The sequence below is a fragment of the Rhinopithecus roxellana genome, chromosome 15, assembly GCF_007565055.1.
Source record: "Rhinopithecus roxellana isolate Shanxi Qingling chromosome 15, ASM756505v1, whole genome shotgun sequence".
Lineage (NCBI taxonomy): Eukaryota > Metazoa > Chordata > Mammalia > Primates > Cercopithecidae > Rhinopithecus > Rhinopithecus roxellana.
In genome coordinates this window covers 1,960,068-2,028,981 of record NC_044563.1, presented here as the reverse complement: position 1 = coordinate 2,028,981, position 68,914 = coordinate 1,960,068, and the positions used below count along the sequence as shown (strand labels likewise).

Sequence of the window (68,914 nt, the reverse complement as noted above, 5' to 3'; positions counted from 1 at the left end):
AGCATGTGGGCATCCTGAGACCAGAGACTGACTCGCCATCCTGTAGAGACCAGGCACTGGGGAGAAGTTAGTAAGTGGTGAGTGGGTGACTGGAGAGAGGAGTGAACAGGTGGGTGAAGATAGATAGATGGACGGATGGATGGATGCATGGGTGGGTGGACAGATGGACAGATGCACATGGACAGATGGATGAACAGACAGATGGATGCATGGATAGACAGATTAGTGGACGGAAGGATGGATGGATGGATAGATGGACAGACAGACAGATAGATGGATGAATGGACAGACAGGTGGGTGGGTGGATGGACGGATAGATGGATAGATGGATGAATGGACAGACAGGTGGGTGGCTGGATGGATGGATGGATGGATGGACAGATGGACAGACGGTGGATAGATGGATGAATGGACAGACAGGTGGGTGGGTGGATGGACGGATGGACAAATGGACAGATGGGCAGACGGAGGGATGGATAAATGGGTGCATGGGTGAATGACGGGTGGGCAGGCCGGTGGAAGGCTGGATGGTTCGGTGGGTGGTGATGGGTGAGGAGGTGCATGTGTGCTGGTGGATGTGTACATGAGTGGATGGGTGAGTGGTTGGGTGAATAGACCATCAGATGGGCCGCCCTTCCTCCAGTTATTTGCACAAATGGAACCTTCTCCATGAATTCTCCCTCGACCAGCCCATTTAAAAATAAAATCTCGCAGACACTGGGCCTCCCCCCTGCTTTATTTTTCTCCATAACCATTTTAATCATTGATTGATTTTCCTTCTTCCTCACTTATCCCCTTGTTTATGGTCTGTGTCTCCCACTGTACACAGTGCCTGGCACATAGAAGTTGCTCAATAAATCTCTCCCCAGGCCAGCTGTGGTGGCTCATGCCTGTAATCCAGTGCTTTGGGAGGCCGAGGTGGGAGGATTGCTCGAGTCCAAGTGTTTGAGACCAGTCTGGGCAGCATAGTGAGACCCCATCTCTACAAAAACAAGTGGATAAATGAATAACAGTAAATCTGTATCCAATGACTGCATGAACTGATGGGTGATCGGATGGTTGAGTTCACGGATGAGTGGCTGTGGGATGCTTACCAATGGCTGTCATTTCCAGAATCTCAGAAACGACTTCTCTCCCCTGGATCAGCCAGGCTGTGGTCCTCCTGGCCCAATGCTCAAACTTTGGAGCTCCAGCTGCACCTGCAGAGCCTGCCTCCCAGCACCTGCACACCACAGACACACACACACAGTGTCCACACAGACACACACATGGTGCAGTTACACACACATGCACTCACACAGTGTCCACACAGACACACACATGGTGCAGCTACACACACATGCACTCACACAGTGTTCACACAGACACACACAGCCACACACACGGTGCACCTACACACACATGCACTCACACACTGTCCACATAGACACACACAGTGTCCACACACACAGTGCACCTACACACACACACATACACTTTCACACACAGCGTCCACACAGACACAGCGTACCTACACATACACTCACACACACTCATAGACAGCATTCTCACAGACACACAGCATACATACACACACTCATACAGTGCAGCTATACACACATGCACTCACACAGTGTCCACACAGACACACACAGCCAGACACACACACACAGTGTCCACACACAGTGCACCTACACACACACATGCACTCTCACACAGCATCCACACAGACACACATGATGTACCCACACACACACAGCATTTGCACAGACACACAGTGTCCACACACACAGTGCAACTACACACACACACAGTGCAGCCACACACATGCAATCACACAGTATCCACACAGACACATACACAACCAAACACGGTGTCCATGTACACACATGCACTCACAGTGTCCACACAGACACACATGGTCCACTACACATAGTGCACTACACACACAAACACACACCATCCACACAGACACATGGTACATCTACACACACAGCCACACACAGTGTCTACATACACTCACACACAGCATCCACACACACACAGTGCACCTACACACACATGCACTCACACACTGCATCTACACACACAGCCACAGTGTCTACATACACTCACATACAGTGTCACACAGACACACGCACAGGCACACTTGGTGTCTGCACACACAGTACAGCTACACACACACACACACAACATCCACACAGAAATGCCCACGGTGTCCACACATACACGCATACACACACACCGTGTGCCCACAGTGACACACACAGGCACACACTGGTCCTTGCTTCTCGCACTTACCCAGGCCGTGTCCAGGCCCCGGCCCCGCTGGTCCTCAGGACGTTCCAGGCACACTGGCTCAGGCCTCACGTACCCTTCAGTGGAGGGAATTCTCATGATCCCCATTTCCAGACAGGAGCTGGAATCACTGAAAGTCCTACTGCAGCCTTGACCACCAGCCCAGTGCCCACTCCACACACAGCACACTCACACAGGTGCACACACGCCAGATGGACAAGCCCTCATGGACGGTGCATGGAGCGCCCCACCCCAGCCACTGGGCCCAGGCAGCACTCAGCCTCTCCCCAGCCGGCGTCTGCTCTCGATGGTGGAGTTGGCCTGGCAGCCCTTGTGCACACTGAGAAGGGTACGCCTTCCTTTGCAGATCTGCCGTCTGACCACCAAGCATCCTCTGCAGGGAGCGGGGTAGGGGACGTCTTCCTGCAGCTGCGGAAGCTCCAGGACAGAACAGTAGGGGAGAGGGCATGGGCCTTGCCTCGTGGCAGCATTGATATGGGCAGGTCACTCGGCCTCGCTGGCCCCTACAACCTCTACCTCTGTTCACATCTTGTGATGGGGGCAAGGTTGCCCTCCCAGAGTAGAAGGACAGGCATAAGGTGATGCTGCAAGGATGGTGCCAAGACAGTGGTGGCCAGCTGCAGGCACTGCCCGGGCCAGGGAACTTAATGGAGTGGGGACGGACGTGTGGCTCCACTGGTCCCCAGACTCCCAGTCTCCACTGCTGGGCACTCAGGATCTGCCCAAAGGCCTTGGACACAGGCACCACTGGCAGAACTTGCCCATGGCCCTGCTGCCCCATGGCATGGCTTCAGGCCGCCCCCCTGAGGGGTCAGACCTGATGCCCGCACCATCAGCTTTCCTGTCTGAGGGGCTCCAGCTGCCTCCCTCCCACCAGGGACTGGACTGCGTGTGGTTCAGAGGGAGGTGCTGGGTCGGGGGGACCCACCACACTGGCAGGGGACCCAGGGCCAGCGGGCCCTACTCTGGGTGGTGGTTTCTCTCCTCTAAGACAAAGAAGAAGTGGGTTGCAAGTCTTTCTGTATATAAAATGCCACATGGCACCCAAGAATGTGCCCAGGGTGGAGGCTGCCTGCAGCTCCTCCTCTCAGCGGAGGCCCGAGGACCCCGGTCAGGGACGGCTCATGCTCTCCTGGACACTGGGGTCAGCTTCAGAGCCTGTAGGCCCAGCCTCGCATGGCAGGGCTTAGCAGGAGAGAGCTGAGCCTCTGCAGTCAGCCGAGCAGGTTGCTGGGAGTCCAAAAGGGATCCGCTGTCCCAGGGATAGAGGCCCCATGGGGGCAGGGGCTGGGCCCTGTTGGAGCCCTGCTCTGCGGCGTGGCCTCTCACACAAAGGAAGTTCCAACGTAAAGCCTGCCCAGGGCCAACTGTAGCAAAGGAGACAGAGGCCGCTGAAGGCAAAGCTGCTGTAGAGAGTAGGCAGAGGCTGCGGTCGGCAGCTAGGATGTCGCTCATGACAGCATGCATGGACGCAGGTGAGCGTCTGAGCACCTCCTCCCCTGGCAGCAGTGGCTGTGGCTAGAGCGGGCAGACAGTGGAGCCCCGGCCCAGTGTCTGCCCTTCCATCCAGGGCATGAGTGTGGGCCAGGAAGTTGCTCCTTGCAAAAATGCAGCCTTCCCTAGACACCTCCGTCTCTTCCTTGATGGCAGTGCTCACACAGAGACACACCTGGACACTCACAGATTGATTCACTCATTCATTCATCGACTTACCACTTTAGAACATGTGGTCTGTACCTGTGTGTTCTGGGCCCCAGGGAAGTGGCAGGGAATGCCCAGGCCTTAGTCTCATGTAGGGGACACAGACAAGCAAAAAAGTAAATGAAAGACATTTCAGAGTGTGAGGCATACTGAAAACTAACACCAGGTCACATGGGAAGAGACCGAGGGAAGCACCCTGTGCTGATGTAGTCTAGGGTGAGGGGGTCTCTGAGGAAGGACATGACAGCTGAGATCTGAGTGGCAAGAGGGAGCCAGCAGGAGTTCCAAGGAAGAGTGCTCCTGGCAAGGCACAAGAAGCCAAGGCTCCAAGGCTTCTTTGGGTTTTATTGTCAAGGTAATAGGGAGCCATGGAATGTTGTAGGCAGGGAGGAACATGACTTAGTTCTGAACCAGGGGTGGCTGGGGAAGAACTTCTGCAGTCCTTTGGGTGTCCAGGAGATGGAGGTGGAGGGCAAGACCAGGATAGAGGAAGGACTGTGCCTCCCAACCCCATAGGCTTACAGGGTCTGGGAGAACCTCCTCATTCTTCACATACCACAGACACTGGCAGAACCTGCTGTAGGACAACGACCCAGGCTAGAGGAGTGGATGTGAGCTCAGGCTGGACTTTCAGGGTCTAGTGGACCCTCTGCCTTGCCCAGGGCCCACAAGATAGGCCCCTCACCTTCAGAACCAGGATTTTAGGGTCTCAGGCCTGAGGGCTTGTGAGGTCCCTGGTCTGAGTCCCATTTGCCCAGAGCCAAGTTCTGCGTTTCTGAGCTCAACACCAACCTGTATTTACTGAGGAATCTGATATCTGCTTCTCCTCTCAGGATGAGGGTTTCAGCCATGCTAGGGGACAAAAGGACACTTACATAGCAGCCCATAGGTGCCTACTTTGGGAGTACCTGGAGCCTTCCTACCCAGAGCAAAGCTGCTAGCATTATAACATGGCCTGCTACCACAACCACTATTACCACAACCAGCATCGTCACTGTCATCACTACCATAAGCATGACCACCATCATCACCACCACCAAAGCTACCACCACCACCAACACCATTGCCATCACTGCCACTACCCTCATCACTGCCACCAACATCACCGCCACCACTATCATCATCATTACTACCACCACCATCACTACTACCTCTGTAATTACCATAACCATCCACCCCACCACCACCATCACTACCATCACCATCATCACCACTGTATTGGAACTGCCTGAGACTGAGTAATTTATAGAGGGAAGAGGTTTAATTGACTCAGTTCAATAAGGCTGGGGAGGCCTCTGGAAACTTACAATCATGACGGAGATGAAGGGGAAGCAAGGTGCCTTCTTCACAGGGCGCAGGATGGAGTGAGTGCAAGCCAGCACCCACTTCAGGTTCTGCCAGTGTCTGAGTGGCAAGAGGGAGCCAGCAGGAGTTCCAAGGAAGAGTGCTCCTGGCAGAGCACCAGAAGCCAAGGTTCCAAAGCTACTTTGGGTTTTATTGTCAGGGTAATAGGGAGCCATGGAAGGTTGTAGGCAGGGAGGAACATTACCTAGTACTGAACCAGGGGTGGCTGGGGAAGAACTTCTGCAGGTTTTTTTGAGTGTCCAGGAGACAGAGGTGGAGGGAAGGACCAGGATAGAGGAAGGACTGTGCCCCCCCAACCCCATAGACTTAGAGGCACCTTCTTCACATGGCAGCAGGATGGAGTGAGGGGAAATGCCAGATGCTTATAAAACCATCAGATCTCATGAGAACTCACTATCATGAGAACACCATGGAGGAAACCACCCTCATGATCTGATTACCTCCACCTGGTGCCGCCTTTGATACATGAGGATTATAGTGATTACAATTCGAGGTGAGATTGGGACACAGAGCCAAACCATAGCAAGCACCCATGCCATCATCATCATCACCATCATCCTAACTATCACTGCCACCACCACCACCATCACCAACATCTTAACCATCCCCCCCACCACACCACCCACACTGATATCACCACCACCATGATCACCATTATCACCACCACAATCACTACCATCAACACTACCACCATCTCCAACATGATCACATTATCAAAACCACCATCACCACCACCAGGATCATCACCCCCACCACCATCATGACCATCAGCACCACCATCATACCACACTATCAACAACACCAGTACAATCATCACCATCATCATCACCGTCACAACCATCACCAGCATCAATGCCATCACCAACACCAACAACATCACCACCACCACAATCATTAACACTATCATCATCACCACCACAATAAACACCACCATCAACACACCACAACCACTATCATCACCACCACCATCATCATACTCATTGCCATCATCACCCTCATCATCAGCACCACCACCATCAGCAGCAGCACTGACACAACCATCACCACTATCATCATCACCATGACCACAACCACCAGCATCACCAGTGACTATAGTCACCACTACCATGATCATCACTACCACCATAAAAACCAACACTATCATAGCCACCACTACCCCCATCACCATCCCCACAATCATCATCACCATCACCACCACTACCAGCTACCACTACCACCATTACTACCATCTCCACCATCATCACCACCACTAACATCACCATCACCACCACCACCACCAGTACCAACACTATCACCACCACCATCATCATCACCATCACAATCATTATCACCACCACCATCACCTCCACTGTCACCACTATCACCACCACCATGACTACCATCATCATCATCACCATGGTTATTACCACCACCATCACCATCACCAACAACACCAATACCAACACCACCAACATCATGACCACCATCACTACCACCACCATGATCAACACTACCACTACAATAACCACCACTATCACCACCATTATCCCAACCACAAGCATCATCACCACCACCATCGCCTCCACCAGCACCACCATCACCACCACCATCAGAATCATCACCATCATCGTCACCACCACCACCATGATCATCACTACTATCACCACCACCAAAACCACCACTGCTATCATTACCACCACCATTACCACCACCAGCATGATCATCACCATCATCATCACACCAACATTACCATCATTACCAACATCATCATCACCCCCTCTGCCACCCTCATCACCATCCTCACAATCATCACCACCACCATATTCATCACCACCATCACCACTAACACCGTGATTATCATTACCACCGCTTCCGTCATCGCCATCAGTGCCATTATCATCACCACCATCATCAGCACCATCACGACCATCACCACATCATCATTACCACCACCACCACTACCATCATCACAACTATAATTGCCACCACCAGCACCATCACCACCACCATCACCAGAATCACCACCACTATGATCATCACCACCACCAAAACCACCACCGCCCCCACCATCATCACCAGTATTGCCACCATCACCACCATTGTCACCACCACCACCATTATCACCACTGCCATCATTATCACGACCATCACAATCATCACCACCACCATTATCACCATTACCAACATGAACACAACCATCACAATCACCACCACTATCAAACACCACCATCATTTCCACCATCACCACCACCATCACCACCACAACCATCATCACCACCACAATCACCACCATCATAATCACCACCACTACCAGCATTACCACCACCATGAACAACATCATCACAACCACCATCTTTACCTCCACCACCACCATCACCATCATTACCATAATCATTGTCATCACCATCATCATCACCACCACAATCATCACCATCATCACCAGCACACTTATCAGTAATACCACCATCACCATCACCACCAGCATCATCAACACCACCAGCAGCATCATCACCACCACCACAAACACCACCATCACCAAAACCACCACCATCACAACTACCACCATCACCATTATGTCCACCATCACCACCACCATCATCATAATCATTGTCAGTTATCACCACAAGCACTGCCACCATCACAACCAACATGAACACCATTGTCACTTCCACACTGTCATCACCACCACCACTACCACCTCCACCATCATCCCACACACCACTATCACCACCACCATGATAATTATCACCACCACCACCACCACCACCACACCACCATGTTCACCACCACCATCAACTCCACCACCACCATTTCACCATCACCATAATCACCTCCATGACCATCATCACCACACCATCCTCACCACCCCTCCACCAGCATCACAAACACCACCATTAGGACCACCACCACAGTCATTATCACCACCACCACCACCATCATGACCATCACTATCATCACCACCACCACCACCATCACCACTATTATAATCACCACCACCACCACCATCACCACTGCCAAAATGTTCACCACCATCATCACCACCACCTTCACCACCCACCACCCACCATCATCAACACCGTCATCACCACCTTTATCAGCACTAATACCATCAACAACAACACCAGTCACTACCGCCACCACTGCCATTTGCACCACTATCATCATCATCTTCGTCATCATTCCCACCACCATCGCCATCCCCATCATCGCCACCCTCATCAACAGTAAGGCCATCACCGTCCCCACTACCCTCATGCCCACCACCACCACCACACTCATCAGTAACACCACCATCATCACCACAACCACAATCACCACCACCATCACAAGCACTGCCACCATCATCACACCGCCATCAGCACGGTCCCCATGATCATTGTCACCACCACCATCATGACCATCAATATCATCATCACCACCACCACCCTGACTACTGCCACCATCATCACCACCACCACCACCACCTTCACCCATTACCACGGCCTCAGATTCTGCCTGTGGTCCTTTGGCGCCCTCTGGCGGCTGAAAGGCCAGACGAGCGAGGCCACCAGGGTCCCAGAGAGCAAGTCCCAGATGCTGTCCGCCACCATTCCTGGAGTTTATGGTTTGAGGGGCCCCGGACAGGGGGTCCTTGGAGTCTGTTTTGTGAAGGGGCACACAGAGGTATTCCCCAGGCTCTGTTCTCCTCATGTGTTACCTGCAGCCTCCCAGAAGCCAGGCTACTAGAGTCTCTGTTTGACACTCCAAGGTACTGAGGCCCAGAGTGGCTAAGTAGCTCAACAGCTATGCAGGATCCAATTCCAGGACTGCGGGACTCCAGAGGCACACTCTGTTCCACTGGCACCCTGTCCTGACTCCAGATGCGGGACAGTCCTCACAGAGCATCCCCAGTGCTGACCGGTGACTGGACATCACTCACAGCTGGCCCTTGGCTGTGCAGCCTTTCCAGTACAGATGAGACACCAGGAGAGCCAATGCCCCGTGGCCTCGCAGGGCCACAGGAGGGAGGAGGCAGTCGCTCTGGCTCCCTGTCCTCCATGGGACAGCTGGGCCCAGCACTCCAGATGAGACGTGTGCTCTTGTGGCAGCTCCTGTTCCTACTTACTGTGGAAGCTGAGGTTGAAGAGTCCTGTCCAATCACATTTCAGAGTGGACTTCAGCTGCATTCGGTTCCAGGCCACCCCGCCAGACAGCACCAAAGGAGGCAACGGCAGCAATCTAAGTGGCCTAGAAGCCACGTCCACACAGGGTCTCCTCTCCCAGTCAAATTAGAGATGCTCCCAGGGCCTTGGTACCAATCACACCTGAGGAAGGCCAGCGCTTGGTATCTGGGTGGCTTTGACAACAGCAGGCCTGTGGGCTCGGCCGTGCCAAGCAGGTCAGGTGGTGCCCTGTGTTGGTTCACAGCCAGCTCCCTGGGGCCAGCATTGGCTGCCCAGGTGCCAGAAGTTGTGGGTGGGGAAGAGGAGGAGGAGAGGCTCCAGAGCTGGGCCCACAGGCACACCCTGCAAGGTAGGCAGACGGCTCCACCCGCGCCTTGGCCAGCAGCCGCGTGTCAGGGTGCTGGGGAGAAGGCAGGCAGGTAGGGACCCTCACACCGCTGCCAGCCCAGGTAGGGAGAAGGGGCAGGATTGTAACCCCTCCTCCCGGGCGGGAAGGGCAGGTGGGCACGAGAGGAGTGGGGACCAGGACAGTGCGGCTTGGCCACACCCTGCCTCTTGCCTCAGTTTCCTTATCTTTAGCAGGGAGGATCCCCGCTTCCCTGGGCTGTGGAGGGCCGGCCCCACTGTGGGTGAGGTGGGGCATTCTGGAAGGGGCTGCCCAGTGCTGGAAGATGGTCTGGGCAGGAGGGCCAGCCCCACGGGCTCTGGATCTGGGACTTCAGGGACAGTGTCTGGCCGGCAGCCTGCAAAGGCAGGTGTGGCTCAGAAGCCGAGGGTGAGGGGAGTGGGGCAGTGGGAGGGGTCTGGGGTCACCAGGTCACTACTGTGTTCCCTGAGCTATGTCCTCCACTGCAGCCCAGGGAGATGGGGCATCCTCATAGGGAGGACGCAGGGACACATCTGACTTCCTGCCTGTTGCCTGCAAGGACCGTTCTGGCACCTTCCCCTTGTGACTCGCCGTTCCCCCAAATCTCAAAAATGAGACAGGCCCAGGGAGGCCGAGGGACCCGCCCAAAGTCACACAGCCTGGTGGGGATGAGCGGGGCTGGGACCCCAGGTCCTGGCCATCCAGTTCTGTCCTGCGTTGGTCCTGGGGTGCCAGGGAAGCCATGTTTGGCTCTGGCTGTCTCTGGGATGGCTGTGGCTACGGGTGCCCCACTGCCCTGACAGCCCCAGCACCTTCACTGCCCGGGGCGCTGCCTCAGTCTTGCCTCTTGGGAGTTCTGGGGTGGGCTTCTGGCCGGGGGTCATGAAGGCTTCTGGCTGTCCCCGGCTCCCTGCCCCACCCTGGGATGCACAGGGAGGGGTGCAGAAGACCTGAGCACCTGCTCATGCAAATCCCAGCTATTTGCATTGCCTCCCTCTAGGCCCATTTGCCTGGTGCCCAGCACCTGCCCAAATGCCTCCTCAGCCCCTGGGCTGGCCGGTGGGTGTAGGGGGTGCCGAGCCTGGGTGTGGGGCAAGGGGTGGTTGCGGCCACTGGGAAGGTGAGGCTGCCCCATGCTGCTGCTCGGCTTCCCTGACCTCAGCTGCTGGGCGCCTAGCTCTGCCCTGTCCTCAGGAGGAAAGAGGTGCTGTGGGCCCTGGGAAGGGCCAGAGCTTGGGTTGTGGCTGCTTCCACCTCTAATGGCTGCTGCTCTTCCCCCGGGGGGCTTGCACAGAGTCGGGGAGGCGCTGCTGAGCTCCAGGCTGAAGGGTGCTCATGGGTGTCCTATCCCAGAACTTCCAAGAAGCAAAACTGAGGTTCACTGGAGAGGAATTCAAGGGTCAGGGAGCCCCGTAGGACCCCTCCCAAGGCCCAGGCTCCCATTAGCTTCCCCACCAGGGATGAAGGGAAGAGAAGAGGGAGTCCCCCATCTACAGCCTAAGAGTCATTGGGAAAGTAAGGATAACAGTGTTGTCCAGCCCAGCCTTGTCCCCCAGGCTGAGGGTCATGGCCAAACCCCAACCCCTACACCCTGTGCTGGGGACAAGTCTGGTCATGCATCCCCAGCCGCAGGGCACATGTCCAGATGTAGCCAGGATTGACCCCAGCGGGTGGCCAGGTGTGGCAGGGCCTGGTGGGAGTGAAGGCCAGCCTGAGGACCCCCGCGCAAGGTGAGGACTCCCACCCAGGGTGAGGACCCCCGCCCAGGGCTGCAAGCACACATCCCACCTCACTGCCTGTTCTGCATTAAGTGGTGTCCTCTGAGACGGGGCGACACTAATGGTGGGATACTGTCCACTGCAAAGCTTAGAATGTGACCTCATTTGGAAGTGGGGTCCTTGCACACTGGGGTAGGGCAGGCCTGGGCACTCAGTAATTGCAGAGGAGACAGACAGGTGAGGCAGACCACACGCCAACCAAGGCGGAGGCTGGAGCCACGCGGCCACAGCCAGGAACACCTGGAGCCTTGGGAACCTGGAAGGGGTGGGAAGGACCCGCCGGAGAGCTTCCGGAGGGAGCACGGCCCTGCCGATGCCTGGATTTGGGGTGTCTGGACTCCAGAACTATGAGATCATCGTTTGTTGTTTTGAGCCCCCGAGGGTGCGGCCCTTTGTTTCAGCAGCCCTGGGACGCAACAGCAATGCCAAGCCTTGTCCCAGCCTCCAGCCCCCACCTAGGGCCTGGCCACAGACACCAGCTTCCAACACTGAAAACCACCAAGCGTCTCCACCAGCAGCGCGGGAGGCCGTATTCAAATACTGCCTCTCTGCGGTCTGCAGGCTGGTTCCAGCTCTGCAGGCAGGAAGTGCGGGAGGATTTGCATTACCCTGCAGGGACGGCTGAGGCCCACTTGGTGCTGAGAGCATCAGGGCGCCTCCGCAGGCCTGGCCAGAGGAGGGGGCTGAGGTCCGTGAGTGGGTCCTGCCTGGAGCTGGCAGTCACCAGAAGTCATGCCAGGCTTGACTTGGGCCTCGTACAGGGACCCTGGGCAGCCGAGACAGCAGCCTGAGCTGGGCATCTTAACATAACGGCAATTGATTTTCTCATGGTTCTGGAGGCCACCAGTGCTAAGTCCTAAGTCAAGGTGTCGGCAGGGCCAAGCTCTTGAGGGGGATCCTCCCTGCCTCTTCCAGCTTCGGGGCTCCAGGTGTCCCTTGGCTTGTGGCTGCATCCCCCAACCCCTGCCTCTACCTCCTCTGTGTCTTAAAGGGTGTCTTCCCCTGCTCATCTGTTTCTATGTCCAAATGTCCCCTTTTTATATGAGAACCTGGGAATCAGGCTTCCCCCTTCTCCAACATGGCCTCATCTTTACTTACATCTTAATCACATCTGCAAAGGGCCTATTTCCAAAGGTCACATTCCCACGTACTGGGGTTTGGGGCTTGGACATACCTGTCTGGGGACGCAGTAACTGCGCTGGCTCCAGAGGCCTAATGGGGAGGGCCTTGGCCTTAGCCTCTGCCCCAAAGCCAGCCCCCCACCAGGGGTCCCAGGACATACTCCCTCTCGTGCCTGAAGGTCCCCTCAACTCCTATGTCCCCTTCTGAGGTCACAGGTGGGCCCCTCTCTAGGAAATGAAAGGTTTTACAGAACGGTCCATTGTCTTCTCACAAAGGGCCTTCTGTGGTGGGCACAGCCCAGAGCGCCTGGGCACAGGGTGGGCACAGGATAACCAAGGGACAGCTCTGTGGGATCAGGAGCTGCCAGGTAGCCCCAGGTGGGACAGGGTAGTATGACTGGGGGCCCAGGGAGATCTCTGCCCGGTGGCCTGTGACCCGGCGCATGGTTCCAGGAGGGCAGACAGCGGAGCAGGTGCCCTCTGCCTGCCAGGGCTTGTCCTCAGACACCAGCTTCCAATACTGAGTTTTCAGACGAGCAATCGGAAGGAGGTGGGGCCAAGCCAGGCTGAGATCAGCCAGGCTGGGGCTGGGCGGCTGAGAGATGAGGCCGTGGGCAGGGATGGAGCCAGGGCACTGAGGGGACAGCGCCGATCCTTGGATCCCTACCAGGTAGAGAGGGGCTGAGATGCCCGACCTCACTGGGCAGCTGGGAGACGTGAGCCCCATGAGGGTTGAGGGAATAGGGCTGAGGTGCATGAGGCCTCCTCTCCCCTGATGCGGGAGCGCTGAGGGAAGAGCTCTGCCGCTGATGCTGTGTGGGCTGGGGCGAGGCCTCCCCTCTGTGTGCCCTGGGCCTCCTGGACCTCCTGGGCAAGGAAGGTGGTCCCTTGTCCACCCTGCCTCCTGCACCTGAGCTGAGGGCACCTGCCTCACCTTCTCACCTCTGCCCAGGTGCACCCAGGGGTTCTGCATCCCTGTCCTGGGAGTGAGTGGGCTGTGTGGCCAGGGGGCTGCAAGGCCTCTGCTGAGTCTTTCGGAGTTTCCAGGTCATCCCCACAAAAGCCCTCTGGAGAAGCGTCTGCAGGTGTGGCTGACCTGAGGTGCCCAGAGTGGGGTGAGTAGAGGAACCAGGAGCCAGTGGCAGAGCCCCATACATCCCAGCCTCACCTGGAAAGGAGCTTGGTTGGGGCAGTGCTACAGCAAGAGACAGAGCTGCAGGGGGTCGCTGGGCAGGGCCCATCTGGAGAGAGGGTCGCTGGGCAGGGCCCGTCTGGAGAGAAGGTCCCTGGGGCAGAGATGCCTGGGGCAGTTCCCAGGTCTCCTTGTGCTAGTCGGCTGTAGAGGGGCTTCCTAGGGGAAGGCAGCACCCGCCCCGAGGGGAGGGAGGCGGGGATGGGCATTCCCAGCCCTCAAGGGCCGGGGTATCCCTGCATCTCTAGAGGCTGTCATGCAGGATGTCCAAGGCCCCTGTCCCGGAAGCCCCGAGGATGCTGAAGACCAGCAGGGGCTAGGCTTGCGCAGGGGCGAGGTCGACTTTGGAGGGTCTGGGAAGAAACGAGGCAAGGTAGGGGCAGTCCCCAGGCCTCGGGTGATGTCCGCCTTGACCTGGAACCCATGAGCCCCCATTTCCTTCCCTGGAAGCTGAGTGCCAGGATCCTCCTCACCCCTGGGTTCTGCTCCCCTGGGGCCATATTCAGAGTCCCCAGACAAGCAGAGTTCCAGAGCTGGAAGGAGTGGCTCTGGCCAGCCTCCTACCTCCCTGCAATAAGAGGGACCCCTGAGGTCCCCCCGAGAGATTTGGAGGTACAAGGTTAAGTGCATCCAAGGCCTCACCTCTGACCAGTGCCCTCGGCTCACTGAGGAGGATGCCAGCCCAGAGAGGGGTCAGGACTCTCCAGGTCACACGGCAGGTCAAAGGAGGACTGGCGCTGTCCCAAAAGGGGTATTGGGGGCCACTCTCCTCCTGCTACCTGCCACCAGGGACCAGCACCTCCCCAGTGCCCCCTGTGTCCAGCCCCCTTGATGCCCAACACCTCCCCAGTGCTGAGTGCCCCCCATGTCCAGCCCACAAATGCTCAGCACCTCCTCTGCCTCCTGTGTCCAGCCCACCCCAATGCCCAGCAGTTCCCGTGCCCTGTGCCCCGAAAGCCCTGAGCTGCAGCCCCCGCCTTGCAGTTTGTACGGGTGCTGAGCGGAGTGGCCCCGTCTGTGCTCTTTGACCTGCTGCTTGCTGAGTGGCACCTGCCGGCCCCCAACCTGGTGGTGTCCCTTGTGGGTGAGGAGCAGCCTTTCGCCATGAAGTCCTGGCTGCGGGACGTACTGCGCAAGGGGCTGGTGAAGGTGGCTCAGAGCACAGGTGAGCCCCCACCCGGCACGGGCAGCGCTCCCACCCCACACAGCAGCCCGACACCCTGACTCTCCACCCCACCCGGCACGGGCAGCGCTCCCACCCCACACAGCAGCCCGACACCCTGACTCTCCACCCCACCCGGCACGGGCAGTGCTCCCACCCCACACAGCAGCCCGACACCCTGACTCTCTGGACCATCAGGAGAACATTTCCCGAAACTGCCCACCTGTCCTCTGCAGTACCCACAGGTGCAGCAGTGCCTACGTACTGGACCAGGGCCTCCCCGAGCTGGGCCTGGCCCTTCCTTAGAGCTGCCCCCTCCACTACGAGACGTCCCTGCTCCCACATACCTGGGACCAAAGCACCCCGGTGTATACAGGGTGGGACCCCCTGGGGAAGCAGTCGGGCCAGCCAGCTGTAGGGGCCAGAGTCCAATGACTGGGCTCTTTTTTGAGGCAGCTTGGCCTATGCAACACCTGGGAGAAGGGCTTGAGGTTTCAGGGACCCTCACTAAAGAAATGACTGTGGCAAACTCAAAGAGATCTTCCAGCCAGACACGGCCGAGGGCTTTGTAAAACTGTGGGAAAACATCCTGGGATTCTGGCCCAGCAGAGGCAGCTGGACAGAGCTGTCTCGGATTTGTCCCGGAGGGAGCCCAGTGGCAGGACTGGGCCCCAGCATGTGTGCTCCAGGTGGGGTGGGGGTGCCACTTCATAGGTTCTGGACCCAGCTAGTCCCACTGCTGCCCAGTCCCCTGCCTTGGGTGGGTGTCTTGCCCTCTCTGGGCCTCGGCTTCCCCACCCCGCCTTGAGGTATTCCCCAGCACCCACCACTGGCTCCCAGCTAACTGGCTGCTGATTGGGCCTAGGTGTTAGGGCGTGGGGCCAACTAGGAAAGACCCAGGCCGTGCGGCACAGTGAGCCCCTCCTCCGTCCCCACAGGAGCCTGGATCCTGACCAGTGCCCTCCACGTGGGCCTGGCCCGGCATGTCGGGCAGGCCGTGCGCGACCACTCGCTGGCCAGCACATCCACCAAGGTCCGTGTGGTTGCCGTCGGCATGGCCTCTCTGGGCCGCGTCCTGCACCGCCGCATTCTGGAGGAGGCCCAGGTGCACGTCCAGTTCCCAGCACCAAGACTGCGGGGGCCCTGGGGGCAGGGGCTCAGAAGGGTTTGGGCAGTGGGCAGAGAGCTCTGGGAGGACAGGATTCCGGCTGGAGGAAGAGCAGGGATCGGACAGAGCCAGCACGCGGCCGGCAGGTGGCAGTACCGCATAGGGAACGGCCAGTGTAGACTGTGGCGAGGTCCCTCCCCTCCTCCTGTACCACGTGGGCCCAGGCCCCAAGCCCTGTCCAAGCCTGGACAAGCAAGTTCCGTCCCCCACACTGGGGTCTGTCTAAGGCACTGCCGAGGGAGGCCCAGGCAGCCCCTGGTGGATGTCTGGACACCAGCCCTGGAGTCGGGAAGGAGGAGCTTCCAGCAGCCCTGGCTGTCTCCATGGTTCTGTCTAAAAGAACCCGCTCCCCACCGCCCCTGCCCCTGACTGTCGAAGGAGGGTCCCCGGGCCCCAGCTGTTGGTCCCTCCTTTTGTCTGAAGGGTGGGGAAACCAAGGCTCAGGCAGAAGCCTTGTGCAGGGCCCCATAGTGTAGTGTGTATGGCCTGGCAGGGAGGATCCCGCAGCGGGACCCGGCCCAAACTGCCTCCCGAGGGCTCAGCCTCGTCTCCCTGAATGGACACAGGAGGATATTCCTGTCCACTACCCCGAGGATGACGGCAGCAGCCAGGGGCCTCTCTGTTCGCTGGACAGCAACCTCTCCCACTTCATCCTGGTGGAGCCAGGCCCCTTGGGGAAGGACGATGGGCTGATGGAGCTGCGGCTCAGGCTGGAGAAGCACATCTCGGAGCAGAGGACAGGCTACGGGGGTGAGGCCCGCCCCAGCCACCCAGGAAAGCTGCCGGTGGCCAACTGCCTTGGGACCCAGTGGGGATCCAGGGACCCGCCTATGGGAGAGTGGGGGTGACCGCCAGGGAGAAGGAGGAGGGCTTCCCAGGCAGAATGCAGCCAGCATGCCTGGGCACCGAGACCTGGGCCGTGGGGGCCTTGGAGGAGGAGCTGTCTGGGCAGGGCGGTGCAGGAGGCAGAGCTGGATAGAGTGGCTCTGGCTGGGCAGTGACATTCCCACCAGAGTAGGTGCAGTTCTGTTTTCACTGGGCCTTGCCGTGGTCAGAGGCTCTGGGGCTCTGAGAGGCAAAATGAGATTTGTGAGTTGAAAGAGGGCTACTTCCTGCCGCCAGGCGTGACGTACGCTGCCGCCAGAGGGCAGCGTCACCCGAGAAATGGGCACCTCTGGCCAGTCGCACGTTCAAAAGCTGAACTTACTAAGAAAATGCTAGTGTGTAAATAATATTCATAAACAAAGCATATAATTATTTATAACGTCTATGAACAATATACAATATTTAGAAACAAAAATTGTTTTTTTTGTGGGCAGTTTTTGGGTGGGCAGTTTCGGGAAATGTTCTTCCGATGGCCCAGAGAGTCAGGGCGTCGGGCTGCCGTGTAGGGTGGGAGCGCTGCCCGTGCCAGGTGGGGTGGAGAGTCAGGGCCTCAGGCTGCCGTAATTTCTTGGCAAGGCCAACTGAGCCTTTTTTTTTTTTTTTTTTTTTTTTTTTCCGGCAGAATCTCACTCAGTCCCCCAGGCTGGAGTGCAGTGGTGCGATCTCAGCTCACTGCAGCCTCCACCTGCCGGGTTCCAGCAGCTTTTCTGCCTCAGCCTCCCGGGTAGCTGGGATCACAGGCATGTGCCACCATCCCTGGCTTTTTTTTTTTTTTTTTTTTTAGTAAAGATGGGGTTGCACCGTGTTGGCCAGGCTGGACTTGAACTCCTGACCTCAGGTGATCCGCCTGCTTTGGCCTCCCAAAGTGCTGGGATTATAGGTGTGAGCCACTGTGCCCGGCCAACTGAGCACTCTTTAGAAATGAAAACACAAAATCTCATCAAACTCTGGGGACACAGGCAGAGGGTCCTGCTCTGCTCTGCGGAAGCCCTGCTGGCCCGGGCACCATTTGGCCAGGTCTGGTTTATCCTCCAGATTCAATCAGGAGGCACCTTTCAAAGTCAGGGGCCCACCTGGGAGCCCAGTTCCCTGTGGGTGATTCTAAGGCACCTCCAGTCAATTCGCTCCCTCATAGAAGACGGGGGCAGGTCCAGGACTCTCTGGGGGCTTCACATATAGACGTCTCATTTGCAGCTTCTGTTTGGGGGAGAAACCTGAAGACTCCCTCCTGTACCTCTTTGGTTTGCTGAGCGGTCAGGAGCAGCCCGCCCAGCAGAGCTCCCTCGATGGTCGAGATGCTGCCTCTGCCACGCTCAGCATGAGTGTGTGTGGTGCGGCACTGCACCTGCAGGGCTGGGGGCTCCGTTTCCTCCATGCCACTTTGTATTTTAACAGCCGTAGGCCAGCTCTTGCCACAAAGTCCGCATGCTGGGCAGTGGGGGTTAGAACTGGAGCCCTCGACCCCCATACGGCAGGGGCTGTAATAAGCGGCCTGTGCCACATAGCCCAGACAAAGCCCTCACTTTATTCAGAAGAGCTAGCTTTTGACTAGAAAATGTGGTGGCCTGAGAGCCTAAGATCTGGGTGGTCACCCCAGGCAGAGAGTCCTCAGGCCTCACGGGTACCCTGTCCATAGGCACTGGCAGCATCGAGATCCCTGTCCTCTGCTTGCTGGTCAATGGTGATCCCAGCACCTTGGAGGTAGGGGCCTGGCTGAGGCCCCCTGGCTGGCTGAAGCCTTGTGGAGGGGTTTGGTGGATTCTGGGCACCCCTGGGACAGGGCTGGAAGGGATGGGGGCCCCCCTGACACCTGCATCCAGATGTCGCCGGGATGATCTGGGCTCTGCTCTCCCCTCCCTCCCCGTCTCAGAGGATCTCCAGGGCCGTGGAGCAGGCTGCCCCGTGGCTGATCCTGGCAGGCTCGGGGGGCATCGCCGATGTGCTCGCTGCCCTGGTGAACCAGCCCCACCTCCTGGTGCCCAGGGTGGCTGAGAAGCAGTTTAAGGAGAAGTTCCCCAGCGAGCATTTCTCTTGGGAGGACATTGTGCGCTGGACCAAGCTGGTATGCGCTTCCCCCTCCCCTGTCCTCCCGACCCTCCTCCCGGGGTGGGGCTGGTCCTCTGGGAGAACTCCTGCTGATGCAGCCTCCAGCCCACTCCTCCCACCTCAGACTGCCAGGCCCCCCACCCGCTCTCGCTTCAGGCCCACAGGGAGCAGAGGGACCCAGGCAGCCCCTTGGTCTACGGGTGGTCCCGGGATGGGCCCAGTGGGTGGTGGGCACGCAGGCTGCAAGGCTCACCTGGGGACACTGCCTGTGCCTCCGCTGGTGTCGACCACAGCCTGCCCCTGCCCCTGTCCTGGCTGAGGCTGCCCCATCGGGGCTCTGTTCTGGTGCCCAGCTGCAGAACATCACCTCACACCAGCACCTGCTCACCGTGTACGACTTTGAGCAGGAGGGCTCCGAGGAGCTGGACACAGTCATCCTGAAGGCGCTGGTGAAAGGTGAGGGCGGGCAGGGTGGGCACGGCAGGCACCATCAGGCGGCTTCATGCTCAGAGACACTTTGGGGTTTGGCAGCCTGGCCGTTTGTGACGCTCGCCCGCCTGTCCCTTCCCAGGAAAGATAACACGTGATTCATGCATCTCTCTGTATTTGGCAAGTTTTATGACATGTGTTTTTTTACCACAGCTTAAAACTATACTTAAAGCTCTCAATTCAGTGGGTTTTTTTTGGGGGGGAGGTTGTTTTTTGTTTGTTTTGGTTTTTGGTTTTTTGAGATGGAGTCTCGCACTGTCGCCCGGGCTGGAGTGCAGTGCTGCGATCTCAGCTCACTGCAACCTCCTCCTCCCGAGTTCAAGAGATTCTCCTGCCTCAACCTTCCAAGTAGCTGGGATTACAGGTGCCCGCCACCACACCCAGCTAATTTTTTGTATTTTTAGTAGAGATGGGGTTTCACTATGTTGGCCAGGCTGGTCTCAAACTCCTGACCTCGTGATTTGCCAGCCTGGACCTCCCAAAGTGCTGGGGTTACAGGCGTGAGCCACCGCGCTGGCCAATTCAGTGCTTTTTAGTATATTTGCGAGGTGGGGCAACCATCACTGTCATCTAATTCCAGAAGCCTTCATTGCCCCAGAAGGAGCCCATACCCCTTGGCACTCACTCCCCATTTCCCCCCAGCCCCTGGGAACCATCGATCTGCTTCCTGTCTCTATGGATTTGCCAACAGGCGTTTTGTGTCCATGGCTCTCTGCAGGAGCGGGAGGGTTTCACGGTTCATCCGTGTTGCAGCGTATACCATTTCATGCTTCATTCCTTTTGTAAGGCGGAGTCAGGTTCCAGCCTGTGGACAGACTGTGGTTGATGCATCTGTTCATCCGCCGATGGAAAATTTTGATGAGCATTTGATGTGCTTTTTGTTGGAGACAAACACGTGCTGAAGGCCTGGCTGCTGGCAGGCAGATGTAGCCCCAGCAGGGAGGGGCGCTGCTGAGCAGGGTCTGGGGACACCTTGAGTGAGGGGCCACTCTGGGAAGGGTGTCTGGACTGCAGGTGGCTCGGGGTTTAGCAACCTCACCAGGACAAGGAGGTCAATGGAGCCCCCCTGTTTAGGAGCTCTCCCACCCCTTCTCATGAGTCTCAGTTTGGTCCCAGCGGCCTGAGAGAGGTACCATAGTCTTACGGGGTCTACGACTGTGGAGGCTGAGGCTGGCGAGCCTCACATGTGAGGCTGGTGAGGACGGCGGTTTCCAGCAGACGCACCCGGCCCAGGTGCTGCAGGCCTCCCTTGAGTGACCCTGGTGACCTCACCAAGTCATGGTCAAATGCCCTTGCCCGTGGAGGAAACATGGCCTGGCATGCTACCCTGACAACATCCAGGAAGTGGCCTCCAGGCCCAGGTGGTAGCTGGAGTACCCCTGTTGCGGCCAAGGAAGGTGCCTCACATGGGAGCAGATGGGCCATGCTGACACAGACCAGGGCAGTGCGCCTTCTCCTGCGGTTTGCACAAAGTCTTATGCCTCCTGCTGGTGCTCAGAAGTGGCATATGTGCCCCCTCAAGTCCCAGCGTGAAGTTCCCGTTTCCACGTCTCTAGGCAGCCCACCTTCGGGGACCCTGTGCCCCAGCTCTGTCAGGCCCTCAGCTCCACCCTCGCCAGTGCCTGCCTGCTCTGCCCACAGCCTGCAAGAGCCACAGCCAGGAGCCTCAGGACTATCTGGATGAGCTCAAGCTGGCCGTGGCCTGGGACCACGTGGACATCGCCAAGAGTGAGATCTTCAATGGGGACGTGGAGTGGAAGGTGCCTCCCAGTCTGGCCCACCTGCCTCCCCCTCCCGGCACTGCCCAAACTGCCTACGCTGCCTTCTCCTGCACCCTGAGGGCTGCTTGGCTGAGCCCATTCCCAGCGGTCCCAAAGTCCGGGGCAAGACCAGGACACATGGTTCCGCCCGCGTTTCTGCCTCGCTCGCTGGCCCAGGCAGAGCTGGATGGGTGCCAGCTGTCCTCGAAGCCCAAGGGGGTTGTGACACCCTCAGCATTTTCTCACGACTGGCCCCTCTGTGCCCGCTCCAACTCAGGGGGCAGGCTGGGGTGCAGGAGAGCGCGAGGGTCTGCGTGACCTGACCCTGGGGATGGGGTCCCCGTGCTCCCTGCTCTCTCCTTCTTTTGGTCCCCCTCTTCCTGTCTCTCACTCTCTTGCCCCCCTTCCCTTGGGTTCCCATGGCTGCCAAGTCCTGTGACCTGGAGGAGGTGATGGTGGACGCCCTGGTCAGCAACAAGCCTGAGTTTGTGCGCCTGTTTGTGGACAACGGCGCGGACGTGGCTGACTTCCTGACGTATGGGCGGCTGCAGCAGCTTTACCGCTCCGTGTCGCCCAAGAGCCTGCTCTTCGACCTGCTGCAGCGGAAGCAGGAGGAGGCGCGGCTGACGCTGGCCGGCCTGGGTGCCCAGCAGGCCCGGGAGCCACCCATGGGGCCACCCGCCTTCTCCCTTCACGAGGTCTCCCGTGTACTCAAGGACTTCCTGCAGGACGCCTGCCGAGGATTCTACCAGGACGGCCGGCCGGGGGGCCGCAGGAAGGCGGTGAGCGGGGCTCCAGGGAATGGGGGGTGAGACTAGGGCCACAGCGGGAGGCCGACGCCCATGTCCTCCAGGAGAAGGGCCCAGCCAAGCAGCCCACAGGCCAGAAGTGGCTGCTGGACCTGAACCAGAAGAGTGAGAACCCCTGGCGGGACCTCTTCCTGTGGGCCGTGCTGCAGAACCGCCACGAGATGGCCACCTACTTCTGGGCCATGGTGAGCCGAGGCCGCGGGCCCAGCGTGGGGGCGGGGGAGGGACGGCCTCCTGAGACCGGGTCTCCTAGGGCCAGGAAGGTGTGGCAGCCGCTCTGGCCGCCTGCAAAATCCTCAAAGAGATGTCGCACCTGGAGACGGAGGCCGAGGCGGCCCGAGCCATGCGCGAGGCAAAGTACGAGCAGCTGGCCCTGGGTGAGTGACCGGCCGGGGCCAGGCCTGTGCGTCGGGGCAAGATGTGATAGAGGGTCAGACAAAGGGTCCTGGGCCTCGCCAGGGCCGCCCGTTACCGCTGTGGGGCTCCAGGTACCCTCAGTGGCCTCCTCTGTAGGAGAGGACAGATGGCTCTGCCTGGGGTGGAGGCGGCCCCAGACCCTGAGTGTGGACCCGCTGGGCACATGGTGAAGAAGAGAGAGCCCCACACCCCAGGCATGCACTGGGCCCTACCACGGGGCAAGGGACAGTCAGGGCGGCGGAGCCCCTCATCCTGCTGGGGGAGGGAAAGAGCCAGAGAAGGACAAAGGGTCAGGAAGGGTCCGGAGCAGGCCAGGCGGGGACAGAAGGCCTGGCTGGGCCCTGGGAGGTGAACGCAGGGTGTGGCCACAGACCCCAGGTCTGGGCGGGGGATGGAGGAGGGGCGTTGGGGGCCGGGCATCGGTGTCTTGTCCTAGCGGCCAGGGTCTCCGGGGGCAGACCTCTTTTCTGAGTGCTACAGCAACAGTGAGGACCTCGCCTTCGCCCTGCTGGTGCGCCGGAACCGCTGCTGGAGCAAGACCACCTGCCTGCACCTGGCCACCGAGGCTGATGCCAAGGCCTTCTTTGCCCACGATGGCGTGCAGGTGAGTGCCAGCTGGCCTGGGGGAGAGCTGCCGGGGGGCAGGGCTGGCGGGCGAGCTGGACCCAGCTTGAGTTGACTTTGCAGCCTGCGGCTGCCCTGTCACTCCTGTCCCCAGCACAGGGGAGCGGGGTGGGGCTTCTGTTCCTGGAAGGCGCCCCCCTGGCTTCCTCCACCAGGCACACTCCTGCCTCTGGGCTCAGTGGAGGTGCCACTTTCTCCTCTCAGTCCTTCCCAACCACCAAGCCCAATCTTTTCCCCAGTGAAGGGCACAGCAGCTCAATCCACACCCCTGCGATGAGCCTCCCGAGGAGCACGTCCCCCACCAGGACGGGGGCTCCAGGAGGGAACGCTGGGCTGGGCGCCCCTTCAGCTCACGTGGGCCAGGCACCTGGGCATTCCTGGGGCAGGGCATAGCCTGGGTGAAGGTGCAGAGGTGGAGCCAACAGTTTTGCCTTCACCTCAGGCCTTCCTGACCAGGATCTGGTGGGGGGACATGGCTGCGGGCACGCCTATTCTGCGGCTGCTAGGAGCCTTCTTCTGCCCCGCCCTCGTCTATACCAACCTCATCACCTTCAGGTGGGTCAGGCCTGTGGGCTGCCTGCTGGCTGGGGCAGGCACCAGTGCATGTGCCGGAACCACAGGGAGGGCCTGGGCCTCGCTGGTGCTGGTGGCAGTCTGACTCTGTAGCCCCCAAGTCCAGACTCCCTGCAGGTCCCACTCCCCGCAGTCCTTGCACCCAGTGGGCACTTTGATGGCCAAGCGCCCGGAGCCACGCAGGTGCCTCTGGGAGTACTTCGTGCAGGCCTGAGCTCTCCTGTGCTTGCAGTGAGGAAGCCTCCCTGAGGACAGGCCTGGAGGACCTGCAGGAGCTGGACAGCCTGGACATGGAGAAGAGTCTGCTGCACAGCCGGTGCGAGGCAGAGGGCCGGGCAGGGTGGAGGGGACCGGCGGGTGGTGGCTGGGAGGCTGGACTGTGGTGGGGCACCCGGCCGGGCACCAGCCTCACCACTGCGGCCTTCTCTGCGGCACAGGGTGGAGGAGATGGTGCAGGCGCCGAGGGCTCAGGGTGACCGAGGCCCGCGTGCTGTCTTCCTGCTCACACGCTGGCGGAAGTTCTGGGGCGCTCCCGTGACTGTGTTCCTGGGGAATGTGGTCATGTACTTCGCCTTCCTCTTCCTGTTCACCTACGTCCTGCTGTTGGACTTCAGGCCGCCCCCCCAGGGACCCTCAGGGCCCGAGGTCACTCTCTACTTCTGGGTCTTTACACTGGTGCTGGAGGAAATCCGGCAGGTAGGTGGCCACACGAGCTTGGGTCCCCTCCACTCTGCAGCTTCAAGTTGGGCAACCTAAGCTGGGTCCTGCCCTTTCGGGGTGGGGCTACCCATCTGTAGAACAAGAACAGCATGGGGCCTCCCACCTTCCCAGTCACCAGTGGCCATGATCCTGGTCAAGGACCCAGCCCTGAGCCCTGCTCCAGACCAAGACTCGATCCCTGCTCCAGACTGAGCCCTGAGCCCTGCTCCAGACTGAGCCTTCATCCCTGCTCCAGACTGAGCCCTGAGCCCTGCTCCAGACTGAGCCTACATCCCTGTCCCAGACTGAGCATGACCATGGTCTCCTTCATCAGAGTCTGAACCCTGACCTGTATCACAGACTGAGTCCAGACACTGAATAAACTGATCCCTAGACTCTGGGCACAAAGAGCCCTGACTCCAAGTGGAGACTGACCTCAGCTTCTGTCCCCAGACAGCCCTGGAATAGCTTCAGTGGACCCCCAGTCCCACTGGTAGCCTGGGCCCTGGTCATAGATGGAACCCCGATCCCCATGGCACACTGAACCCTGATCCTTACAGATTCGAGCTTGTCCAGGTAGGGCTGTCCCCAGCGAGGGGCCTGGACAGCTCTCAGTGGACTGCCTGCCTCCCTCCCAGGGTTTCTTCACAGATGAGGACACACACCTGCTGAAGAAGTTCACACTGTATGTGGGGGACAACTGGAACAAGTGTGACATGGTGGCCATCTTCCTGTTCATCGTGGGTGTCACCTGCAGGTCTGTGGGGCCGAGGCCGTGTGGCCTCAGGGGGGCTTGTGGGCAGGCTTCCAGATGAAGCCACTCAGGTCGGGCGTGGTGGTGGCACCTGTGGTCCCAGCTACTCAGGAGGCTGAGGCGGGTGGGTCACTTGAGCCAGGGAATTTGAGGCTGCAGCAAGCTGTGATCACAACACTGCACTCCGGCCCGGGTGACAGAGCAAGACCCTGTCTGCTAGAAATAAATAAATAAAAGATGAAGCCACTCAGGGCCTCAGGAGTCCTGGCCTGGCCCTGGCCCTGCCCACACCCGGCATGCTGTGTGCCCCTGGGGAAGCCCCTGCCCCTCTCTGGGCCCTGCAGCCGCATCAGCCTCCCACCCTCCAGGATGCTGCCCTTGGCGTTTGAGGCTGGCCGCACAGTCCTCGCCATGGACTTCATGGTGTTCACGCTGCGGCTGATCCACATCTTTGCCATACACAAGCAGCTGGGCCCCAAGATCATCGTGGTGGAGCGCATGGTGAGCCCCGGGCCTGGCCCTGGAGGGACAGACAGCCCCTGCCCGGGCCCCCGGCTGGCCGCTGATGCCCCTCTTTCTGCCCCGCCCTGTGGAGATGAAGGACGTCTTCTTCTTCCTCTTCTTTCTGAGCGTGTGGCTCGTGGCCTACGGCGTCACCACCCAGGCGCTGCTGCACCCCCATGACGGCCGCCTGGAGTGGATCTTCCGCCGGGTGCTCTACCGGCCCTACCTGCAGATCTTCGGGCAGATCCCACTGGACGAGATTGATGGTTTGCACACAGCCAGCGGGGGCAGGGGCGGGGAGCACGCGGAGCCCTGTGTGCACAAGTCCTGGGCACGAGTCTCTCCAGAGGGGTCTGCTGGGGCGAGGGAGACCCCAGCCTGGGGCAGAGATAGGAAAAGTGGCTGAGACCTGGTCCCCAGGCCCCCCACACCCCAAAGGGCCAGGCCTGGTTCCCGAGGCAGAGGCAGCTCCAGTCACGGAGCCCCGACCTGGGCCTTGGGCTGGGAAGGAGACACAAGGAGATCCCAAGGCAGCCAGGACTGGCCTCCTGCTTGGGAAGGCCAAGCGGCAAGTTTTGCTCTGGGGGTGGTCTGTCGGGGGCGAAGGGATGGGCAGTCATTAAGGGCACAGAGTGGGCCAAAAGGCTGTCCCAGCTATCGTCCGGGGTCTGGGCCCTCCGGCTCTCCTCACGGCCCCTGGCCTCTGCCCTTCTCCCACAGGGCCCTGCTTGACCTAGGTGCCCCGTCACCCACCCACCCACCAGAGCCCTTATGCCATCCTGCTGGCGAGACCCTTCCACCATGCGGCCACTCCTAAAGGCACCCTGGCTGCTCCTGGGGACCCACCCCAACATGTGTGTGTGGCCTGTCCGTGCCTATGGGTGTCCCCAGGCCGACCCCTGTAACTGGCTGGGGCTGGTGGAGCCTCTGGAAACTTTCTCATAAGCCAGTGCAGTGGGGAGGGTGGGGTGGGGGGACAGAGCCGCTTGGCCATGGGGGCCTCTGTGCTGATGGGTTGGTGGGAAGCTCAGGGATGGGGAAGCTCAGGGATGGGGCAGGGACCTGTGCAGGCGCCTGGGATGGCTGGGACTCAGTGAGGAGCCCCGACCTGGGAGGGGACGCACACCTCTGGGAAGGTGGGCCAGCAGCCAGCCAGCCCCTGGGGCCCTCAAGGGGTGCCGTATGCTTGGAGATCCAGCCGAGAAGGTGCGGGAAACATTGTTCAGGCAGTGTCAGGCGGCTGGGGCTGCCCAGCACGGGGCAGTCATGGCACAACGTGCTGCCCAGGCCTGACCCCGACCTCTGTGGAGTGGCGCTCAGGATCCGCGATAAATATTTGTTGATGGGATGACGGCCAGACCAGAGCAAACACAGGCCTCCGGGACAGGCGTGGGCGACGCCGTGATGGAAATCGCCTCTCCCAGCGCGGCTCATTTCCTTGGGCTGTTTTCTTAGCCCCCGCAGCCCCTCCTGACATTTTGGTGTTTGCTCATCACAGGCATTCATTTTCCAGGCCATTAGTTTAACCAGACCCTGCCTGCCTGCGACCCCACCTCGCCCTCACCATATGGTCTCCAACACTGCCCTGTCCGCAGGGCCCCTCGGGGCAGGAGGAGCTCTAGACAGGCGCCTCCAGCCTGGGCAGAGTTGGGGGTCCCCCTTTCTTGAGTGGCTGCATCTCTGGTGGGCCAGTCCCAGACACTCGTATGAGGAGACAGGCCTGGCCATAGCCTCCTTCTCGATGGGAGAAGGTGGGGAACAGACTCCCGAGGAGCCCTGCTCCGAGTGCTGCCCCGGGGAGGTCTGCGGTGCTGCTGGGATCTCTCAGAGAGGTCTGCGGTGCTGCTGGGATCTCAGAACCCTGTGCTGAAACGCCTACAGCAGGGCCAGCCCCGGCCGCACACTGAGAGTCTCAGATGTGTCACTTCCCCTCTCTGAGCTGCAATTCCTTGGGGTCAGTTCAGCCGCCAAGCAAATGTCTGGGCCCTTCAGGCTGAACCCAGCCACTCACTATGAGCCCCTTATGCTGCTGGGCAGAGAGTTACTCACTAGCACATGCTGGGCTGAGAGGGAGACTGAGGCTCAGACAGTTTCTGCACAGCCTGCAGGTCTCCTCAGAGCCTAGGACAGCCCCCTGCCCCACTCTGCACTCGTGCCAAGCTGGAGCTGGGGTTGAGCTGTGGTGATGAGCTTGTTCTCTGGGGCTCCAGGCCCCAGGGACAATTTAATTTCCAGCCCAGCCTGGTGGCGCCTTCCCAAATCAGAGTCGGGGAGGGTGTGGGGGTCTCATTCCTCAGAGCTGCTTTTATCAGACAGATTTACGGCTTCACAAACAAGCTCTCCAGGCTGGCCCTGGCCCGCTCCTCCAGGGTGCAGGGACGAGAGGGGTCATCAGTCTGCCCAGGAACAGATTCATGGGCTGGAGGTGGCCAGGGCGGGCAGAGGAGGGGCAGGCCTGGGGTGGAAGCGTGGGGAGGGCTGGTGCTCACTGACTGCCAGTGCACACACAAACACTCAATAACTCACACATGGGCCAATGTGTCACAATAACTCACTCGGGAGAAACAAGGCAGGAATTCACCCCGGGAAGGAGAATGGACCCCTCCAGCTCAGGACCTAGGCACAGAGGCAGGAACCTGGGAACAGGGAGACCCCCAGAACCCACCACAGAGCAACCTGGAGCTGGCAGGCACCAAGACACACTGGAATGTGCCCGTGTGTGTGCCAGTGTGTTCACACAGACTCACACATGAGCACGTGTGCCAGGCACATCCAAACACATGTACAGGCTCACACAGACACACCCCAGTGTGCATGCTGGGGAGGGAGGAGAGAGCGGAGCTCCCATTAGGATATGGAGGGGATATGTGGTCCCGGATGGCCGGGGCACGCTCTGGCCTCTGGCTGGGACCCTGAGCACCCTGACTCCCACTGTGGCTCCCTCCTCCCTCCTCCTGCCCTGCAGGCTGGGGTGGGGTGGGGGTCCAAGGCTGACCCCTGCAATGGAGAAGCCGGTGTGAGGTTCTGGTTTTAAGGGACTGGAGTGAGATCTGCTGCCCCTCCAGGGTGTCCCTGCCCAGGGCCGAGGGAGCTCAGCCTGCCAGCTCCCAGAGTGCACTGCCTGAAGAATGTTCTTGACTTGAGTGGCCCAGTGCGGGATCGGTGCCCTCAGGGCTTGCAGCAAGCCCTGTCTGGAGCCTGCTGGCTCAATACATTTTGGAAAGGTGGCGGAATTACTCCCCAGCTTGCAGTATGATCACAGGGGTTAGTGCTGTAAAGGCTCTGAGACGTCCTGCAGTAAGGACCCCATCTCCCTTTCCTCAGCAGCTCTCCCCAAACCTTCAACAGCAGAGGCTTTTTTAGGATGAGGGGTGGCGGTTTTAACACATGCAACAACCAGCAGAAACCTGTGCCCTGTGACCCCTCTGTCCCTCACCTTCCATCCCTCTGGGGGTCTTGGCTCTACCTCCAGGGCCTGTGGCCCTGGCTGACTCCATCCCCTGGTGGAAGCCCAGCAGACATGGCAGAGGGGCCCAGGGTGGGGCTCACCACTCGTCTGGTTCTGGTTTGCTGTGATGGGGGTTTCGGTGTTAAACCCCAGGCCATCCTGGGTGAACTGGGACAGTGGGTCACCTAACGAGCACCCATGTCCCCTGGGTTCAACACTAAGACTAAGCTCTCTACCTCAGGGCGTTTGCCTGAGGCTGCCCTTGTGGCTGCCCCTGGTCTGGTCCCCACGGTGGTCCCTACGGCACCCTTGCCTTCCAGAAGCCCGTGTGAACTGCTCCACCCACCCACTGCTGCTAGAGGACTCACCATCCTGCCCCAGCCTCTACGCCAACTGGCTGGTCATCCTCCTGCTGGTCACCTTCCTGTTGGTCACCAACGTGCTGCTCATGAACCTGCTTATCGCCATGTTCAGGTGACTCCACCCAACTCCTGGAGGAGAGAGCCCTGGGGCGGAGGGAGCAGAGGGCCATTCCCCAATACCGCCTCCTTCCGGTCCACCTGGTGCGCCGCAGAGGGTGGGGCTTGGTGCCCCAAGGCAGATAGGAGGCGGCACAGCCTGGACTGCGGGGCTTTGCCTGCCCAAGACCTCGAACTCTGTGGGCCGCCCTCCTGGTCCCAGGAAGCAGGGCCTGGGTCTTTGCGGGACGGGTGCTGTGGCGAGAACTCTGGGCTTGTCCAGGAGAGCAGAGTGGCCAGGGGAAGACCCAAGGAGAGTGCAGAAGCAGTGCTGGGCCTCGGCCCCTCGTGACACACCCCACAGGCAACGCAGAAGCAGTGCTGGGCCTCGGCCCCTCGTGACACACCCCACAGGCAACGCAGAAGCAGTGCTGGGCCTCGGTTTCAAAAAGGGCTCCCCAACAGCAATCAGGGTGCAGGTGGGATGCGTCCCCCAGGTGGGCGGGGGAGCCGGTCGGTGACGGCTCGGCTGTGCCCCTGCAGCTACACCTTCCAGGTGGTGCAGGGCAACGCAGACATGTTCTGGAAGTTCCAGCGCTACAACCTGATTGTGGAGTACCACGAGCGCCCCGCCCTGGCCCCGCCCTTCATCCTGCTCAGCCACCTGAGCCTGGCACTCCGCAGGGTCTTCAAGAAGGAGGCCGAGCACAAGCGGGAGCACCTGGGTGAGGCTGGGGTGGTGGGTCCCAGGGCGGGGCTGTGCGCCGGAGACGGGTCTGGAGAGACCTGGGCCCCTCCTCAGCCCCGTGGGTCCTCGGCTGGGCTCTGTGCAGGCTGGCACAGCTGAGCCCGTCCCCCTGCAGCTTGGCCATCCGTGCACAGGGTTGTTCTTGCCCTCCATCCACTGGCTGGGCCCCACTCACTCCTGCCTGGCCTACCTTGCCCGGGGACCAGGCCTGGGCTCTGCCACTGAGGCCCATGTGCTCTAGTAATGCTGACTGCCGCCCTGCTTTCCCAGAGAGAGACCTGCCAGACCCCCTGGACCAGAAGGTCGTCACTTGGGAGACAGTGCAGAAGGAGAACTTCCTGAGCAAGATGGAGAAGCGGAAGAGGGACAGCGAGGGGGAGGTGCTGCGGAAAACCGCCAACAGGTGCGGGGGCCTGTCCTGATCACTGGTGGGTGTCGGGCTGCCTTTAAGCGGGGATGTGCCCTTGGCGTCAGTGACAGAGGATCTGAGCTGGGGAGCTGAAGCTGAACGGGTAGGGGCAGGGCCCTGTCCAAGCCCAAGGGCCTAGCTTTCCAGCCTGACCTGTGCAGGACCCTGCTGGGACGCCCGGCCAGGCGAAAAGGGAGCGCGCACAGTGACCGTTGGTGCCCTCCCTGCTGTGGTCTCAGGAGTGGGACTACCTACCCCTGGCTTCCCTCCAGCCCTGGCTCCAGGGGCCTGTTCCCGACTGCCTGCCCTGTACCATCTTGCTAGGTGGTGTGCCCAGGCAGGGACGGCACCCCAGCCCTACCAGGAAGGCACAGAGCGCTCTGTACCTGCGCCAGGTGCACTTTGAGGGGTCCTGGTGCCACCAGATCTGGGCATGAGGGGGGAAGGGAAAGGGCCAGGGCACCCAGACTTGGGCACACAGGGAGGCCTGGGGGATGGGGAGGCTCCCCACACGTGGAGTGGTGCGTGGCCATCCACAGCTGCCTGCCTGCTCCTGCCGCAGAGTGGACTTCGTTGCCAAGTACCTCGGGGGGCTGAGGGAGCAAGAAAAACGCATCAAGCATCTGGAGTCACAGGCAAGCGAGCCCCGGAGCTCCTCTCCCTGACGGGAGGTGGGTGGCTGCATGGGGCTACTGGGACCTGCCCACAGCCCTGCCCGGTCACTCACAGAAATGAGCCAGACCAGAGACAGGACAGGAGCACCCCAGTGGGCGGAGGAAGGTCCTGGGGAAGAGGGGCCGTCCCCACCTGTGCCTGCTCCCACCCCGCCACTTGAGAGGCCACAGCCTTAAATGAGGGGTGTCACATTTAAGACCCCTTGCGTTTCACTCTACATGCCTCACGGGAGCCTCACCCACCCCTGCCTTTGAGTGGCAGCTCCCAGAGGGAGGCGTCATGGGGCAGCGGGGGCCCTGGCAGGAGAGGGGAGATGGGGAGGCTGCCTGTCCCCTGCTGTCCTGAGAGAGCCCTGGAGATTCCCGGACATGTTTCCCTCCTCCAGATCAACTATTGCTCGGTGCTCGTGTCCTCTGTGGCTGACATGCTGGCCCAGGGTGGCAGCCCCTGGAGTAAGCCTGTTTGGGGAGCATGGGATGAGGGTGAGCATGGGCACCCACCCTGCAGTGGCTGGTGGGAGCAGGTGGGGGGCCGTAGGCTGTGCTGTGTACTCTGCCTTCCCTGCCTGGCCTGGGAGTCTCAGGAGGCCTTGGCTGGACACGGTTCTTCAGGGCGGTGTGGGAAGCCTCCGATGGAGCCCCGGCCTCAGCCAGGATCAAATGTGGTTCACTCAGACTCCTGAGGCTCTGCTTGGCACAGGCCCTACTGGGCTGTCCTGCTCAGGAGGCAAAAAGGCCCCTCAGCCTCACGGGGGTTGCTTTCCTAGTCCCAGGAGTGCAGGCGGAGGCCTGGTTGTCTCTGGGCTCCCCATCGTCCCCAGGCTGGCCTGTGGGGACTCACTCGGAGAGTCATGGCATCCTGGCCCTTCCTCTGAGCCAGCGACCTCTCCCCTTCCTGGGCCTGCCCTGCTGCCTCCCACCGCTCAGGAGGCCCTTCCTTCCCAGCAGGCTCTCGACACTGTGGCGGGGGAAGCCGGCTGGTGGCCTCTTACCATAGAGGGGGTTTACATGGCCAGGAACCACCCGGGGCTGGCCAGCCTTCCTCGGACACCTAAGCTGCTTGGCCTGCCATATGAGGGCCACCTCACCTCAGCAGGCCACCCTGGGTCTTGTGCACTGACCTCTGCCGACCTCCAGTGGAACCCCCAGGGGGCAGGAGACCCCCCAGCAGACAATGGCCCTCCTGGTGCCTCACCAGACCCTCACCCAAAGGAACCGCTCCTTGTCCCTCCTGGCCTCCCTGGGGGCACCGCAGTGTCATGGGGCTGTCTACTCTGACAGGCACAGCTCCCTGGGCAGAAAACGTGCCCCACCATAACCCCACCTGGAAACTGAGCAGCCTGCACCACAGAAAAGCTGGCCCTTCGGTGTGACGGGGGCACCCCCATCCAAACTGAGCAGCTGCTGTGGGGTCTGCACCCACCTCTGCCCTGACTTGTGTTGCCTGACAAGAGACTCATCTTTTTTTGAAACACTAGTGGTTAGAATTTCTGCCACTTAAGACCCAAAAGGTGCTTTGGGGCTCAGGTAATTGGCTCCTGGAAGACAGGGCTGGGCACCCACGGCGTCTGGCGGCTGTCCGCCTGACACCCAATGGCCAGCACAGCATACACGGGTGTTTATGGCGCTAGGACACAACCCCTGTTGGTGCCAGTGGCTGCTTTATCTCCAGTGGAGCCTGGAAAACACCCAAATAAAACTGGACCCCTGGCTCAGTCAAACACCTGCCCAAGCCCCCCCTCACCCCCCAGCCTCCTCTGTCCAGACCCATTTTGTCATCTCCCTGCCACCTCCCAAGCTGTAGTCTGCACTAGGCCTGGGGCTGATGGCATCCTGTGGGCTTTGGTTGGGGGAGGGCAGATTCTGGACCCACTCCGGCCCATTGAGGGTACTCGCTGGACACCTGCCACTGAGCCACAAGCCCTAGAGGAGGCCTGGGGTTTCCAACTTTTGCTGTCACCTGGGTGATCTGCTGTTGAGGGATGCAGGTGTCAGCCACCCTCGAGTGGTCCAGCACTGTCAGGTGTGGGGACCTCTTGCTGCCGACAGACCCCTTTGAGTAAGCAGGGCCCAAATATACACAAAGTCTGAGAAAGACCCAAAACCTTTATTGTCCCCACCAGGAAGCCAGTGCTTCCAGCCCACACCTCACACCCCAGTGGCCTCAGCAGGTCTCTGCTCCGGAGGACGCCGCCCAGAGCTGCAGCCAGGGCCGCCAGCGCCACCTACAGGCAGCCTGCAGGCTTCCATTCCAGCTGGGCAGTGGCCAGGCTGCCCCTTGACTAGCCCCACTGGGAAGGCAGCAGGATGGCAGTGGTCAGTGTGGTCAGGCTGGGCCATCTCCCTCTCAGACCTCAGCACCTGGGTCCTCAGGGCTGTTGCCCTTATTCCGGAAGTGGTCTCGACTCCTCTTCCTGCTGCCATGGAAGCCAACAGTCTCCACCGGCGGGAGACCTGGCACAGACCCACTGCGGACAGGCCCTGACAGTGCCTCCACCTCCTGCAGGCCCCCATGGGGGCTGCTCCACTCCTCGGCCTCTGGGCTTCCGGGCCCGGCCAGATGGGCCAGCTCCACGGGGCCCTCGCCCCTGTCTGTGGCAGGGTTCCCAAGGCCGCCCCTGCCCGGCTCTCCCACCTTCCCCAGGACCCTCTTCCTCTCGTGTCTGGCCTCAACCCCTCGGACTGGTTTGGTGAAGACGACCCTCCCCTCCCCACAGCTGGAGGGGTCCTGGTTGAAGGAGGACACGCAGTCAGTGGGGGCAGCCAGGCTCTGGGAGCCCAGGAAGGCCAGGGCGGCAGCCTGATTGCTCTGCTCGCTGACCTCGGTCACATCTTCCAGGCTGTACTTGGTCCAGCGCTCGGGGTGTGCCACGTAGTCAGGGACCCGAGGCACCCTTGGGGAGGCAGGGCTCCGATGGGCCCTGCCCAGGCCTTCCACTGGAGACCGGCCTGAGGGCGCTAGGGGCTGCTTGAAGCCTCCATTGTCACTCATGCTGGTGTGGGCCACAGAGGATGGAGCCCTCCTGGCCGCTCCCTCCAGGCAGTCAAAGATGTCACGGCTGCGCTGGGAGAAGGTGGAGCTCATGCCTCGCAGATGGAATGGCTGCACCGTGGCCGGGAGGAGGCCTGACGGGGGTGAGGGTGGTTCATCAGGACCTGAATCCTCCTCCCCAGGCAGCCCCATCGGGGACAGTGCTTCCACTTCAGCACCACCGGGCAAGCTGAGGTCAGAGTCCGAGTCACTGAGGGAGACTGTGTCGGAAGGCAGCGTGTCATACTCCGTCCCGTGCTCGCCCTCCACGCTGGGGGACGGCTCACCTGTCCCTGCATCAGCCATGGGTCCCCAGGGCCACGCCACACCTAAACCAAAACGGCCCAGGAGTTTGTTTCTCAGGAGGAACAGTATTGAGAATGAGTTCCCCCTGCAGACCCACTGGCCCTGGACGAGTAGAGAATCAACTGACAACTGTCCCACACAGGGTGGAGTCCCGCCTCCCCCTCCAAGCCCTCCTCTCACCTCTCTTGGCTGCTGGGTGCCAGTGGTTGACACTGGAGTGTGACTGGACAGCCAAGTGGGCCAGGTGAACGAAGGTCCTCAGTGGCACAAGCGTGGTCGTCTCAGGCCTGGGAGTGCCCCGGCATTGCCGCTGTTCAGCTGCTCAACTGCAGGTGGGTGGGGTGGGGGAGAGGACCAACCTCAGACCAGAGCACACATGTGTGAAACAGGTTGTGACCAGTGCCAGCACATTGTCACCTCTCAAGGTGCCAGGCAGGACCGACCTAAGTCTGGGTTTTCAGAGCCCCTGACAGGCTAGGTCTCAGGGTAGGGACTTTTGACTCATTACCTCATCTAGTCGTGCCAACCCTCTGCAGGCAAGCTTGGAGCTACTAAGCGATTTTAGTAGTAAGCAGCCACACAGGGCTTAAACCCAGGGCCAAGATCAGGCAGGAGGGCCACTTATAAGCTGCTTGCTGTGCAGGGTGAGCAGTTGGTACTCCACAAAGAGCCGGCACCTTCCTGATCCACAAGGAAAAGGTTTGCTCCTATTTGCTGGAAGATCGCCGGGAGCTCCCAAGGAATCTGCAGTCAAGGCCCTGGCATCTGAGGGTCAAGCTCTCAGGAAAGTGGGGTGTCGACCATCACCTTGAGCAGCCCTGCTAGGCAGAGGCAAATCCCCGCAGCTCCTGGAGCGACCTCCAGTGGCCTTCCTCCTGTAACACTCAGCACATACCTTGTCTTTCCAGCTGGGCAGACAAGCGCTGCCTCCTGCACCCATTTAGTGGTAGAGTGACTAGGTGCCTCAGAACTTGCGTTTCCAAGCAAAAGAGACGGCCCATCCACACCCTTCTGCACTGTCCTCGGCCATCCATCCACTGACTCCTCTCCTGCTACCAACACTCCTTGCCCGCCCAGGGTGACCTGTGTCTTGTGCACCCAACAAGGATGGGGTCAGGGGTATTATTAGGGGCTGTTAGTGCCCTCCACCAGGTCAAACACAGGAAGGACCTCAATTCCTCTGAGGCGTGACTCTCCTCAGTGAAGAAGCCACCCCAGGGAAAGGCAATACCCAGCACCCCCCACACTGATGACCGTTTTAAAGCTAGCAGGTACGGGGCGGGGGACAAAATTTGCCCAAGTCACACAGTATGTTGCAGACGAAGCTGGAGTTCCAACCAGACCCCTGCTTCCCAGATTCGCACTCCCGTCCTCTGCAGCAGAACGCCGCCAAAGCCAGAAGCAGCCTGGTCAGCGGGGCACTCCGAGGGGGAGCGGGGATCGGGCGGCAAGACAGGGACTCCGGGAGTCCGTTCTCGGCGAGATCCGGCAATGAGTGGAAGGGCAGAGTTGACTCCTTCATGTCCGGAGACTGAAGGAAGCCGTCTCTTTCTCCACATGAATGCAGAGCCCGGCCTTTCTCCCCTCTATGTGCCAGCAAGACCTCCCCGCCAGGGAAAAAACGAACTCTTAGTGACAAGTTGGCTCTCGGTGCGAAGTCGGGCTGGACAGGCCCGGCGGCCTCACGAGGATGCTGTGGGTGCCAAGGGCCCGGTCGCAAGGTACGGGGGTCGGCGAGCACAGCGGGGCCTCCGAGCTCAGGTGTTAAAGCTGCGCTCGGTGACCTTCCGGAGGCTCGGCCGGCCACCGTGGCCCGTCCTCCCTCAGCACAAACCTACCGGCTCAAGGATGCACGGCCATCTCCATCTTGGTCGGCGCCGCACGTCTGCGCGGCGCGCTCAGCCCTCTGGGAAACCGAGTGCTCTGCCGGCCGAGCGCCGCGGCTTCCGCGCCTGCAGAACTACAACTCCCACAAGGCACTGGGCCGCAACTCCCGACGCCTGTCGGGACGTGTAGCCCTGTGCGTGCGCCCGCCCCTCTACGCTACTCCCCGGCTCTTGGGTCCGGCTCGGAAGCGGCCCCGGAAACGATGGCATTTGTTGGGGAACCAAGACCGGAATTGACCAAGAAGAACAGGAAGAGGAGGGACCAGGCCTGCAATTCCCAGAATGCTCGACTGCTAACCGACAGCTGGGCCGGCTTCCCGTGGTCCCAGTGCCACCTGCCGGAAGCCGCGAGAACAGCGGCCTCCCCAGGCAGGAAGTGCATCATCTCGTATGGAAAACGAATGCCGTTCCTGGCACTTCCGGTCATGACCGGAAGCGGTAACTGTTGCTCCTCCTGGGCTTCGTCAATGCAGCAAGGCGGGGCTCCCCGGGATCCCACGGTGCCGCTCAGGCCAGACGCAGAGGCGGTCCCAGCCCGAGATGAAGACGCGGGGTCGTGGCCGCTGGGCCACGGGTGAAGGGGGCTTTACCCGCTGGCTGGGCCGACGCTTTCCCACCCCTAGGGGTTTACTGGGCCCTGGCCGCAGACTTGTGGGGCGTCGTCCTCACACAATTGCCCGGCCACCCTAACACCTCTGGGCCCTCAGCGCTGGTGCATTGGTCCGGGCTCCGGGAGGCACGGAGACGTCCCCCGAGGGCGCTGCAGGGAAGCCGGGGCCAGGTCTCTGGTCCTTCCGGGCAGGATGGAGGCCACTGAACGCTCAAGCTTCCAAGTCAGCGTGGCTGGGTGGGCGGCAGCTGGGAAGGTTTGGCCTCCGCCATGCTTGGGAGCCTGTCCACGGCAGGGGCAGGTCAGCTGCCCGCCCTGAAAGGGAAGACGAGGGCCCAGGTTCTCCCTTCCACAAGCCGCGTCGCCCTTGGCCGCTGGGCCCTGTTGGCACCTTGTGCCCCTTCTCAGCTGGGAGAGTTCATGCCCCACACAGTCACGGAATCTGAGTTTCCCTTGGCTGCTAGACCTCTGGTCCCGCTGAAAGGCTCGAGAGAGAACTCCCCCAGGGCCTGCTGTCCTGGCATCCGCTGGGAAATAGGATTCAAGGCCCTGCTGTGGCTCAGCCTAGAGAAAAGGAGGGGAAGCAGGACCCACTCCTCGGCCCCCGGTCTGCTATGCGCCTTTGGGATACCTTATTCCTTAAACTGCTCTTCCCTCCCCACAGGGAACATAGTGGAAAGTAAGAGGGGGCTTCTTGAACCATCCTGTTACCCCAACCAGTGCAGGCTTGGAAGTTGGGAGCAGCAGGGGAGGAGGGCTTGCTGAGAGACTCTGCAACCCCCTAAAATGCAAGGCTGGGGACAGTTTCCAAATTGGCCTGCAAAGAGGCTGCTGGGAGCCCTAGACATGAATTCCCAGGCACTCATTTCCTCCAGGGGTCAGTTAAATGTGTCAGCATCCCCCTCCCCGCAACTAGGGAAAAGCAGCCCGACCCAGAGCAAGCCCCGTCCCACGAGGTAGCACAGAGAACCCTCCCAAAAAGGGCCCTTGCTACCTGGAGTTACTCCCTGGTTTAAACCCAAAGTGAAATTCTAAGCAACCCCAACCAACCAAATGGACACCTCTTGGTCAAACGCATTCTAAAGTAAACCTGAAAAGCTAGTTCAGGCCATGATGACCGTGGGTGGCCCAATGTGCCTCATTATACCCTCTTCCAGTGGGAATTCAGGCACAGTTGACCAGCATTCACATTAAAACAGACACCTTAGGCTGGGTGTGGTGGCTCACACCTATAATCCCAGCACTTGGTGTATCACCTGAGTTCGGGTGTTCAGGAGTTCGAGACTAGCCTGGCCAACATGGTGAAACCCTGTCTCTACTAAAAATACAAAATTAGCTGGGTGTGGTGGTACATTCCTGTGGTCCCACCTACTCGGGAGGTTGAGGCAGGAGAATCGCTTGAACCTGGGAGGTGGAGGTTGCAGTGAGCCGAGACCACGCCACTGCACTCCAGCCTGGGCGACAAGAGTGAAACTCTGTCTAAAAATAAACAGAGACCTTAAGACTCACAAAACAGACTGTGTATCAGTAAGATGCCAATGTGACAGCAGGCCCTGAAAGAAATCAAAGTATTTTACCCCAAAATATATTTCTCTGATGTATTTTGAAATGGCCCTGCAAAGCTGTCTCTTGGGAAAATCTACATTCAATAGAGAATCCTCCTCCCTTTCAGGGTCTATTTCCTGATCCAGGAGATAATTAACTAAGATTCTGGCACCTTTTTAAGTCTGGTAAGAAACATTTACAACCTGGAGGCTTCATCCGCATAATAAGAATCTTGGTCTCCACAACTCCTTCTCTTAACCCAGACAGTCCATTCTATTGATTTCAGGTCTTTAGATAAACTCAACCAATTGTTAATCAGAACATCTTTTAATCTGCCTATGACCTGAAAGTCCCTCCCCTTCAAATCGTCCCACCTTTCTGACTAAACCAACATACATCTTAGATGTATTGATTGATGTCTTATGTCCCTAAAATGTATAAATTCAAGTAGCCGGACTACCTTGGGCACCAGTTCTCAGGACCTCCCGGGGCTGTGTCAGAGGCCACAGGTGCTCTTATTTGGCTCAGAATAAATAATTCCACAAATTTTACAGAGTGACTCCTTTTGTGAATACCAGGGATCCCAACCCACCCCCTCACCCTGGAGCCCCCACAGTCCACAGAGCCAAGCCCCACCCGTGCCGGACTCCCCTGCCCTCTGGCCAACCCTGAGGTCTCAGACGCCACTGGCACTGAGGGGCTGGACAGGCCTGGTGGCATGCCTGATGTTCCTTCTTTATTAAATGATGGATTCAGGATGTTGTGATTACAGTTGGAGGTGACTGTTAGAAAGGACAGGTGCATGAAGGCAGAGAGTGCCCATAGACTCGGCTCTCGAACCGGGGCAGGAGGGAACAAGGTGAGCTGTGCAGCCCACAGGACGGGCGGGCTGGGTGGACACAGCCCCCCAGGTCGGCCAAGCTGAGTCTCTGGGCAAGTGGCTCCCAGGCGGGGCCTGGCTGAGCAGGCAGAACTCCCTGGGACCCCAGGGGCAGAAGGACCCCTGCCCTCCAGTCCCCAAGGCCCAGGCCCGTCTCCACTCACACACGCCACCTACATGTGACGTCAGCCCTGAAAAGGTAACAGGAAAGTTCAGAACAAAAAACCTCAAAAGTAAAAAGGCTACGTGTAGCAGAGTAATACCGGAAACGTTATATACACAGGCGGTGATGGCCCCCTCAGAAGTGTCCGGGTCACTCGGGGGGGCACTGCACAGGTCCCTGCGGCCAGAGCTGCGGGGCCTCAGTACACGGAGCTGTTCCGGATGCCACAGCACAGCACCATGCTCAGGATCATCTCGAAGATCTGCGGGAGGGTGGTGGGGGGTGCGGTCAGCATGGGGCCCTGCGGAAGGGGCAGCCCAGAGAGCAGGCCCTCCACCCCCGCCCACTCACCATGATCACGGCGACCACAATGGCAGCAATGCCGATGAGGTACAGCTTTCCGGAGAAGAGGTCATCGATCTTCTGGTGGCAGTCCTTCTGCAGGGGGCCAGGCGCGTGTGGTCAGGGGCCAGGCCTCGGCTTCCGGCTCCCTGTTGTCACTTAGTAATCCATGGTCACCACAGAAAGTGCAGAGGGGAATCCTGGAAACAGGCCCCCACCCCCCACCGCCTCGGAACAGGTGGGTGCAGCGGCCCGGCCTCTGCCGGCTTTCTGTTTTCCACTCTTTTTAACGTAAACACGAAATGCCTGGGACACACTGTGCCGTTTTCCCCTGAGATCACGATCATTGGTGTCACTAGACCCCTACAGCATCACTGATGTGCACCCACTGACGACTTTCACTGAGGCCTCAGCAAGGAACTTCCACAGGGCACTATATGGCCTGCAGGCCCTGCCAGCTACGGGCTGTCAGGGGCGTCCACACCCACGAGTGCACACGCGGAGCTGGGGGTGCAGGTGAGTTCCCGCCCCCAGAGCCTCCACCTTCTTCACCCGGCATGCGCAGCGCAGGGCACCTGCCTTCCTCGTGGGCCAGATGCAGTCCCACCCTGACCCTCCCAGCAGAGCAGCCCTGGCAGGGGCCACGCCACCCAGCATGGTCGCTCCCCGTGGGGCTGCCGTGTGACCTGCCGACCCCACCCAGGGGCTGGGCGGCACGAGGGGATCAGGCGTGGCCCCAGCGGCCTCGCGCACCTTGAGGAGGTTGCTGATGATGTTGCTGCCCGAGGGACACAGATTGTTCTTGAGCACTGAGGTGGTCAGACCGGTCAGCGTGCTGGAGCCACAGCAGTCAAGCTGCAGAGAGTGGGGGTGCGAGGTCAGCCCTGGACGTGGCTGGGGGATGGTGGCTCTGGGGAACCCACGGGGAGGCGGCCAGGGGTATGCAGTGCTCCCCACTGCAGAACGCATCCAGGGGCCAGCCTTCTTCCTCCTCAGCTGCGCTGCTCAGAGCTTTCCACACCCTGGGCCAGCCTGGCCCACTAGGTTCCCACCCGAGGACCACTTGAGCCCAGGGGTCCTGGAGGTCCCAAGGGCACCTCCTGCTCCTGAGGTCTGGGCGGAGGCAGGATTTGTCCAGGACGAGACTCCCCAGCCGGGTTCCCGCGGCCCTGCTCCCTGCCCTCGCCCCCGCGGGCCGCACCGTCTCATGGAAGGTCTTCACCACGGCCTTGGCGTTGTTGGCATCGTCGTCCACCACGGCCTGCTGTAGGGCCTGGTCATAGAACTGCTTCACATCCTTGGCGATCTGGGGGAGGGGTGCGGTCACATGCACAGGGGGGACCTCCCCCACCTTGCCCCCACCCCACCCCGCCCCAAGCGGACGCACTTTTCCCAGGCTCTCCCTGGGCAGGGTGGCTTCGAGGCCAGACCCCAGAGAACAAGGACTCTGCACTCTCAGCTGCCCCAGGGGTGCTGGGAATGGGAGGTTGGCCTTGTGCTCAGCCCCAATGCTGCCTCCTCCAGAAAGCCCTGGAGATCCTCCTAGCAAGGGGGACCCAGGAGGAGCCCAAAGAGCTCCCACAAACCATGGGTCAGCCCAACCCCCACCCGTGACAGGAGAGGAGGGTGCCCCTCACCCGCCCCACCCGCCACAGGAGAGGAGGGTGCCCTCCTCACCCACCCCACCCACGACAGGGGAGGAGGGTGCCCCCCTCACCCATCCCACTGCGACAGGGGAGGTGTAGCGGGTGAGGGGCACACCCACACACCCAGGCTCACCTGGTCCTTGTTGACAAAGCCCCAGATGCCGGCCGCCACCTCACAGGCAAACAGGATGACCAGGCAGGTGAAGAACTGGAGCCAGGCAGTGGCCAGAGGGAGGAAAGAGGGCAGGCTGTGGGAAGGGCCCCAGGACACACACCCAGGTGCCCAGCAGGTGTGTGTGTGAGGGGCTAGTGGGAGTTACCAGCCCATGACTTGACCAGAAGCGAGCAGCTTGTGTCGAGCCCTGAGGCACAGGGCCTAAGACTCAGTCCAGGAAGGAGCCGTCAAAGCCACGATGTCCCCACGCGGCACCAGGCTCCGCAGGACGGGGTGGATGGGGCAGGGCGCGAGGGGTGGGGTCACAGGCTGGTGAGTCCAGGATGTCTGCAGCCCCCAGGGAGGCGTGTGCAGCAGCATGACCCCTGACTGGTCTTCCCCACCCTCTTGCTCCTGCTCCCCACAGGAAGGGGGAGCCATGGGATGTGCCTCAGTTTACCCCACTGGAGACAATGGGCACAGGCTCCCTCTTCCTGGACTGGCCAGGCCCTGGATGGCACAGCCAGGCCTAGGCATCCCACTGGGGGCGGTGTGCCCGGGACGCTGAGGCTCGCCTCAGAGCTAAGGCTTGCTCCCTGTTGTATTTGTGGCTATTTTTTGACAAAGAAAAGCGGTCACGTAGGAACTGGCCACGATGGAGATCAAGCATGATGGGATTTAATTTAAAAACCAAACAGGAAAACCAGGGCACAGGAGCCACCTCCCCCAGAACTCTAGGTTCCGCCCTGAGCACCAGCTCTGGCCCCTCCTCAGGGCTAGACGCAGCCCCCAGCCCCTCCCGGGCCCAGGCGTCTGCAGCCTGGGACACGAATTCCCAGTCCTCCCTGCCTTACCGTCCCCAGTAGGCACTGGGATTCCTGGATGGCCCCGTAGCAGCCCAGGAAGCCAACGAACATCATCACAGCGCCCACAGCGATGAGGATGTAGATGCCTTGCGGGGAGAGAGACACCGGGTGGGCGCCTGCACGCTCGTCACAGCCCGAGACCCCGGAGGGTCCTGGGTGCCAACTCCACCACGGGCCGCCCAGCTGGGAAGATGTGGGGTTGCTGATGGCCAGGGATGAGCAGCGAGGGACCCCACATCCCAGCCTGGCCTGGTGAGTTCTCTGTGCCTCAGTTACCTCTCCCATGACACAGGACGGAGACTGAGGAGGCCACGTGGGGACTGTGCACCTCGTGAGTGCTCTGAGTGCTGGCGCTTCGAAGGGATGACACCTATAGTGTGGCCCACAGCCCGCCACCTGCCACACCCACCACGCACCGCCTGCACTTGCCACCCGCCACCCACCACCTGCACCCACTCCCAAAGCCTCTGGGACTCCGCGTGGGGAAGGAGTGGCATCAGAAGGCACAGGGTGGGCCCCACTGTAGGCCGGGGTTGAGGGGGCAGCCCAGGAACCAGAACCAGAACCAATGCTGCCTCCCCAGTGTGGTGCGAGAGGAGGGCGGGGGGGCCCTGCTGGCTCCTGCCCCCTATCTTGGCTGCACAGCAGCACTTCAGTTATGGGACCTGCGTTTGAACCTGGCTGCTGTGCGGGCGGATTAAGTTGGCTTCCTAGGCCCTGGGCTGAGGGCTGAAGCCCAGCACCCCACCTGGGACAGCTGGACCAGGACATGTAGGCCAGCCCTCCCGAGCTCCCCCACGGCCCCTGGCTGGGCAGCACACACCTGGGGAGGGAGAAGGCGCCGTCCAAGGGTGGGGGGCACACTGTGGGCCCGAGACATGGGCCTGGCCACCCAGACAGGGCCTGTACCCTCGGGACAGCTGTTAGTGTCTCTCAGTGCCTGCCCATTCCCCTATCCCTCAGCAGGCAGGGCTGTCCCCTGTCGCTGCGGCAATGTAGAAGGCAGCCCAGGCCCCCTCCTCACAGCTAGGCCCATTGTCCCTGCCGAGCCAGTCCACGGGAGAAGGTGCCTGGGGCAGGACTCACCGCCAGGCAGAGAACACACCCAGCTCTAGGGCTTGGCCACCCAGCCTCCTGCCTGATCAGATGAAACCTCTGCCAGCAATGCTGCAGGTGGCCACCTCCTGACGGGCACAGTGCCCAGGAGCCAGGTCTCCCTCCCCTCCAATGCCTGCAGGTGGCCACCTCCTGACGGGCACAGTGCCCAGGAGTCAGGTCTCCCTCCCTCAGGTCCTGACATTCCTGGGTTGCAAGGTTGGATTCACTCAGGGGTGCAGGTTAGGAGGGGCGCATTGCCTTTTTTTGGTCCTGACAGGAGGTGGGAGGCCCAGGGCTGCCAGACCCCCTGCCAGGCCCCAGCCCCGCCCCAGGCTCCTCTCTAAAGCCCTCAGGCCTAACCCACCGCACCTGCAGCGTCTCTGAGGGGAGTGAGCCCAGCAAACCCGCCCTGTTCCCAGCGCTGGAAAAAAAAGCCCTTGGCAGGGTCCGGCCCACATCAGGGACACGAGGCTCCAGAAGGCCAGTTCTGGGATGGGCAAGGACTTGATGGCCAAAGGAGCTCCAAGGGGTCTCCGTCCAGTGGGGACCCAGGCAGAGCCCATGTCAGAGGTGACAGGTCCTGTGGTCGTGTGGCCAACAAAACAGCAGGCTCCTCCAGCCCAGGGAAACCACAGCCAAGGACCGAGGGTGGGCAGCTCTGGGGCTGGAGCTCTGATGTGACCACAGTGACACCATGCGGGTCAGACCCTGGCTTCCAACACCAGCCTCGCCCTGGCACTGTGGAGGCAGCACCACTGCCCCATGGGGCCTCAGCACAGCCTGTGACCTCTGCTTCTGCCGAGAGTGGAGCACAGGAAGGAGGCCTCCCATACTTCTCTGAGGTGTCCCGTCCTCGCCCCAGCCCGAAGCTTAGCAACCCTTCAGCTCCTCTCCGGCCACACAGGGCCGGATGCCGGCCGAGCAGTGGGAGCTGCTCTAGCCACAAGGCTTGGTCATTGGGTGCCTGGAGAGTGACCCCTTCCAGGAACACCTGCCTCACACCCACTGGCCCCAGGTCCTGGAGAAGGGGGGCAGCTCCCTCCTGTCCCTGGACAGGAGTACGAGGAATGTGCTGGGGGCAGCCTCGTTCTAGGCCAGGGATGCTGTGGTTGTCACTGGCTGGACTGGTGGCCCTGGAGGACAAGGCCCAGGATGGCTGGGAGGACCTTCTGGACCCCAAATAGCCCTAATGATCTGGGGAGCGGGAAGGAAGAGACCCGGGAGGGGCCTCCCAGAAGAGATGCACCCTCGGAGATCGGAGGATGCTGGCCAGGCTTTGTTGCCCACAGCCCAGGCACACGGGCAAAGCTAAGCCGAGTGCTTCTGAGGACACGGGCAGGAGCACCCCAGCTGCGTGCAGGGGGTGTCTCCACACGAGCCCCGGGACAAGCAGCCTTTCCCGTTCTCCTGACACATACCTGTGAGGGCACCACGGCCCCGAGAGAGGCCAGGAACCTATGGGCAGGGTCACGGGACCCTCCCCAGGATCGGCTGGGCCCAGAAACCCTCTGTGGGCCACAGGCTTCTGTCTCTGGGGAGGACAGGGACTGTCCCTGTTGACACTGTCTGGACCCCAGCACCAGCCATCTGACCCATGAGCAGGGTATGGGGAAGAAGGAACGGGCACGCCGTGTGGCCAGGGCCCTCACCTGGCCCTGGGGTGACTGCACAGAGGCGGAATGGTGCAGGTGTGGGGCCATTTCGGGCCTCCTGGGGCCCTGGTTCAGCAACCAAGCCAAGCAGCCTCCGTAACTGGTGGGGGGCCTGGCCCTACAGCTCCAGGCCTGGGGGCACCTGCTGGCTGAGGGAAGCCCTGAAGACTGGGGACACACAGGCTGCCCACCCCACCCACCCCTCAGCTTGTGAGGGCAAGAGGGCCATCCCAGAGGCCTCTTCTACAGGACAGAAGCATCTCAACAAATGCTCCAGAGCCCCACCAGCACCAGCCCTGCCAGGGGTACCAGGAGGAGGGGTGCTGCTCTGCACCTGTGAGATGGTCCTCTTCCTGCTCCGGGCCTTGCCCCTCCCCGCCTCCTCCTCCATCACTTCTGCTCCTGGGGGTGGGGAGGGCAGCCCAGTCCCCCAAACGCAGCCTAATAAGGCCGCAAGGTGCAGCTGCCTGCAGAGGCAGCTGAGTCACACCAGCCTCTGGGGTGTCTCTACCCCTCTCCACCCCTCCCCTGCCCCCTCTCCACCCCTGCCCTGCCCCCTCTCCACCCCTCCCCTGCCCCCTCTCCACCCCTCACTGGGTTCCATCCCTTGAGCTCCATCCCTCCCTCCCTCCCAGGCTCAGTGAAGCCCAGGCATCCAGCCCCACCCTTCCCCAGGAGCCTCCCCTGAAATAACCCCACACTTAAAATAAGCAAGCTCTCGACATAGTCCCTGCCCGGGCCTGGCTGCCACCCCCTGCCCTGGCTCAGGCCAGAGGAGCCAGCAGGCCACAGGCCCACCTCCACTTCAACCCTTGTGCCCAGAGCCCTTTCCAGGGCCGCCTCCCTGCCTAGACATGCCATGCCCGACTGCCTTTCACCCTCCAAGTTCTCACCCAAAAGGCTAGGCCCTGCCTCCTCCTGGAAGCCCTCCCTGAATGCGTCTGCAGCCACATGTGCACTCACCTACGTAGAAGGTGTTGGGCGCAGGCTTGTCTCCCAGCTCCAGATACAGGAGGTTGGTGGTCTGCGGGTCATGACGGAGCCACAAAGCTACACCCAGGATCACGCCTCCGGCCAGCTGGGAAAGAGCGGGAACGGTGTCACATGTACCAAGAAGGCTGCGCCTGCCCCACATGCGCAGCCTGAGCAGCCTCCTGCCTTGCTGAGCCACCCACTGGCTCCCGAGCAGGGACCAGGTGTCAGCTCTGCTGCCCTGGTTTTCGCAATGCCCCGAGGAGCCCCGGGAGTCAGGAAGCATGAGGCAGGTGCTTTGGCCGCCATCTTCTTGGAGCCTGGCTCTGCCCTGCACCTGTGGAGTGCGACTCCAGCACAGGACTGCCAGGAAGACATGGGATGCCGGTTCAATCTGCCTCTCGGATGAAAACGGAATACTTCTTTAGGATAAGTGTGTCCCAAATATTGCATGGGACATACAAAAAAATAATCTGGTGTTTATCTGAAGTTCAAGGTTAATTGGACACCCTGTAGTTTCACTTTCTGTATCTGGCCAGAGGAGATACCAGGACCTGAGCATCCCAGGACCACCACACCCTCCTGCAAGGATGTGGCACCACCCCAAGAGTTCTGAGCTCGTTGGGGCACTGCGTCTGTCTGGGGGTGCTGAAAACTCTGGGGCGGACCACCCCATCTTTGCTGCCAGGAGGAGGGAGTAGGATTTGATGTTACCAGGCCAAGCTGTAGGCACCAGGGCCTGCGGGGTTTGTGGGATACATCCCTGCTGCCATCAGCCCTGGGAAGGGAAACTTGGGAGGAAGGAAGCTGCTGTGGTTTCCAAGATGTGCTGGGGGAAGGGGTGCACAGAAGCCGGCCCAGCACTGCCGCTCAGCAGCTGGGGCAGGAAGGGGGCTGTGCTGGGAGTCTGGCCGGCGGGGATGGGGCTCACAGAGAGGAGAGGCCCTCAGTGCCAGGTTGTCCTGTGTGCACACAACCAACTCTAGCCAGGTGGGGTCTACCTTTGAGACTGGGCCCCAGACCAGGCTCAGTTCAGCCCACTCTGATCATCCGACCAGGCCAGGCACGTGCCCTAGGCCCCCCTCCACACGCACCAACTCCTCCTCTCTCCCTAGGGGCAGTGCCCAGCCCTCTGGTGGTGGGAGGGGACACAGGCTTTTCTTCTGTCCCTCGTGCCTAGCACCATGCAGGGCACACTGTGGCCATGTGATCCCCATAAATGACCAGTGACCCTGAGTCCTGCTGCCCCTACCCTCCACTCCAGGACCCCTCGGCCTCCTGCTGCCCCTACCCTCCTCCCCTCCAGGACCCGTCGGTCGCCTCTTGCAGATGCTCCTCCCTGCTAGACGGGATGGGGACTGGGTCCCCTTCAGACCCCTCCTGGGGTTTCTTCCTGCCCCAGGCAGGAAACATGGCCGCACAACCCTCCGGCAGACTGGGGACACTGCATCCCTAGGACACAGGCAGTTCCAGGGTCCCTGGGGACACTGCATCCCTAGGACACAGTCAGTTCCAGGGTCCCTGGTCCACAACAGGAGGCCCTTGTTGCTGGACAGTCTGGGTGGGTCAGGTTTTACCCCCTGCTGCCCCAGGAGGACAGTACGAGAATCCCCTAAAACCCAGTCTGGCAGACAGCCGTGTGCAGCACTCAGGCAGGGACCACCCATGCCAGGGTGTGCTGAAGAAGCCTGTGGGGTCAGGGCCCCACAAGTGTGGCCACCATCCGGCTCCCATTGGCCTGGGCGAGTCTGCCTTCCTCCTCCATGCCACTCTCACAAAGGGCCAGGCCCTGGGGGCTTCCTGGAGGAGGAGGCAGGGGACACAAGATGAAATCAGCCAGGTGAGGGGGCACCCGGGGCGACGAGAGCACAACTTCTCCAGCGGAGAATGTCAGCCCAGAAGGCAGCTGCTCCCAGAGCTGAGTCGGAATGCTTGGCTCTGCCACCAGCTGGGTGCCAGGCAGGTCCTGTCCCAGCAGCTGAGGCCTTGCCTCACCAGCACCAGGCGCCGACCCCACCACAGATGCAGGGCTGCCGGTCAACTGCAGAAGAGAAACCGAAAGCTTAAAAAAAAAAAAAAAAAAAAAAGGAGAAACCGGGAGCTGGACCCAAGACCACCACCTGGATAGCCCCACTCCTGCTCCAATGACCCTGCCAGGGAAGCAAGGCCCAAGGTGGGGGTGGGCAGGGGGCTGTGCCCAGCAGAGTGTGAGCTTCCGGCCCCAGTACCATGGCCCATACCCAAGGAAAGCCCTGAGGACTCCCCGGGCAGGCCAGTCTAGGGCCTTGGTGAGGGTTTGGGTGGGTGGAGGAGCTGAGGGCTCTATACCTCTTCCCCCTTTCCCTCACACTCTTGCCTCCCCTCCCCTGGGACCTAAGCTGGGCCTGACAAACAATAAGGCCAGAGGGGGCTGGGCGTGGTGGCAAGTGCCTTCAATCCTAGTACCTTAGGAGGCTGAGGCGGGAGGATCCCTTAAGCTCACGAGATTGAGGCTGCAGTGAGCTATGATTATGCCACCGCACTCCAGCCTGGGTCTCAGAGCAAGGCTCTGTCTCCGAGAAAAAAATTATCCAGGTGTGGTAGCTCACGCCTGCAATCCCAGCGCTTTGGGAGGCCGAGGTAGGAGGACTGCTTGAGGCCAGGAGTCTAAGACCAGCCTGGGCAACATATCAAGACCCCATCTCTACAAAAAGTAAAAATAATTAGCTGGGCATGGTGGCATATGCCTGTGGTCCCAGCCACCTGCTAGGCTGAGGTGGGCAGACTGTGGGCCCAGGTGTTGGAGGCTGCAGTGAGCTGTGACCACGATGCTGCTGCACTCCAGCCTGGTGACAGAGCGAGACCCTGACTCATGGGGCTCTCACCCCAAAGGGGTTGGTGATGGTCCCCCGTAGCAGGACTGCCAGAGCACCTTCTCCATGCACCCGACACAACAGCCTGCGCTGTGGTTTCTCAGACCTTCTTCTGTACCTCCTGCCCTCCTATGGGAGTTTCAACTCAATTTTCATACTCTGGTTTAGAGAGGATGGCAGCCTACTTCCCCTGCCCAGGCCCCAGACTGAAGCTCTTCCTGCCGAGTAGGAGGTGTGTTAGAATCACCGAGGGCCCGACGTGCACCTGCGGGCAGTACTGGACGCCATCTGGCAGCTGGGACCCCAAGTGTGCCCCTCACATGATAAGGCCCCAGGGAGGTCAGGGGCCCCTGGCTTCCAGAATCCTGCAAGAACAGACAGCTCCTAGTTCTTCTGTGCCCATTACACCCGTGGGAGCACAGGGAGGGTCGTGGACAGTGCAGGAGAGGCAAGAAGGGTGGGGGCTGGGGGATGGCCCCAGAGAGCCTGGCTGTCCTCACCCTTTAGCCCTCCTGAGCTGGCTCCATCTGCAGCCTGGTGGGAGGAGGTGGTGAGGCCGAGAGTTGCCGTGGTAACTCTGGCTTCCTCCGGGCCTCTGAAAACATTGCTTATTTTGTTTGGAAACTGTGGTCCAGAGACTGTTTTGAGAGCTGTTCCAGGACAGAGTGGGGCAGGTGGATGGGGGAGCCTCATCCCCACAGAGACCTGGTGACCAACCCTGACTCAGCCACAGGAGCTGCGGGGCTGCTGGAAGGGTCCCCGGGCTCCCTGTGCCTCAGCGTCCCCCTCTGTAAAACAGAGCTGATCCTGGAACCGTGCCTGGCTCGGAAGCTGCTCCATAGGGGCTGATCCACCCCATGCCCTCCCTGGCTGGGCAGGGACCACCCCTCCTCTAGCCTGGGCACTGAGGGGATGACCCCATCTAATGGGCACAACATCCTAACAGAAAGGTAGTGACAGCAAAGCTTAGCCTAAACCCCAAACCTGCTAACGGTGGGACTCCAGGCCATGCTGCAGCTTCTTGCTGTGCTCTGGGAAGGAGCTTCTTTTCAGACTCCAGGGGCGTGTGGGGAGGCTGCCCCCAGACAAGCCCCGGCCCCAGGCCTCTGCTGAGGGTTGCAGGGAAGGCTGGTCCTGGCCTGCAGGGCCTGGAAGAGCCTGGGTCAACAGCAGGAAGGACCCGAGGGCCCATGTGACTTTTAATAGGGCAGAACAGCTGGGCCAGGAGGGGGTGGGTAGGACAGCGGGAAATGGGGGTGACGCCAGCCTGCCCACCTCAATTGTCCCCGAGGCGACCAGAAACAGTCGGGAGCCACTCTGGGTGGAAAAATGGGGCAGGAAGGAGTGCCAGGCACTGGGCAGAGGCCTCACCTGGGCCTTGGTCTTCCCAGCCCTAGCATGGACCCACAGGGGGCCACGCTGAGCTCTCTGGCCTTCAGCAGGGACCTCGAGCTGGAGCTAGGTGACAACAATGGTGGTGATGGTCACCCCCAGTTTCTGGATGAGGAAACGGAGGCGGAGGGGCTCCCCTAGGGCCACCTACGAGGGAGGGCAATGGCAGCACCAAAGCCCCACGCCCCGTGGTGGGAAAGGCAGAGGTGCCCCTGCCCCATAACAGACCCCACGTGGCAGGACTAGAGTTCCCCAGAGACAGGAACTCGGAAGCCACCTGCTCTCCGAAAGACACGGGGCAGGGCCTGGTAAAGGACCTGTGCCCTGAACGTATGCAGACCTTTCCAAACTCAACAGCAAGCAAACCAACAACCCAAGCTTTACAAGATGGGCAAAAGACAGGAACAGACCCTTCCCCATAGAAGACACACACACAGCAAATAAGCACACAAAGAGATGCTCCACCTCGTTAGGGACCAGGAAACCCAGGTCAAGCCACAGCCACGGCCTGAGCGCACCCAGAGGATTGGCTGCCATGAAAACGACCAACCACAGCACATGCTGCTGGGGGAGGCAACTGGGGCGCACGCAACAGGGGCTGTAAAACGGTCCAGCCACCTTGAATAACAGTTTGGCAGTTATGTAAAACTGCTGCTTAAGTGGTGAAACCCACATTCACATGACCCAGCTGCTCCACGCCCAGGTATTTATCCAAGAGAGATGAACTTAGGTTCACACAAGACTTGCACACAAATGTTCTAGCAGCGTTTCTCATAAATGCCCCAAACGGAAACAACCCACATGCCCACTGACTGGTGAACGGGTGGACCCAGGAGCCATCGCGGCCTTGCACACGTGGGTGCAACCCTGCTCCGCAATGAAAAGGAACAGACGACGGGCACGCCACAGCACGGGTGCAGAGACGACGGGCACGCCACAGCACGGGTGCAGAGACGACGGGCACGCCACAGCACGGTGGGTTTCTGGGTAATTGTGCTGAACCAAAGAGGGAGAACAGCAACGGTGCACAAGGGCCTTCTGAGTTCACTTGTTGAAATGCATGCTGTGTGCACCCACAGTGAGGGCCTGTGGTTGCCCTGGGACGGGGAGGAGGGGCAGGAAGCAGGGATCCCAAGGGTCCCAGAGGCACTTGGGGAGTTGGTGATGGTTTAACAGGGCTATAAATCTGTCAAAACTTACCAAGTGGTTCCCTTTAAACATCTGCATTTACTGTGTGTCAATCACGTCTAAATAAAGCTGTTTGAAAAGCCCCCACATCCCAAGTCCCTGATGACTGAACTCCTGGGGGCCAGTGTTTCTTCTGGGCCCCGAAGGCCCCAGGCTGCCATCTTGGTGCTACCTTCTTCCGAGGCGGAGCCAGCGCTTCCCAGGGGCAAGCAGCAGCGTGGGAAACACCGAAGCCGTGTCCTTAGAGGTGCAGTTTTAGGGTCAATCAGAGTTACGACTGGAGTAACTATGGAGCCGGGATGTCAGTTAAAAGAGAGAGTCCCGCTTTCATGGTGATGAGGTAGAGGGCAGCCCAAGGCCCTGGCTGCTGAGTGCCTTTCACCTAGGTGACCTCAGGCCCATCTCAGCCTCTCTCTGCCTTGTCTACAAACCAGGAAATAAAAGTGCAGACGCTGACATCCACACAACCCAGCCTGCACATCAGCACCCGGCTCTCCAACACAGGTTTCATAAGTGCTGGAATCTGGACCTCCTGTCATCCCTCTCCCCACATAGACATCCATACAGGCGCCTCCCTGCTCAAAGCTTGCCTGTGGGACGCCTCTCTGCTACCAGCTCCCACCTCCTAAGATACTCCAGCCTCCGGAGGGGCGCAGCTTCTGAGATGCCCTGTCCTCATGATGTTCCCGCCTCCCAAGTAGCCCGGCCCCAGAGATTCCCCGCCCCCCAAGACACTCCACCTCCCCAGATGCCCCACCTCTGAGACGCCCCACCCCACGAGACGCCCCACCTCCCGAGACGCCCCACCTCCCGAGGCGCCCCACCTCCCCAGGCGCCCCACCTCCCGAGACGACCCACTCCCCAAGACGACCCACTCCCCAAGACGACCCACCCCACGAGACGCCCCACCCCACGAGGCGCCCCACCTCCCGAGACGCCCCACCCCACAAGATGCGCTGCTGGGGGTTGGGGATGGAGGGTGGCCCTCAGGATGGAGCCCAGGTAACCTGTGGGGTTCCTGGAGGGCTCCTTGCAAGGCTACTGAAAGCAGTGTTTGTAACTCTATGAAGGATTGTTTCTTTCTCCTTCCTGGGAATTAATAAATAACAGAATCCACTTCAAAAGGGGGGCTGCCAAGCACACTGGGTTCCTGCCCAGCGTGTCCGCTGTTTCCAAGAAGCAGCTGAAAGGGAGCAAAAGGCAGCAGGCGCTGCCCAGGCAGGCCGAGGGCAGCTCCCCTACCCATGCCAGCTGCCCACTGCCCCCGCAGGCCCCAGACAGCCGGGAGTCAGAACTTCGGGTGGGAGCTCTCCACGCCAGCACACACACCCCCACAGCTGCAGGAAGGGGCAGGGATCTGGTCGCTGCACCCATACCTTACCCCCACCCAGACGGGCCAAGTGGTCACCCCAAGTGCTGCCCAGGCACCCCGGTGGGGGACGAGGACGATGGTACATCAGCTCACCCGCCTTTACACAGAGGCCAGGCGTCTGTGTGTCTCTAGCCCAGGCCCTCCCTTGATGCTCTTGGGGAAAGGGGCCACCAGGCAGGGCCATGCTGCGGGCTCTGTGCCTGCTCACCCACACCCAGGGACTGCACATGTGGGAAACACACCGGGAAGTCCCCATTTGGCTCAGCCACTGGGAGGTGCTGGGGCCTGAGACACCCTCTCCAGGAGGACAGTGAGGCCCTGAGGTAGGAGGAAGGGAGGAAGTCTCCCTGGAGATACTGGGTGAAGGAGGGGAGTGGTTTCGCCAAGGTGCTTCCAGGAAGGGACGCTGGGGGCCAGAGGTGAACGGCCCCTCCAGCCTGGGTCTCTGCAGGCCAACCCCTCACTCTCTGCCCACCAAGAAGGGGCAGTACCAGGCCTGGGTGTGGAGGTTGGGGACAGGGCCAGACTCCTCCCTGGGTGACGTGGGGCCCTCTCAGGCCCTCCTAGGTGGTGAGCAGCTGCCCCTCCGACCCCACTGTGGCCTCCAGGGCCGGGAAGGCAGCATGGAGGGAAGAGGAGCAGGAATTCTCTCCTAGGCCAGGAAGAGGAAGCCCCATTCACAGGGCCCTGGCCCCGAGGAAGCCGCCTGTCTCAGCATCTAAAAATAGGTGTCAGGCGAGGATGCTGGCCTTCTGGCCCCGCCTGCTGGGGGGATGTGAGGAGTCATTTCCCTTGGGACCAGGAGGACGGGCACAGGCTCAGAGGATGCTGGTGTCTCCCAGGCATCGGGGGTGGTGGGCACTGGTGCCCCAAGGACCAAGCCCCTTCCAGGGCCAGCTGTTCCCGAGGCAGGGAAGCCAGGAAGTCCCTTGCTCCACTCTAAGCCTACCCCTGCTCTGGGAAGCTCCTCTACCCCACTGGCCCCTGTAGGAAGGGTGTGTCAACACAGACAGTCCCAGTGACCCACTGGGGAAGAGCCAGGCAAGGGGCTGTGGGGTGGCTGGCAACCCCAGGGCCGTGTGCTTCAAAGAAAAAGGTCTGGGTGGGCCAGTGCCCCTGAGGGAGGGTGATGGGAGGTGGGAGATGGGTGGCCTCAGGCAGAGGACCAGAGAGCAGGTAGAGGGGCCCAGGGCAGCTCAGGGTGTCTCTGGCCACCAGCAGCACCTGACAGGCTGCCCAACACAGCCTGGTCAAGAGCCAGTACCTGCTCCCACCTGGGTGTGGCCACCCACCCCAGGGGCACCCCACTCAGCTAGGGCTCCTCTCAAGCCATCACTCTGGAACCGTGGCTTCCTTATTGCCCAGTGGGCCTGATAATCACCGGGCAAGCCTGGGGCGGTGTGGTGGCTCCAGGCTCGGAGCCTGCCCACCGCAGAGTGGGGACGACTTCCTTTGAGCTGCCTTCATCTTCTCGGGGACAGAAGGAAAGACTGTTCCACACAGCCCCAAGGTCAGGCCGAGTCCCCGGCAGGTGGAGGAGTGGCCTGCGGCTGCCCCATCTACTGTGTGAGAGGGTGAGCTCCCAGGGGCCCAGGATGGGGTGGGGGCTGGAGTCTGTGCTTCCCAAACCATGGCCCCACGGAAACCCCTGGGGTCCCACTCAGAAAGGAGCTCCAGGATCAGGACTGTTCTGGGCCCCCATCAGCCTGTGTCCTTCACCTGTCCTGGGGTGAGCCTCATGCCCTGTCATCTGTTTTATCCACGCTGTTACCTGGGGTTGAGCTTTGAGGTTAGTTCTGCACCGCACTGGATATCATGCTCCTGGCAGGCTGTGAGGGGCCTGGTCTGGCTGGGGACAGAAGTGAGGACCCCAGGCTGCCCTGCCTGCCCTGATCCTGGAGCTCCATGTAACACAGCACAGGGCGCCCTGCGGGAGTCCCCGTCACTCAGCCCTCTCCCTCCCATCCTTTACCTTCTCTGAATCACACCACTTCCATAACTGGGAGCCCGAGGGGCTGAGGAAGAGGGAAGCAATCACTTTCCAAATGTAGCGGGAGGGCACAGCTCCAGAAAGAAGGGACGTGAGCCACCAGCCTCTGGCCAAGCTGGATGCTCCCTCCTCTCAGGCCCCTGGCATTTGGCATCTCACACCTGGACTCTCGAAGCTCCCCTGCGAGGGCACCCGCATCCGGGAGAGAGGCACTTATGAGCTCTGCGCCCCTGGCCCCCCAGCCCTACCGCACCTCCTTGAGCCTGCAGCCCTCAAAGACCTTGTGTGGGGAGTGGGGAGCAGCTGCCTTATTCTGGCCATCCCAAGGCCATGGCATTGGCGGCTAGCACAGGACGCCTACAGCCCCGAAAGTGAGATCCAGCTGACCTTCCATGCCCTTGGGCATGGCCCCCTGCCTGCGGGGACTCCTCCAGCACTGGGGGCCTACCTGGAGGACCCTCAAGGGTCTCTCATGATTCAGCACCTGCTCTGCAGCCCAGGTTGGGGGGCTTAGTTTGGGCCCAGAAACACAAAGAATGTGTGTGCAGGGCTGGGGGACACTGAGTAAGTCCAGAGGTTCCTGGAAGGCTGCCCAGCATACCAGGTGCCACTGCGTCCTACCAGGCAGGTTGGGGACAACTCGGAAGTGGAGATCACTGAAGCCCATTTCTGGGTAAGCCTGGTTCTTCTTGCCCAAAGGGGTGCTGGGAACAAGGCAGACACCTGCAGGGGTGGAAGACCACCCAGCACCACAGCGTGCCCAGCCTGGATCACAGGGAGGTGGGGCCCAAGCAAGGGGCAGGGTACCTGGCTCCTCCCCAGCCCCAGCCCCACCCCATCCCCAGGGTCCTCTCCAATCCGCAGCGGGCACAAGGGTGACCACCTGCTCCCTCGCACAGGTGCCTGGACTCTAAGCCTTATTGACTCTATGAGCAAAGCTCTTCCCATGGTGGGATTTCAGGTGCGGAAATAGGGGTAGGGGATCGTTTGGGGTCTGTCTCCCTGTCTGGGCTTGGAAGCAGTTATGAGATAAGGATTGGGGGTGAACCAGATTTCTGAAAGTTGAGCTGAACTGGGCGCTGGGGCAGGTATAGGAGAAGGACCCTCAAACCCAGGAAAGTATGGAGGGCTTTCGGGCATGCACCCTGGTGCCCTCAGGGAGGGTGGGTGACATGTCAGCCCCTGGTAGAGCCGCAGCCAGCCAGAGGGGCGACCAGGAAAGTAGGCCCACACCTCCTTGCCTTTTCGCCCTGTGCCCTGCACTTCTGGACAGCCTCACTGGGGCCAGCGTGTAGCAGAGACAAACCACAGACTTCCTCCTCTCGGCCCGCTTGCCCCAGTGACTGTTTCCCCAAAGCTGTGCAGTCAGACAGCCTGGGGGAGCCAGGGAAAGTCCACACACCCACTTGGTGAAACCAGGCACAGGATGTCCTAGCCCCCCTCCCCCACAGCGCCTGCCAGGGTTGCAGCCCCTCTCCCGGAAGGACGGCGACAGACCTGCCAAGTGACAGTCATGTGCTGCCTGGAAGCGAGAAATACCCGTTAGTGAGGCTTCCAATCAGTCTCTTTCCCAGCCGGGTTGGGCTGCCCTGCCACTGGGAGGTGGCCGCCAGCTGCGTTAGGTTGGGGGAGCAGCCAGTCCCAGGCAAGAGACACAGCTCTTCTCCCTGCGGGGACTGGTGACACCTCTCCTGGGCTCCCTGGCCAGCCCCCGAGGAGAAGACTCTTATATCCATTTCACAGATGAGGAAGGCAAGGCTCCCACGGGCCAGTCCCCGGCCCCGGGACACAGGCTTTCTTGCCCTGCTCCTGGCAGCAGTGGGTCTCAGGTGCCAGCCGCCTCTGATGGAGGCTCCCAGACCCACCCAAGGGACAGGATTTCCATGCTGCTTGGCCAGGGTGTCTGCAATATCTTCCCTGCTTGGGCCAGCCCTGCACCCAGGGAGACCAGTTCTCACTGGCCCCCAAAGTGGTCAGGGCGCAGGTGCACGCTGCCCGGACCTTCCCCCTCGCACCTTGGCTTGGGAAGTGAGACAGCAAGAGTGTGAGTGTGTGTGCAGGTGGGAGTGAGGGTGTGTGCACATTCGTGTGTGTGAGTGCCTGTGCGTGTGTGTGTGGGCTCCTTTCTGTGAAAGAGGTCAGGCTACCCCAGCTGCCTTCTCCCACAGGCAAGGCCTTTTTCCTCTCTAAAATGGAACTTTTAACAAGCGCCCCATCCGGACACGCATTGTTAACCTCCTCCCCACCAGCCTCCCCTGAGCCCACGGGACTGCACTGAGTCCCTCTGGGCCCTGCAGGGTTCCCGCAGCCCCTTCCCCACTGCGCATCCTGCCTGCCCGGGCTGGGTTCTCTGAGGCAGGGGTCCCTTTGGAACCTTGGCCAACCCCTGTACCCTGAGCCCTTCCTGTACCAAGCCCCCTGTCAACACTCAGGCATGTCAGTGAATCCACCACCAACCCCAGGAGGCAGGCTCATTGAGGGCCCCCACTGCAGACGGGGGAGGCCAAGGCCCAGCACCAGAGCAGTGTGGTGGGGACTCCACTGAGGGAGGCCCAAGCCCATGGCACTGTGCTCTCAGCCACACACCCTGCAACACCAGGGTGGAGGGGGATCCACCAGGGTGGTGCCCACCAACCTCACCTCACCCAGCCTGGCATTCCTGGTTACAACAGAGCCCCATGGATGGGTGGGTCCACAGTGACTGTGAACGGACTCAGTTCTCAATGCTTTGCAGGGAGCAGGCCCTGGGGAGAGGAGTGGTGAGGCCTTGGAGACATTTCCTCGAGCCTTAATAACAAGCATCCCTGGGATGCGTCAGGTCTCCACCCCTGCAACCTGGGAAACTTCCAGGCCTGCTGTGGCGACACTCCCGGGGGACTGCCAGGGAGACCTCTCAGCCTGGGCAGGCAGGAGGGACTCACCCAGCAGTGACGCACCGTCCAGAGAGCAAAAATCCACCTCCAGAGAAGTCCTCTTCCCTGACTCCCCTTCAGCCCCTGCCCCCAGGCCCACGCTCTCCTCATCAGGGGATGGGGCTCCAGGGGCCGGCAGGGGGACAGCCTGTGTTCCGTGCCTCTCCCACATGCCTGGGCTGAAGCAGGCCACCACTAAGCAATGGCCGAGGTGCCAGGGCTGTGCCTGGGGAGGGCAAGCCCCTCCCAGATGGCCTCGCTGCCCCCACTGCCAGGGCAGAGCCAAAGGCTACAGTGACTCCCACCAGTGTCCCAAGCAGACTGTGCAGAACAGCCTGGCTTGGGGAAGGTGGGATGTGACTGCCCCACTCTTCTCCCAGCTGAGAGTTCAGTTCAGCCTCTGTCCTTCCCCCTCCAAATAATCTCCCTGCCCCAGATCCGCACTGGGATCCTCAGCCATCCAGATGGGAAACAGATGTCTCTGGTCCCACACACTGGCTCCAGGGGCCATTTTAAAAGTTTGCCCTCCCTGCCTCAACTTGAGAAACACTCGGTCCACTGGGACATCAGCCGAGTCTTCCACGAGAAGGGGGTGACAGCCTGGGGGGACACGGGGAGGGGCTTGCAGTCTCTGCCCAGGGGCGTGGCCATGGGGAGGCCACGGTCATGGACACCCACTCCAGTCCTTCCAGGCCAAGAAGGGATTTCCACCCCCTCCCCAATTCCAACACTGACAGGAAATGGAAACAAAAGGCGAAAGCCCATCAGTCACTTCCCAGCAGCAAAGACTGCGGTCAGGAGAAAGCCATTCTCAGCAGGAGACCCTCCCCCCTCCTCCTCCCACGTTGGCACCCAAAGATGCCCAGCGTGGGGGCTCCTCTTTCCAAAGCAGCAGCCCCACTCCCAGACCCTGCCATCCACTCCAGGCCCCTGGTGCCACTCTCTTCCTTGTGCTAACTCAGAACCGCGGGACCCCACTCCTGCAAGGCCTCCAGAGCCCTTCTGGGAGGAGGCCTCGGCTGGAACGTGTCTGGGTGAGGAGAGGGAGATCCGCCCCCAGGCAGGACAGCCAGGGTGCGCACACCCCAGCTTTTGGGCCATCCCAGCGGTGACGTCCTTTTAGGCGCGACCCCCAGGAAGGTCCCGGGTGGTGACAGCAGACTGGCGAGTTAGCTGGGCTGGGGACAGAGTGAGGCGGATCGCCCCCAACCTCGGGCAAAGTGTGCGCCCCCGCCCCACCATCCAGGGGCGGCGGCCCTTGATGAGCTCATGGGGGCGGGGCGCCAGGAGAACCGCCCGCGAGCCCCCCCTTCGTCCCCGCGAAGCAGCAGGTCCGGAATCCGCGGCCAGGGACCCGCGCAGGCCCCTCCTCAGCTGAGAGGCGGCCGGGTACTCGGGTCCCGGCCCGCGCCCACCTCGCCCATCACTACCACTTAGCGGGAACTGCCCGGCGGCCCCCAGAGGCCCCGGCCCGGCCGCAGAGCTGGGCCCCCGCGCACAGAGGCCCCAAAACTCGGCTCGCAGCCCTCAGCCCCAAAGTCGGGGGGCGCGGCGGTCCCGGGCGACCCCCCACCCCGCTCCTGGAGCCCACAGGTGGCCCCACAACTTCGCGGCCCGCGGGGCGCCCGCGGGGCCTAGCACGCGGCCGCGGGACCTGCCCGAGGTGGGGTGTGTGCCCGTCCCCTCCCGCCCTGACCCCCGGCCCAGGCCTTACCCAGAAGACGAAATTGAAGACGAAGAGCAGGTACTTGATGCACTTGGTGCACCCTTCCACTCCCATGGCGGCGCGGGCGGCGGGCGGCCTGCGGGGCGCGGGCCGGTCCTGGGAGGCGGGCGGGCCGGCGCGGGGCCTGGCGGGCAGCCGGCAAGGGGGCCTGGCGGGCCGAGGGGCCTCGGTGCGAAGAACGGGGCGCGGGGGCGCAGGGGCGCGGGGGGCGCGGGGCGCCGGAGGCCTGGCCGGATGCGCGGTGGGGTCGCCGCTGCCGCCGCTGCTGCGCGCTCACTCTGTGGCCGGGCGCGCGCCCCCCTCAGCACCGCTTATAGGACGCCTCGGTCCCGCCCCCCCGTAGGCCCCGCCCCGGCCAGCTCGCGCCCCGCCCCCGGCCCCGCCTCCCGTCGCCAGGGCGCGCATCGGAAGGGTATGGGGGCGCTGCACCTACCCCCAACTTGGCGCGTTTCGGCCAGGACCTCAGGGCCCGGGTGCACCGTGCCGGGCGTAGGAGGCGTCCCTGAGCTGCTGTCGCGCTCCGAGCCCCCGAGGGGGTGGCAGCAGGGCCGCGCCTGAGGACAGGCACGCAGCGTCTGCCCAGGAGTGCAGGCCCGGTGCCGGGAGAACAACCTATTCCTCCCTCCCTCAAGCACCTTGGACAATCTGGGAGGGCTCCCCAAAGGAGGTGAGCACCTTGGACAATCTGGGAGGGCTCCCTGAAGGAGGTGATGCCACAGTAGTTGGCTTTGCACAAATAGGAGGCTTTGCTCACATTGCTCTCCGGGGCTGGAACGTGGGCAGGCATGAGGCCCCCTAGTCAGTGTTGGCCTCAGGTACAGGCAACCAATCCCTGTCCCACGGAAGGGAAGAATTGCTGACCCATGCTGCAGGAGTCTGCATCTGAAAAGGTCACTGGGCCCTGAGAGGGCAGCTCCCAGACCAGTGTGAAGTGTCCAGGAGGCCAGAGCCACCTATAAGAGAACCTCCAGATACTGCATCTATTTCATCCACATCCTGGTTGTGTCGTGCCCCAGGGATGCCAGCCTCACGCTGTGGCTCTTCCTGTAGGTGTGGGGCCAGGCCCACTGCACTTACTGCTTTGGGCTAATGATTCAGAGAGTGAGGGGTGCTTCCTGCCCAGAGGAAGGAGTGAAGGCCTTCGCAGGAGATGACACACCGACGAAGGTTTCCCATGCCCTCTCCAAGAAAACTGATGGACAACAAGGCTGCGTCGTGGGCGGGAGCTTACCTGGGAACCACGTGGGACCAGGTCTGGAGAACCATCCTCTAGCTAGCTCCTCTTAGCAAATGTCATCCAATCCCGTGCTAGCTGATAGAACCTTCTGCAATGATGGGAACGTTCTGTAGCTGGATAGCCCCTGGCACAAATGACTACTGGGTACTGGAAATGTGGCCACAAGGAACCGAATTTTTCATTGTGTTTCATTGTAATTTAAATTCACATGGCCCTGGGTGGCCAGTAGCGCTCACATTGGACAGAACAGCTCTATTGTAATCATCTGTGCTCTACCAGTTTTCTTGGTGGTTAGTTTGTAAACCGGTTTTGGCTTCATGCCTGCATAAGAACTACAAGCATGAATTTATGCCTGGTTTTACATTTTGTGCCTGTCAAAGTGACATTATAAGAAAAGACACTATATGGTCACTTGAGAGTCTTTGAGGATTCTTTTTGTTTAGAAGGGAATAGAAAAGGGTTCCAGTGTGAGGAAACATTTCTCTGGATGTCCTGGACACCTGCTTTCCCATCAGCTCCCTGCTGTCCCCAGTGATGGGGACATTTCTCACTAAAGGTGTGAGCTGTGTCCTCAGCAGGGGGAGTTGGGTGGAGGAAGACACTGACTCCACTCTCAGGAAGTGGGAGGAGGGGGCAGATCCATGCACACTGTGTCCTTGACCACCAGCCTTAGAAGCAGGCCATACCCGGCCAGCAGCCAGCCTGCCTGTCCTCTTCAGCCATGCATCAAATATTTAGTGGGTGCCTGCTGTGTGCCAGGCACTGTTCCAGGCCCTGGGTGTGGGAGCCAGGGAGCAGACCCCTCCCCTTGAGGATCTGCAGCTCTGGCGTATATGACAGGTGTCACAGCACGATGGTCATATCAGTGCTGGGGAGGGAGGGAATTCCTAGGATGCTTGCTAGAGGGTCACGGGGTTGGGGCACTTCTCAGCCACGGGGCTGGGGCACTCCAAGTGCAGAGGCTTGGAAGAGCCATGATGGATCCAGGCCCTGATGCCTGAGAAGGAGCCAGCCAGGCGGAGCCAGGGAGGAGCACTCCAGGCAGACGGGTGAGGTTGGAGGAACACAAGCGAAGCAAGAGCCTCAGAGCGGACAGAGCCAGGGGAAAGAGGCTGGACACAGGTCAGGGGCAGGTGCAAGCCTGGGAGGCAGGGGGGCCGGCCTTGGGACCTGGAGGCCAGAGGAGGGCTGCACTTTATTCTGACTGCAGTGAGGTGATGGAGGGCTTCATGGGCCTGACTTCTGATTATGGGGGCAGCAGCCTGTCTCAGCTCCAGAGTGGAACTCACGTTCACAGGCACTTGCAGGCTCACATGGAGGACTGGCTACGAGGAGGTAGGAGGACCACTTCGCAGGGCCTGGGTTGTGGGAGCACCACATCTGAAGTGCCCTTCCCAGCAGCCCACTGGTGTGACCTCATGGGGACCTTGGGGATCCCATGGCTGACATGGCTTGTGTCTGTGTGATACTGGGACAGTAGGCACCCAGGAGTGCATCTGAAAGGGTTCCTGTTGTTGGCTGGGCCTGATGGAGCTTCTATCCTGGTTCCAGGACAAATATCCAGGTGGACTCTGTCAGAGGATGAGGGAGAGAAAGGGGAGGGGCTTGCCCAGCAGCCTGGCCTGGGATGGGAGCGCCACTCCCTGGGCCTGCCCTGCCCGGGCTTGCCCCTGAGAAGGCTTATGCCTGGGGAAGGTGGAGCTGCCGGCGGCAGCCTGGGGAAGGTGGGCACAGCCGGCGGCACATTGAGGAAGGGCAGGCATTTGCAGCTCCGCTGGGCTTGTGGAGGAGTCTTCCCATCCCTGTGACTTCAGGCTGGTCTCTCAGATTCCCCATCCGCAGAAGCACCATCTGCCAGCATTTTGGGACAGGTGATATGTGCATATATTCCCATTGTACTTGGGGGGCAGGGCCTGGCCTGTGGGGGGCACCAGGTCCCTGGCTCCTTGAAGCCATGTTTGACAGAGACCTTTCCCCCTGGTGTGAGGTGACTCACAGCCCCAGTGGAGTACACCTTCGGTTGGCGGAGCCATTCATGAGACCCCTGTGCCTTGATTTCTCGTGGAATACATGAAGATCACTCAAATGAGGACAAGCAGAGGCTGTTTGTGCAGTGCTCACTCTCGCAGGGAGTCGGCCACTGGCACTCGTGTTGGGCAGACACGCACAGGTTGGGGAGTTGTACAACTTTCTGTTAAAAAGGGTGGCAGAAGTGTTTGGATGTTATCAACACCCACAAAGCAACCAAGGTAATAAATACGCCATATCAATAGAACAAGGGACAGAAACCATACGATCATCTCAACAGACGCAGGGGAAGCAGCCAAACAAAAGCTCACACTCTTCCCTCATAAAGAAGCACTGAACTCGCTAGAAATGGAAAGGACCTGCCTCCACCTGATAAACAGCACTGACAAAAATACCCCAGCTAATGTGGTGTTCAGTGGTGAAAGCGGGGTAGCTCTTCCCCTACGATCAGGAGTAAGGTGGGGTGAACACTCCCCACTACCATTCAACACTGTCCGGAAGGCTCTGGCAGGGCAGTTAGGTGAGAAAAAGACGTTAAGGGCACCCATATTAGAAAGGAAGAAGTAAAATGCTATGTTGAATATCTGTGCCCCGCCCAGTGTTGAAATTCTTACTCTCCGGGTGATGGCATTTGGAAGTGAAGCCTTTGGGAGATTGGGTTATGAGGTCAGAGCCTTCCTAAATTGGATTAGTGTCCTTATCAAAGAAGCCTTAGAAAGACCGTGGGCCCCTTCCTTTCACTATGGCAGACACAGTGAGAAGACAGCTGTCTATGAACCCAGAAGTAGGCCCCGACCAGACACCAGACCTACGGGTGCCTTGATCTTGGACTTCCCAGTCTCCAGAACTGTGGGAAATACATTTGTGTTGTTTATAAGCCACTCGGTTTATGGTAGTCTGTTGTGGCAGCTCAAAGGGACTAAGACATAAAACTTTCTATTTGCTGATTATATGACACCATATATAGAAAATCCACTAAAAACCTTAAAACTTATAAACATGCATAGCAATGTGGCAGGATACAAGATCAATATACAAAAATCAATTTTATTTCTATACACTAGCAATGAACAATCCAAAAACGAAATTAAGAAGACAATATTTATAATATCGGCAAAAAGAACATACCTAGAAATAATTTTAGCAAAAGAAGCGTAAAACTTGTGTACTGAAAGATACAAAATATTTTTGAAAGAAATCAAAGAATATCGAATTAAATGGAAAGATATCCTGCAGTCATGGATCAGGAGACATAATATTGTTAAGATGGCAAAAATCCCGAATTCATCTATAGCGTCACACTCTCTATCAAAATCCCACCTGTCTTTTTACAAGCTGGTCCTCCAATTCATAAGGAAATTCATAAGGAAATACAAGGGTTTTGTATTTGTATTTTAGAAGAGCCAAAACAATCAAGAAAGAGAAGAGCAAAATTGGAGGGCTCACATTTCCTCATTCAAACTTACTGCAAAGCTACAGTAATCAAGACAGTGTGGTACTGGCATAAGGATAGGCATACAGATCAATGCAGTAAAGTTGAGACTCCGGAAAGAAATCCTTGCATTTATGGTCAACTGATTTTTTTTAAAGACAATTCAAGTGCAGCAGTGAGAAGGGGGGAAAGAGTAGAACGAAGTGTTCCATCTGTAGCTGACTGTGAACAATCAATTGCGATAACTCCCAGCCTTCACACCAGCCATCAGTTGATTTTTGACAAGGGTGCCAAGACAATTCAATGGGAGAAGGAATAGTCTTTTCAGAAAATGGTGCTGGGACAACTGGATATCCATGTGCAAAAGAATGAAGTTGGACCCCGACCTCATGCTGTGCACAAAAATTAACTCAAAATGGATCGTAGACCTAAATGTAAGCACTAAAATTATAAAATCCTTAGGAAGGCCAGGCGCAATGGCTCACACCTGTAATCCCAGCACTTTGGGAGGCTGAGGCGAGCAGATCACCTGAGATCAGGAGTTTGAGTCCAGCCTGGCCAACATGGTGAAACCCCGTCTCTACTAAAAACACAAAAATTAACTGGGCGTGGTGGTGGCGGGTGCCTGTAATCGCAGCTACTCGGGAGGCTGAGGCAAAAGAGTCGCTTGAACCCAGGAGGCAGAGGTTGCAGTGAGCCGAGATCACACCACTGCACTCCAGCTTTGGCAACAGAGAGAGACTTTATCTCAAAAAAAAAAAAAAGAAAGAAAAAAGAAAAAATAAATAAAATCCTTAGGAAAGGACATAGGAATAAATCTTGGTGACCTTGTGTTAAACAATGGTTTTTAATATACACTACCAAAAGCACAGGCAACAAAAGAAAAAATAGAGAAATTGGACTTGGCCAAAGCTAAAAACTTTTGTGCATCAAAGGACACCATCAAGGAAGTGGAAAGGCAACCCACGAAATGGGAGAAAACTTTTGTGAATCATCTATTTGATAAGGGAGTAGTATCTACACATGTAAAGAACTCTTACAACTTACCAACAAAAAGACAAACCACCTACCTTTAATGATGGATAAAGGATTACAACAGGCCTTGCTCCAAAGAAGATGTACACATGACCGATAAGCTCATGAAAAGATGTCCCCATTATTAGTCATCAGGGAAATGCAAATCAAAACACAGCGAGATACCACGGCTATAAATAAAAGAGACAGACAATAACAAGTGTTGGCAGAGGTATGGAGAAGTTGGAACCCTCCTTCATTGCTGGTGGGAATGCAAAATAGTGCAGCCACTTTGGAAAACAGACTGGCCATTTCTCAAAATGCTAAACACAGAGTTGCCATAAAAACCAGCAATTCCATTCCTAGACGTGTGTGTGTGTGTGTGTGTGTGTGTGTGTGTATCTAAGAGAAATGAAAGCATATGTCTGTATAACAATATGCACATACATGTTCATAGCAGTACTGGTTTGTTTTGTTGTTTTGTTTTGTTTTTTGAGACAGAGTCTTGCTCTGTTGCCCAGGCTGGAGTGCAGTGGTGCACTGCAACCTCCGCCCCCCAGATTCAAGAGATTCTTCTGCCTCAGCCTCCTGAGTAGCTGAGATTACAGACATGCACCACCATGCCTGGCTAATTTTTGTATTTTTAGTAGAGACAGGGGGTTTCACCATGTTGGCCAGGCTGATCTCAAACTCTTGGCCTCAAGTGATCCACCTGCCTCATCTTCCCAAAGTGCTAGGATTACAGGCATGAGCCACTGCACGCAGCCAGCACTAGTTTTAATAGCTAAAAAGTGGGAACAATTCAAATATTCATCAGTGAATAAATAAATAAACAAAATATTGATCTACCCATACAGTGGAATATTATTCAGCCATAAAAATAAACAAAGTACTGATACAAGCTACAACATGGATGAACTTTGAGGATATGATGCTGAGGGAAAGAAGCCAAACCCAAAAGACTGTTGTGATTCCATTTTTTTTCAAGTGGTTAGAATGGGCAAATTAATAGAGATGGAAAGTAGATTGCTGAGTGGCTGCCTGGGGCTTTGCGGACATGATGGGGAGTAGGTGCTAACAGGTGTCTATGGGGGTCTATCTTTGGGATGTTGAAAATGTTCTAAAATTAGGCAGTGGTGATGGTTGCACAATTCTGTGACTACTCTAAAGTCACACCACACTAAGTCTACAGTTTAAATTGCTACGTTTTATGCTATATGAATTTTATCTCAATAAAGGTATAAAAGACCTTCCAAAGGCCGGGCGCAGTGGCTCACGCCTGTAATCCCAGCACGTTGGGAAGCCGAGACGGGCGGATCATGAGGTCAGGAGATTGAGACCATCCTGGCTAACACAGTGAAACCCCGTGTCTACTAAAAATACAAAAAAAATTAGCGTGTTGGCGGGCTCCTGTAGTCCCAGCTACTCGGGAGGCTGAGGCAGGAGAATGGCGTGAACCTGGGAGGTGGAGCTTGCAGTGAGCCAAGATTGCACCATACACTCCAGCCTGGGCGACAGAGCGAGACTCCGTCTCAAAAAAAAAAAAAAAAAAAAAAAAGAAAAAAAGAAAAAAAGAAAAACCTTCCAAAATACCAACAAAACCAACCAAGAGAGAAGGCTTCAGATGTGTGCTGCTAGAGGCAGCAGGCTGGGGAGGCTGAGGCTGTGGGCTGGAGAAGCTGGAGGCAGCCACCCTTCATCAGGGGCATATTTGCCTTCCTCCAGTTGGTCTGGAGTTGGGGGCAAAAATAGGGAACCTGGCAGCCATTAGCCGTGGCCTGAGCCTCTGGGGTGATTGCTACAGAGGTGTGGTTTGGCTTCCAGGCTTCTCAGGGGTCAGAGTTCTATTGACATATGTGATCCGGCCGCTGCCCGCTGGCATGGTTAGTCTTTCCTCCTTGTGTAGAAAGCCGGGATAAAAACTGCCCTATTGGCCAGGTGCAGTGGCTCACGCCTGTAATCCCAGCACTTTGGGAGGCCGAGGCGGGCGGATCACGAGGTCAGGAGATTGAGACCATCCTGGCTAACACGGTGAAACCCCATCTCTACTAAAAATGCAAAACATTAGCTGGGTGCGGTGGCGGGCGCCTGTAGTCCCAGCTACTTGGGAGGCTGAGGCAGGAGAATGGCGTGAACCCGGGAGGCGGAGCTTTCAGTGAGCCAAGATCACGCCACTGCACTCCAGCCGGGGCGACTGGCGAGACTCTGTCTCAAAAAACAAAACAAAACAAACAACAACAAAAAAACAAAAAAACTGCCCTATGTCCAGCATTGACAGGCAGGGCTGAGTGCCATCTGGGGCCTGGGGCACATGTGTAGTTATCTTCTCCAGTGGCTCCTGGCTTGCACTGTTCTTACCCAGGGGGCCCTGCCTTTGTAGGGCTCCCAGTCTAGAAGGGGAAAACATTAAATAGGTGGACACTTCACTCAATTCAAGAATTTGGGGTAGTGACCCGAGCTACAGAGAAACCAAGAGGTAACGGGAAAAGGAATGATTTGGGGCCTAGCAGTCAGGACCAAGCACGCCGGGCAGGGACACTGTTCTGAGGCCTTTGTCTGACACTTGGGGGATGAGGGGCCCTTCCAGGCCCCGGGAATAGCAAAGGCCCAAGGCCAGATAGTGTTGGAGGGGACCCTGGGGCGAGGCGGGGCTGGGAACCTCCATGTTACTGCCTGGGTGCTCAGAGGTGTGGAGCCCTGGGGGGCAGGGCATGCAGGGCCTGAGTGGTGCTTTTAAACCTCTCTGGCCGAAGGGCAAGAACAGACCTTGGGGCCAGATGGGAAGCAGGGAGACCAGTGATTGCTTCCTGCTGGGGCCAGGCCAGAGCTGACAACAGCTGGGACTGGAGGCAGAGATGGCCAAGAGGTTCCAAGAAAAGGGCCCTCTCTGCTTTCAGGAGAGTAAATAATCCTCTTGTGAGGTTTGCAAGGGGATGCAAGGCTTGGGGGCAGGGAGGGGAGGGGACCCCAGGGAGGAGGGGAGAGCTGAGCACCAGAGGGTGCAGGGGTCCCCAGGGAGGAGGGGAGGG

At 59.5% G+C, this 68,914-nt stretch overlaps 3 protein-coding genes across 5 annotated transcripts; 1 reads left to right on the top strand and 2 right to left on the bottom strand.

Moving 5' to 3' along the window:
• Positions 1-14,217: 14,217 nt before the first annotated feature.
• On the top strand, positions 14,218-33,452 carry TRPM5 (transient receptor potential cation channel subfamily M member 5). 2 transcript variants are annotated; one of them, XM_010382068.1, is made up of 24 exons: positions 14,218-14,337; positions 14,949-15,129; positions 16,065-16,231; positions 16,861-17,044; positions 18,816-18,880; positions 19,050-19,241; positions 19,579-19,681; positions 21,356-21,474; positions 21,906-22,256; positions 22,328-22,468; positions 22,537-22,660; positions 23,159-23,304; positions 23,767-23,879; positions 24,130-24,213; positions 24,335-24,593; positions 25,235-25,353; positions 25,719-25,851; positions 25,946-26,120; positions 29,623-29,776; positions 30,304-30,485; positions 30,779-30,911; positions 31,480-31,552; positions 31,978-32,044; positions 32,540-33,063. In XM_010382068.1, the coding sequence occupies exons 1-24, from the start codon at positions 14,221-14,223 to the stop codon at positions 32,644-32,646; spliced, it is 3,489 nt and encodes a 1,162-aa protein (XP_010380370.1). In that variant the 5' UTR covers positions 14,218-14,220; the 3' UTR covers positions 32,647-33,063. The 2 variants fall into 2 exon arrangements, with proteins under 2 accessions (XP_010380370.1, XP_010380368.1); XM_010382066.2 differs by having other exon boundaries at positions 14,220-14,337; positions 32,537-33,452.
• A 225-nt stretch (positions 33,453-33,677) lies between these two features.
• On the bottom strand, positions 33,678-36,960 carry TSSC4 (tumor suppressing subtransferable candidate 4). 2 transcript variants are annotated; one of them, XM_010382061.2, is made up of 3 exons: positions 36,767-36,960; positions 35,109-35,254; positions 33,678-34,951 (listed from the first exon to the last, which is right to left on the bottom strand). In XM_010382061.2, the coding sequence occupies exon 3, from the start codon at positions 34,926-34,928 to the stop codon at positions 33,939-33,941; it is 990 nt and encodes a 329-aa protein (XP_010380363.1). In that variant the 5' UTR covers positions 34,929-34,951; positions 35,109-35,254; positions 36,767-36,960; the 3' UTR covers positions 33,678-33,938. The 2 variants fall into 2 exon arrangements, with proteins under 2 accessions (XP_010380363.1, XP_030773216.1); XM_030917356.1 differs by lacking the exon at positions 36,767-36,960 and having other exon boundaries at positions 35,109-36,760.
• Positions 36,961-39,679: 2,719 nt separating this feature from the next.
• CD81 (CD81 molecule) lies at positions 39,680-60,448 on the bottom strand. Its single transcript, XM_030917353.1, has 8 exons — positions 60,163-60,448; positions 46,734-46,848; positions 43,009-43,106; positions 42,134-42,208; positions 41,556-41,660; positions 41,108-41,209; positions 40,364-40,450; positions 39,680-40,274 (listed from the first exon to the last, which is right to left on the bottom strand). The coding sequence occupies exons 1-8, from the start codon at positions 60,226-60,228 to the stop codon at positions 40,212-40,214; spliced, it is 711 nt and encodes a 236-aa protein (XP_030773213.1). The 5' UTR covers positions 60,229-60,448; the 3' UTR covers positions 39,680-40,211.
• Positions 60,449-68,914: the final 8,466 nt, after the last annotated feature.

Coding starts and splice junctions, on each gene's coding strand:
- TRPM5 (XM_010382066.2), top strand. CDS start 14,221: ATGCAGGATGTCCAAGGCCCCTGTCCCGGAAGCCCCGAGGATGCTGAA. Junction 25,354..25,718: donor ATCGTGGGTGTCACCTGCAG/GTCTGTGGGGCC, acceptor CCCACCCTCCAG/GATGCTGCCCTTGGCGTTTG. Junction 32,045..32,536: donor CCAGGGTGGCAGCCCCTGGA/GTAAGCCTGTTT, acceptor CTTCCTTCCCAG/CAGGCTCTCGACACTGTGGC.
- CD81 (XM_030917353.1), bottom strand. CDS start 60,228: ATGGGAGTGGAAGGGTGCACCAAGTGCATCAAGTACCTGCTCTTCGTC. Junction 46,849..60,162: donor TCTTCAATTTCGTCTTCTGG/GTAAGGCCTGGG, acceptor GCTCTTTCCCAG/CTGGCCGGAGGCGTGATCCT. Junction 40,275..40,363: donor TTGTGGTCGCCGTGATCATG/GTGAGTGGGCGG, acceptor ACCCTCCCGCAG/ATCTTCGAGATGATCCTGAG.
- TSSC4 (XM_010382061.2), bottom strand. CDS start 34,928: ATGGCTGATGCAGGGACAGGTGAGCCGTCCCCCAGCGTGGAGGGCGAG.